This window comes from Benincasa hispida, chromosome 11 (genome assembly GCF_009727055.1).
Source record: "Benincasa hispida cultivar B227 chromosome 11, ASM972705v1, whole genome shotgun sequence".
Classification (NCBI taxonomy): Eukaryota; Viridiplantae; Streptophyta; class Magnoliopsida; order Cucurbitales; family Cucurbitaceae; genus Benincasa; species Benincasa hispida.
Window position 1 is genome coordinate 12565928 of NC_052359.1, and position 71728 is coordinate 12637655.

The 71728-nt window shown below is 34.4% G+C and overlaps 4 protein-coding genes across 11 annotated transcripts; 2 read left to right on the forward strand and 2 right to left on the reverse strand.

Annotated features, from left to right (window-relative positions):
* The first annotated feature begins 8086 nt into the window (after positions 1 to 8086).
* Positions 8087 to 12892, forward strand: LOC120089687 (transcription initiation factor TFIID subunit 6-like). 2 transcript variants are annotated; one of them, XM_039047050.1, is made up of 13 exons: positions 8087 to 8227; positions 8349 to 8586; positions 8868 to 8954; positions 9639 to 9740; positions 9824 to 9932; positions 10081 to 10175; positions 10244 to 10381; positions 10476 to 10571; positions 10761 to 10885; positions 11283 to 11415; positions 11674 to 11787; positions 11906 to 12029; positions 12337 to 12892. In XM_039047050.1, exons 2-13 carry the CDS (start codon positions 8461 to 8463, stop codon positions 12687 to 12689), a joined length of 1602 nt encoding a protein of 533 aa, XP_038902978.1. In that variant the 5' UTR covers positions 8087 to 8227; positions 8349 to 8460; the 3' UTR covers positions 12690 to 12892. The 2 variants fall into 2 exon arrangements, with proteins under 2 accessions (XP_038902978.1, XP_038902979.1); XM_039047051.1 differs by having other exon boundaries at positions 8103 to 8227; positions 8368 to 8586.
* A 747-nt stretch (positions 12893 to 13639) lies between these two features.
* LOC120092123 (cell division protein FtsZ homolog 1, chloroplastic) lies at positions 13640 to 18388 on the reverse strand. Its single transcript, XM_039050336.1, has 6 exons — positions 18006 to 18388; positions 17574 to 17673; positions 17191 to 17420; positions 16588 to 16755; positions 14286 to 14519; positions 13640 to 14143 (listed from the first exon to the last, which is right to left on the reverse strand). The coding sequence occupies exons 1-6, from the start codon at positions 18261 to 18263 to the stop codon at positions 13865 to 13867; spliced, it is 1269 nt and encodes a 422-aa protein (XP_038906264.1). The 5' UTR covers positions 18264 to 18388; the 3' UTR covers positions 13640 to 13864.
* A 2795-nt stretch (positions 18389 to 21183) lies between these two features.
* LOC120090124 (DNA mismatch repair protein MSH5) lies at positions 21184 to 35067 on the reverse strand. Of its 7 annotated transcripts, none has more exons than XM_039047637.1 (35): positions 34967 to 35067; positions 33942 to 33973; positions 33400 to 33494; positions 33085 to 33165; positions 32939 to 33011; positions 32691 to 32754; positions 31954 to 32108; positions 31752 to 31853; positions 31659 to 31686; positions 31553 to 31584; positions 31404 to 31461; positions 31183 to 31269; positions 30988 to 31044; positions 30303 to 30404; positions 30171 to 30215; positions 29843 to 29920; positions 29522 to 29572; positions 29351 to 29432; positions 28905 to 28978; positions 28732 to 28831; positions 28559 to 28655; positions 28339 to 28428; positions 28186 to 28250; positions 28036 to 28094; positions 26748 to 26824; positions 26572 to 26658; positions 26265 to 26326; positions 26107 to 26168; positions 23920 to 23973; positions 23752 to 23837; positions 23195 to 23226; positions 22995 to 23018; positions 22637 to 22752; positions 22418 to 22512; positions 21184 to 21950 (listed from the first exon to the last, which is right to left on the reverse strand). In XM_039047637.1, exons 1-34 carry the CDS (start codon positions 35000 to 35002, stop codon positions 22432 to 22434), a joined length of 2424 nt encoding a protein of 807 aa, XP_038903565.1. In that variant the 5' UTR covers positions 35003 to 35067; the 3' UTR covers positions 21184 to 21950; positions 22418 to 22431. The 7 variants fall into 7 exon arrangements, with proteins under 7 accessions (XP_038903565.1, XP_038903564.1, XP_038903566.1 ...); XM_039047636.1 differs by having other exon boundaries at positions 28559 to 28658; XM_039047638.1 differs by lacking the exon at positions 22995 to 23018 and having other exon boundaries at positions 28559 to 28658.
* Positions 35068 to 51821: 16754 nt separating this feature from the next.
* LOC120091781 lies at positions 51822 to 58813 on the forward strand. Its single transcript, XM_039049902.1, has 14 exons — positions 51822 to 52092; positions 52205 to 52281; positions 52797 to 52997; positions 53376 to 53473; positions 53697 to 53887; positions 54016 to 54194; positions 54464 to 54805; positions 54884 to 54948; positions 55032 to 55080; positions 55183 to 55330; positions 55635 to 55719; positions 55816 to 55885; positions 57501 to 57641; positions 58161 to 58813. The coding sequence occupies exons 1-14, from the start codon at positions 51993 to 51995 to the stop codon at positions 58473 to 58475; spliced, it is 2061 nt and encodes a 686-aa protein (XP_038905830.1). The 5' UTR covers positions 51822 to 51992; the 3' UTR covers positions 58476 to 58813.
* The last annotated feature ends 12915 nt before the right edge of the window (positions 58814 to 71728 follow it).

A 71728-nucleotide genomic window follows, 5' to 3' on the forward strand; every position in this document is an offset into this window, starting at 1 on the left:
CTGGCTCTTCATCTATTCCATCTTGATTTAATGGTGATTCTATCTGGCGAACCTCAGGTGTGTGACAGTCCTGTGATCCAAGTCGAATCTCATCTTCAAACTCTCTGAATGCATTCGTCGCCATCACTTATGGGTCATCACTTGATTGTCCTACTGCTATGTCTTTATATTATAACACATACCCGTACAATTTTTTTTTTCTAGAATCATACCCGAACCCAAAGATCGAAAATCTCCTTGTCGACCTAGACACATTTGAACTCCTCGTTCCAGCTGAACCCCGACTGATTTAACTTCTCTGATACTGTGTTGTATTGTTTATTCAGACTCCCCACTTGCACTCAATGGTGTTCTGATTCAGTGCACGAACACTTTCTCATGCAGAATTCGCTCCAAGTGTTGTAGGTATCCTGGTTGAAACGTCCCATTTTCGGACCTCCAACTGGTCTCTAACAAATACAATAGGTCTTCCACGGACTTAGCGTCCTCCACCTTCGACCATATGTATTTTGACCTCTTACCATTACCTGCCATTATGCTGCATGCATACGTTTGTTGAATGAAAAGATGCTATAAATTAAACACATGCACAAACGAAGGATAAACTGCTGAAATTATATGTTCCAATTTAACTTGTTCACACAGAGTCTTGGCACAAAACATTTTAACAACATACATGGAATGTTCCATAATTAAATTCCATTCAGTTGTAAAAGAAAAGTAAGCAATGAACATTGAATAGTCAGGCTCTCTGCCATTGAGTAAACATTTCAATTGCCAAGTCATCCCTGAATTTGGTCCATTCCTCCGATGATTCAACAAATTCAATATGATCCCCATCAAGACCAACTGATGCATAATTCTCCTCATCGGGCATGTCAAGCATTGCACTGATTCCTATCTCCCTTGTGATTAAGTTGTGAATAAGGCAACATGCAGTTATTGTTCGACATTGGACTTGTATTGGGTAGAATGATTTTCCCCTAAGAATAGCCCATTACCCCTTTAGCAACCCAAACGCTCGCTCGATAACGTACCTTGCTAAAGAATGTTTCATGTTGAAAAACGCTCTTGCAGTTGTTGGTGCGTTTCCTACTCCACACCAATCGAAGCGATGGTATCGTTCCCCTCTATACAGCACCAAGAATCCTTCAGTGTTAGGGTATCCAACATCACATAAGTATAGTATCCTGTACACGTTTCAAAATGTCATGCATATGTGTTGTGGCATGTGCACATGTTTAAATAACGTATACGGTTATTATAATACCCTTTGGAACCCTTAATTCGTACGGTCGTGAAACCACATCCCTAAAAACCCTTGAATCGGCTGTTGACCCTTCCTACTATGGCAAAACGAAGACGAACTCCCCATTTTGATCACACACTACAAGAACGTTTGTGGCAATCTCTCCCTTTCTCATCCTATATCGAGGTCGATAGACGACACTAACATTCATTTTAATGTATGTGTCGTCTAATGCACCTAGACAATTCTGTTTCTCTCGAGTGATCAGAATGAATTAAAAAAAAAATCTATCGTTGCATGCATATTTATGACATATTTATATAAAAAAATTTAGTACTTTTTGTACCTGAACCACTTCCATCTTCCATCGGTGCATGTATTTGTGATCGGTTCTGGTTTTCTCAACAAAACAGTATGAAGTTGTAAGACTGCCCTAAAAGCTGCGTTGAAATATCTTGAAACCGTCTCACCAGACCTTAAAAAGTTCATGCGTACCACTCAATTCTTGACATCGTGTGCAAGAATGTGTAGGAATATCCCAACCATCTCTTCGACGTCCACAAATCTTGTTGGTTCCAAACAACCAGTCAACTATAGCATATTACATAGAATCGTAAAGGTACATCTATCCATTCGGGTGCTTTCACGACATGCCAAGTCACTCTCGTAAATGAGGTGGAATAAGGTCAACTGCCTAATGCAATGCCTAGCATATGCTGGTTGTCTCTCTTCCTTCAATAGTTGTTCAATAACGTGATTAGTGTTATGAACAACTGTATTTGAGAGTGCAAAATAATTCTCATGATCGAAAATAGGTTTTCAATAGTATCCATCTTTATAAGGAAAGGGATACACAAGTTGTTCCTGAAAGGGTAAGGTATTTGGCAGATTATGTTTCATGATTAAGAAAGAATAGCAAGCGATGTCAAGCGTCGGTACTAGGCATATTAGGTTATAGTTTAGTTTTATGGTATTATTTCCCAATGTACCTATAATAATCTAAAAATACACGTTTTCAAGGGCTTAGTGGGTTTTTTTCTTTTCCCTGGGGATAGGGTTAAGGGTATTTTAGTTAAGTCTTTTTAAGGGCTCAGTGGGTTTTTTTCTTTTCCCTGAGGATAGGGTAAGGGTATTTTAGTTAAGTCTTTTTAAGGGCTCAGTGGGTTTTTTTTTCTCTATCTCTTCCTTGTTCTTCTTATTTTTTCCTCTAGATTGGCTTATGAACAATTTATATCAGCTTCTAAAAACATTGTTGTCATACTCTTAGTTCCTAGGACAACAAATTTCCATCGAAATATGTGTTAAAATGATGTATATAGAAAAAAATATGCATTTTTCCGTACTTTCAAAACTTGGTGAACTGATTGTATGAATATTGATGTGTATTTTTTTTTTTAATTCTTATGTCACCGATTAGAAACTATATTTTTTAAAAATTAAACATTGGTTGTAATATTAACATCACCGTTTCATTACAATTACATAATTTCAAAAAGAATGTTAAATTTCAATTTTGATTGTGAAACGATAGTAAGACGTACTAAAATTAATCCTGAAACCAGCTTGATAATAACACACAATAATGTATAGAATAGGTTCTTATTGAAGCTAGAAAAAAAAAAGAATTGAAATGAACATATTATTAGATGGAAAAAAATTACATAACAGTACTATTTCACCAATAATTCACCAAAAATTTGAGAAGTATCAGATTAAAAAATATAATGTCTCCAACAAATAATAAAAAATCTGTCAACTAGTATTCCCAAAAAAATGTGACCAACAATTAACAAATAACATATTTTCATTTAAAAAAAAAGCTCCCAACTTCAGTAAAAAAAGGAGATACTCCGAACATCAAAATAACAAACCTCAAACTAATTAGAAATGAGTTGTGCATTTAGTTTGGACTCTACAAGAAACACACAATAATGATAGTTAGATTAGAAATAAAATAAAATAAATTGAACTAAGGAGTAACGAACAACAACATATCTTTTTTAAAGTTCAACACTAACACACTATATCAAAGAAGACAGTGGAAAAATTTGAAAAATATGAGGGGAAAGTCGTCTATAAATAGAAGAGGGAGAAAGTGGTGGTTGTTGGAGAGAGTTTGGTGCATTTAAGTGCACCTAACCTCATTAATTAAAAAGTAAAATTAATTAAAATGAATGTCAACTCAAGTTTAAATAAAGTCAAGTAAACTACAGTTAGGTGGTTTAGCCAGAGTAAATACAAATATGACAAATATGACAGTAGAATGATTTTTCATATAAATGAGGGCCTCAAATAGAATATAACGTGGTTCTTGGAAGAAATCTAACAAAAACAATAAACCAAATCATCATATCAAATTATTGTAAAATTAAAAAGTAAGCTGAAAACAATTTTAAATGAACCGAAAAAAATATTTATGTAATATAACAAAAAAAATCTATTAAATTAGCTACCAAATTTGAAATAAAAATCTTATTAGGATGTATAAAGAAAAATAGACAAATGACAAGATAAATATGAAAATATGAGGGAAGAAATCAAAAAATAGAACAAAAATCCGAAGAAAAAAAAACAGCAGAGGAAAGAAAATGGAAGAAAAAAGAGGGACGGCGAAATAAGAGATGAGATGAAGGAAGAAACCGAAACGTGGGAGAAGAGAGAAGATAATGGAAGAAACCTAATAGCGGGGCGTCGGAAGAAGAGAGAATGAAAAATGGCGTACGAAGATTCCTGGGGGATTCCGCGTTGGATGAAAGGAACTGAGAAATTATTAGCAATGGCAACCACCATGGGGAAACTTTGGAAAGTGACGTTCTAAAGGTTTGACGATAATTAAAAAAAAAAAAAAAAAAAAACAGATCTGGGGGAGAATCCAAACGGCGAATATGAGAGAAGAGAGAAGGAAATGAAAATATCACTGGTATTTAGGGTTAGTATTGAGTGAGGTAAAAACGGTGGATTCGTTTTTCTTTATGGGCTTAACAAACATGGGTAATTAATACTCACCCAACCCAACAACCCATACCCATTTATCAAACACCCCCTCGAGGGTAATGAGAATGTTATTAGCTATTATTAGAGATGTTCACGGGGAGGGGCAGGGCCAGAGATGTCATTCCCCATCCCATCCTCGCTACCTATTTCATTCCTCATCCCTGTGAAATTCCCCACGGGGAATTTTTTTCCGTTACTTTTTTTTTTTTTTTTAGAAAGCCAATTAATTTAAATCACGCAACTTTTAATTAAATAATTAACTTTATCACTAAATTGTTTGCTATTGTTAGTTTTACATGACAATTTGAATTTAAAGATAAATTACTCGAATTTTGGCTTAAAAAAGCTAATTAATTTTTTTAGTAGAAATAAATAAATATAAATCAAATTATTCACATATATAATCTAAATTTAAATATTCAATTTAAACATGTTCATTATTTTTTTCAATAAATAACCAAATTTAAAATTTAAATGTAATATTTATATAATAATAACATTAGATAATTATACTAAATAAATATGTAGAAACTAATCGGGGCGGGGACGGGGAATGGGACGATGGCGAGGATGAGGAATGCATTCCCCGTCCCCGTCCTCGTTTAGCTCACGAGGAATTTTTTTCCCACTCCCTCTCTCGGGGAATCCCTGCCCGTCCCCATGAGGAAACTGAACATCTCTAACCATTATAGTATGATTTTGATAATATTGGATTCTAGAATATATAATCCTTGGTAGATATTTTTGGTACATATTAAGGTCAATAAAGGAATATTGAATGTATTGTATTATAGTAGCTGTTCTGAAATTGAATTTATACCATATCGATAACTAAAAATTATATATATTTTAAGTACATATCAATAACTAATATATTTAAGACTAAATCGAGTTTAATTTTGGTATGGACTTATATATTCATCGTCTCTATAAAGCCTAGCCATAAGATTTATTCAATAAATTATATCATGAGACTAAATATAATTTAAATGAAGTAACATAACGATTTTTTAAAAAAGAAGTAACTTAATGAAAATAAAAAAGCTATAAACAAATATAAGTCGAGCAAATCTAAATGTGCAACTTTTTAAATAAAATGAACGACATTTGTGAAATTAAATTTAGAAATAACCCAATTAGGGTCGGCATGAAAATAATTGGACTGACATAAAATTTATACAAACAATCTTAAGGTTTGAGGTTCGATTTTCCATCCATCAATTGTAAAAAAAAAACATTAGACGCAATTATGACTTTATCCAATAAGCTTAGTGACTAAACTAAACAAGTGTCACCAAAATGACAAAATAATTCAATTTACTTGATAATCAACAAGCTTTTATCATTAAAAAAAAAAAAAAAAAAAATCCCCTGTTTTATAGGAGTATCATGAAATAGTTCAAAAAAAAAACTTTTAAGGATAACTCAACTACTTAAAATATATATTCAAACTAACAAGTTAAATGTTAGAATCTCACTCCTTGTCGAAATGAGAAAAGAGTATTTTGATCTATGTACTTTTGACTCTTATTTATTTTGGTATTTATATTTTTAAGATGTTTATTTGGTCCATATATTTTGAACTTTTATTTATTTTAGTAATTTTTTCAAAATATTTGATTTAGTCTTTATACTTTTGAAAAGTGATGATTTTGGTATCTTCATTTTTACGAGAAAAAACTATCACTTTTTCAAACAGATAATTAAAGATTTGGTCCCTTATCATAACTTTTTTTTTAATGAATGTCCAATTTATTGGATATTTACATTTATAAGATTTAATGACATTTTTGGACAAAAATAACCATCTTGAAGTAGACTGTTGTATAATGGTGGCTATTTATAAGGGAAAATTTTCCATATTTACAAAGTCCCTTAGAAACATAATATGTATTTATTATAACAATTTATTATGATTTTTCCCATATTTTCGAAAGGCATTTAAAGCTGGGAAGAGATTTTAATATCAATATTTCAAGATTCTAAATTGGTTAGCGTCCCTTTATGATGATTTAATATAAATTTTGTTTCCATATTTTCTCTTCCATTCCATGGTTCAGAATTCTCTACTATATCTTCCTAGTTATTTTAAGATATATCTTAAAACATCGTGTTAGGGGTTTGAAAATATTCTAATCAATATATGAATTATACTCAAATTTGTTATATAATGAAATATATAAAATATCGTATCAAAATGTTTTTTTTTTACGATAGTAGTTATATTTGAAAGTATATTTGAAATGTACTCAAATATATGGTTGTATCATTCTAAAGTTATTATATTTGAACATTCTAAATTAGTTAACGGGCTTTTATGACAATTTATTATAATTTTTTTCTTCATATTTCTCTTCCATTCATATCTATTCCATCTTCATAATTGTTTTTAAATATACCTAAAAACATAGTGCCGTATGTTTGAAAATATTATAACCACCATGTGAGATATACTAAGACTTATTATATAATAAAATGCACGGTAAAATATTATATTAAGATGTTTTATTTAACCGTACAATGGTTACATTTGAAAGTATATTTGAAATGTACTCAGGTAGATGGTTGTATCATTCGAGAGTTCGATATAACTTGGTGTTCAACATAAAACATGTATATAAGCGTATATATTATCAAACAGCACACGCACGCACGCACGCATACACGCATACATGTATGCGCACGCACACACATTATAATAACTTAAATCACTATATCAATTTTTTTTTACTTAAATAATTAAATATCTCACTCGTAGATGGCAAATATATGATTGAAATGTTTAATTTTCATAATTTTTAAAAATTAAAATTTAAATATTACAACAATATATCCTAATAGACGGGGCATGGCAGGGCCAGGAATGGGGAATATAATCTTCGTCCTTGTTTAGTCAATGAAATTTTTTTTCTCCACTCCCTCCATTCCTCGTCTAATTGGGGATTTCCCATTCCATTTCCGCCCTAGATTAAATGGATATCTCTAGATGGCAGTGACAATAGGGGTGAGAGAGGGAGATCGTGGGTTTGGAGAATTTAAGAAGAAAGACGAAGAAGATCCGAAAAATGGAGAAAATGTGAGAAGAAAGATGAAGAAGATTGGGATTTAATTTTTGGTTCAATTAAAATATTTTTAAAAGGATAGTTTCTATTAAAGATTGCGCGTGAATCAAGAGACCTTTGAGTTTTCATTTTTGAAATACACGTAACTTCAAGTCGAGATAATTGGGCCTTAATATTCATGTAATTAAGAAGTCCCCTTGAACATTCTTGTAAATAATAGAAAAGTTGAAATGTAAGGCCTTTATTAGGGCTTTTATGTGATGTAAACCCATTTTTAAAAGTTGAAAAACCAAAATGAACTAAAGTTAAAAGTAGATCAAAATGAACATTTTCAAAAGTATAAACATCAAAATGAACAAAAATTCAAAAGATAGGAATCGATACAAGCCTTAAAAAAATATAAAAACTAAAATAAATCAAAGCAAAAAATATATGAATCAAAGTAGTATTTAAAAGATTAAATTACAAATTTGGTTCTTATAGTTTTGAAAAACTTAGAATTTAAACTCTATGATTTTAAGAGTCAGAACTTATTTTTATTATTTGGCAAACCTCATAAAAGTCCTTATAATGAAATTTTCATAAATAGACTACAATAAAATTCTCATAAATGGGGATTAAGTCATAATTTTCTTCGAAATATAAAAACTAATATTATATTAACTAAAATATTTTCATAAAACTAATACTATTTAGAGAATTTTATGAAAATATACTCTAAATTTTAATTTTTTGGACTAAATTTACAAATTAACCCAATTTAAAACACGATACTATCGTCTTGTAGTTGGTATAATTCAACCAAAAATATTTATATTGATGACTCTCATGACGTTCAACGGACCCAACCGGCCAGCCTCTGAACCGGAGAACGACCGGCCGGTGCCTTCCGCCGTTGCTGCTGACCTTCTCCTCCTTTCAGGTGCGTTCAAACCCTAAATTCATATGAGCTTTCTGCAACTTCCTCAGGAGTCAGCCTCAGATAGGTGTTTTAAATGTTCCTCGAGTTCATTGCTTCTTGTTCATGACCTAACAATTTGCAGGGTTCTGTCGAATCCAAAGGTACATGATACTATAGCAGAATTTGTATCTATTAGGGAAAATTGTACAGAACGAACACGAACACGAACACCAACATATACATAGTTTGATAATATGAGCGTTGTTCCGAAAGAGTCGATTGAAATCGTTGCGCAGAGCATTGGGATTTCCAACCTTTCCCCTGAGGTTGCTCTTGCACTCACTCCTGATGTCGAGTACCGGGTCCGTGAAATCATGCAGGTATTCTTATTGAAATTACAGATAGGCTGTTTCTTTGAGGATTTAATGCTTAATTAGGTTAGGAGCATGTCAATTACATCACTGCTGGAGATTTTTTCTCTTTTGGTTATTTGTTTAGTATTTACTCTGGTTAGTTTTGATATTGTTATTCAGTGGAAGTTAGATGTATTGTATGTATTACATTTAGGCTTCAAGCATATCGTTTAGAACTTGATTCATTATCCTCGGAAGGGCTTTTAGTATTTGAAGGTTATTTGATTTCTATTGTTATTAAAATGCAGGAGGCAGTTAAATGTATGCGTCATTCAAAGCGAACTGTTCTCTCTTCCGTTGATGTTGATAATGCACTTAAATTAAGAAACTTAGAGGTGAGTTACGGTAGTGTGGGTAGCTGCTTTCTCCTCTTTCACCTTCTGTTGTTGTTGTTGTTGTGTATAGATTAACATAGCATCTATTTGGAATTTGATTTATTATTATTATTTTTAATATTACCTACTTTTGTGTTTGATAGATCTAGGTATTGATGTATTAGTTCGTTGTCCCTGTTTTCCTCACTAGTGACGTGGAGGAGTATTTCAATTGCTGCTATTTGAAATCTCTTTTGAGTAATTGGTTCTTTTAATATTTAATTTCATTTCAATAAGGTTAGAAAGTAAATATTTGAAGTAGTTTCTTAGTAGTTGCATCAAACATTCGACTCCATCTGTTTGTCTAATTGTTCTTACAGCATGATCATTAGTTATTCTTCAAAAATCTAAATTGGATTGAAGGTTATCATTTTTCAGTAGTTTCTCCACTTTCTGGTATTGTGTTTGGCAGTGAATGATTTGACTATTATTTCTATAAATCAGTAAATTTGCTAGTGTTACTTGTTTGTTTCAATATCTAGTAAACTAATTGTCCAGCCACATTTTCATTTAGTATTAGCATTGGCTCATGTATACTAAAACCTTTGATTTTCTCTGTATTGTATGTGTTATATCATGTTCTATATGGATCTTATGGCCAACATCTAATAGCCCCTATTTTTATCTATGAATATCTCGCCTTAGCCAATATATGGCTTTGCTGCATGCGATAGTTTGCAGTTCAAAAGAGCTGTTGGACACAAGGATCTCTTTTACATTGATGACAAGGATGTGGAGTTAAATAATGTAAGAGCTATATGCATGTTAAATGCTCCAGTTTATTTGATATATAAGATCCTTTAACCACTCAAGTTTATGCTTTTTTGCAGGTTATTGAGTCACCTTTAGCAAAAGCAACGGTTGACACATCAGTTGTTGCTCACTGGCTGGCAGTTGAAGGTGTTCAGCCTGCAGTTCCAGAGAACTTGCCGACTGAAGGTGGCTTTTTCACTTGCCCGGTGATTTTTTTTTTTTGATCAATAGCAATCAGGTCTAAGGTGCATTGGTATTCATTTGACCATAGAACATATTCTATTGAAACCAAAGCCACAAAGTCATTTGGATTGTTTATCCATTTTGCTTGTAGAACCCCATGATGGAAAGAAATCCGACTTGAAGGAGGAAGAACTTCCTTATGACACTAAACCACCTACTAAGCATGTGATTTCAAGGGACCTTCAGGTGCAGTATCTTAGAATGAAATTATGTAAGCTATATTGAGAGGAGTTTTATACCTTCTTCTTTTGCAGCTTTACTTTGAGAAAATAACCGGTCTGATCTTGAACAAGTCTGGGTCTATTCTCTTTAGAGAAGCTTTAAGGAGCCTGGCAGTTGACTCAGGAATTCAGCCTTTGCTTCCATACTTCACGTGCTTCATTGCCGATGAGGTACCCTTAAGATCTATTCTTCTTCTTTCTTGACACTTTTTTAAGAAGTTGATCTATTTCCACTCATGTTGAACTGATGGTTCCTACATCATAGGTTTCGAAAAATCTATGTAATTGTCAACTCTTGATTGCTTTGATGAGGATGGTCTGGTGCCTTCTTCGAAATCCCCAGATTCATATGGCACCTTATGTGAGTAAATGGAAAAATGGTAAATTTATCTGCTTATCAATTGTACTGAACTTTGTTGATAGATCTCTACTTTATCATAAAAATCTAAAATTTTCCTTCTCTATATGACTCGCTTTGATTTGATTTAATGATGACATCTACTCAAACAGATAAATTTGTTATGATGTTGTATATTGTTTCTTTCTCCAGTTACACCAATTGATGCCGTCCATCATTACCTGCCTTGTTGCCAAACAATTAGGTAAAAGATTGTCTGACAATCATTGGGAGCTTAGAGACTTAGCAGCAAGCCTGGTTTCTTTGATATGCAAAAGGTTATTGCCTTTATTTTATATACCATGGTACTTTTCTCTAACAGATATCATTGTCATAAATCAGGATGAAAAACCTTGCAATCTTCCTCCTTTCAAATGCTCTGGTTTAAACTGTGTGATTTAGAAATTAGAACTTCGGGATGCCTTGTCTGCTAGAATAGGAAACCATAGTCCTATCACATTGATATTCCCTCCTCGAACGGAAGTTATGCGTTGATTTAGATCGTTATCTTGTTCCAATATGTTTGGTATAAAGTTCATGCAAAAACCCAAAGATAGATAATGTTGCACTCCTTGCCTTCACTATAAGGCGGGAATGCTTGGACCTCCTCATTTTATTTCCTCATCGTATTTCTTTTCTTTTATTTTTTATTTATATTATTTTTAATGATTGCAGATTTGGACATGTTTATCACAATATTCAACCTCGTGTTACAAAGACTCTTCTCCATGTTTTCTTGGACCCCTCAAAATTATTGCCTCAGCATTATGGTGCAGTTCAGGGGCTAGCAGATCTTGGTCCCGATGTGGTAAATCCATTTGCCAATGACTTATGTATCATGAACAGATGTCGTAGGATCTATCAACGAAGTTGCAGTTGATTATTTTTAGTGTATCATTTCAACTGAGAATGAAAGATTGCCATCTTTTGTTTTCATGGTTTTCAACCCCAAAATCTGGCACTATTTTCTCTCTTTTTAAATTCGAACTCTTTTGCCTCTTTTTCCATGTCTGATGTGTTGATTTCATCAAGCTGAAATTGATAGAATATACTGACTGCTGAATAGGTTCGCCAGTTTATACTACCAAATCTTGAACCGTATATGCAATATCTAGAGATGGAGAAGCAAAAGAATGAAATGAGGAGGCATGAAGCTTGGCAAGTTTATAGGACGTTACTGGTTAGTTCATGTTTCATCTATCTTTCAATTGATGTTTAGCCTTGCTTGTATGGATTGCCATTATAAGCCTTGAAGCGTGTATCTTTGAGTCTGGACTAACAAACCCTTGTTTTCCTAGCATGCAGCTGGTAAATGTATGCATGGTTGGTTGAAGGTTTTTCCTCTCTCTCCATCTCCACCAATGCGTAGTACTTTGAAGATAAATACGAATATCAATGGGAAAATCGTGAAGACAATTTCAAGTATGATCTCTTCCCCCTATCCCGACTCTAAGTATTACAATTTCCATATGGAATCTGATGCAAAATCAATTTGCGTTTATGTACTAGAATTAAGTGACGTTTCTAACTTCTTCCATGAGTGACACGGTCGATGCCCAGTTTGTTCTTGGTTTATTTGTAAAGGCCAACTGTGGTTTCTATGTGTAATTTTTTCTGGAAATTGGGTGATAGGGTACTGCAAAGAGATCCAATGATGGAAGATAAAAGTTGTCATAAAACTTTATTAAATTTCCATCGACTTCTTACTCTACCTGCATTTAACTTGTAGATAAACGCAAAGCCAGTTCAGACAACTCGGTGCAGCAACCAGCACCCAAAAAGATGGCAACAGATAGCACATTGGGCGCAATCCCGATGAACTCCATGATAGTTGATATGCAAGGAGCTACAACTGGGCTCCCGACACCACTCGGAGGTTCAAACATCGGCGTCGGTCGAAATTTCCCAAATGAAACAAGGCCAGGTAGGGAAGGTGAACTAGGCTTTAAGGGTTCTACTGCTCTTGCTCTAGCATGGAAAGAAGATTTGGGTGCTGGGCCATTGCTGACTTCGCTTTTTCCACTTTTTGGGGAAGATCTGTTTTCCTTCATCCCAAAACCTGAGCTATCCTTCTTTTTGTGAACCATTTTAGAGAATATTTTGAAATTTTCTTATCAAATGTTTTTTTTGTTTACAGCAAGCAACTAGATTGTGTAGCCACAGAATGTGGTCATGTTGTAATTATCACTAAAAAATCTTGAAAAGGTGGTCATATCCTTTTGAAGAATAGTTCAATTCCATTTAACTTTTGAGGAATATTGTTATGCAAGGCTATGTATCGTTTAGGGTTGGAAAGTTGTCTTTAGCAGATAAAGATAGCTATAACCTTCTCCACTTCTACATAAAATTTAAAACAATAGTTTTAATGCCATTCTAAAATCTACTTTATGAAAATAGTGAAAAATTTACCGAGGATTTAATCAGTATGCCAGAAATTAGAGTGGAAATTCAGGAATTGGAATCAAATTCACGACCTTTCCTTCATCTATTAACAATGAAACGAAAAATGATTATCGAGGCAATGAAGAGAGTACAAGAATTTGGATGGCGAATTTCAAAATTTTTTATAAACTTTCTTTTGGTAGTTGAGTATGAAAATTTGAATCCACCGACCTTAAAGGGAGTAGATGAATTCAAGCATTTGACTCAAATTCATGACATTTTCCACTCATCTATTACCAAAAAATGATTGTCGAATCAACAAAAGGAATACAAAAATTTGGACGGTAAATTTCAGAGAGTTTTTATAACCTTTTTTTTTTTTAAAAAAAAAAAAATAGTTGGGGAAAATTTGAACCCATTGACCTCAAAGGAAGATGACATTTAACAGATTTTCTCGTAACTTGATAGACAAAACCAACTTTGTGATATCAATAAAGCAAAATGTATATATACCAAAAGAGTGCTTACATCATTCTAGAAACAGGTATATTTCCTATGGTAATTTGTTTAATAGGCAAGATAAAAGTTGGTATGATGAACAACCCATAGAGTGTAAATCTTTTAAAAAGAAACAAGAAAGACAGTGGTCATATTCACAATCAAAACCAAACTAACTATTACTTGATTCAAATGACGAAAATTACTGATTACAAAATCAATGTAATTGGCAGGAAGGGGATGCCTGTTAAGGCTATTTGTTGTCATTCAAGTTGAAGCAACTACACTAAACTGGCAAAGAGCATAACATATACAAGACAGATTCATAAGGCTTTTGTGCCAAGGCAGGTGAAAATTCTGCAAGAATGGAATATTGACTAAAAGAAGAGCCTTCGACCTCGATTAGGAAGCGTCGGTGAAGCGGCAGGTGATAAGCTAAGAGGGAGGGTTGAAGAAGCCTTGCTGTTTTTTTCTTGACCTCCTCCAGTCACTTTATCAATAAGTTTTGAAGCCCTGGGGTCAGCTAACAATGTCTTCTGAAAGGACTGAGAAAACCCTGTTGCAATTATAGTTACATGGATTTCTCCACTGTACCTATCATCTACAACTGCTCCAAATATTATGTTGGCAGATGGATCTGCCAAACTTGTCACAACCTGCCAATTATTGATCCCCAAACAAAACATCAGTTTGTATTTGAACTCTGAACAATACAAGAAAATAGCATGGAAAGAGGAAAGAAGGCGATCGAATATTAAAAGATCCATATATTAAGTTCAAGTGTCAAAAGTTCTTAACCTGAGACACTCTGTTCACTTCTTGTAGAGTAATGTCCTTTCCTCCAGTAATGTTATATACCACTCCTGTAGCTGACTGAATTGAGGATCCAATCAACGGGGCCAAAGTTGCTTGCTCAGCTGCTTCTTCTGCACGATTTTTGCTAGAGGAAACACCAACTCCAAGCATCGCAGTTCCCGAGTCTTTCATGACAGCTTTCACGTCAGCAAAATCCACATTGACCAGCCCTGGAATCTGGAAAACGAGGAAGTGAATATTAAATAAATAATATGCAACTAGTGATGATACGACTGCAAACTTTTTCCTCATTTAAGTGAACTCCAAAAGCTACTTACGATATTGACATAAGAAAATAGTACTGACAAACATTTAGAAAACTTGGAAACAGTTGAGGCCCCAACAAAGATATATGATGCAACACACCATGTGCCACATAGCATTTGCATTGGAACGTCTGTTTATTAGTTCTCTAACTATGCTCCAACCAAATAATGGCCAATCATATGGAAGTGATTAACTGTGAAAATCGGGAAGCCTGAAAGACTGACCATCGGACTGATCCCAAATCATTACCCTTGCTTGGCCAGCTTGAAGGGAAAGCAGTATGTCGACACCTCTCCATCTCCAGTGTCCAAGGGCAAGCAACTCATAGACCAGTGTTTTGAAATGTGCATGAAAGCGTGCACTTATGCAAAGGCATGCCACCTTTAGGCGCACACACACAAATCAGTTAGTTACTTAAGCATCTTGGAGAATCACACTCCAAAAGCCAGCTATTGAGGTGAGAGCCAAGCCACTTAAGAACTACATTGGTCATCCCATTCTAACTGAAATGGGACAAAGGTAGCCATACCTTGGTTCCTAAGAAAGTGACTACACCTATCTCAAATGGGCTGAGGCGTAAGGCAGCATGCCTCGGCGATTCAATTGTTTATATATATCGGCTGGAGATCAGCCAAAACACATCATCATATGAGTCTCCTTCCTTAGTATTGTGGGTAACAAATTGATTTCAGCTCACTCTCTTTCTACTTCCCTCTCTTTTTCTTAATCTTCCACTCTCTCTCAATGTCAAGCATATATTGTCAAAAGAACAACCTGAGAATGATTGTTTTCTTCAAATAAATGAAAAGATTCCTCTCTTTCTCAACGTTCAGCAAAACAAACGAAGTTAATTGTGGATTCTATTCCTGTAAATCAAAGTTATTTCCCTCTCTAGTTACACAGGACAAGAATGGAGGTGGACTCTTTTGAACACCTCCATTGTCCTGTCAAACTCATTGTAGGCTCGAACAACTCCATCATAAGCTCTCATATTTGTAGGCTGTTGTGGATTTGTTGGACAACCCTACTGTTCTGTCAAGCTTATCCATATTAAACAACCTTATTGTTCTGTCAAGCACATCCGTAGATTAATAAAATAACTCAATGCTTGTGTCAAAAACAACCCTATTGTTCTATCACGCTTGTCCAAAGATTGATAAAATAACCCTATACTTCTTCCAAGCTCCACAACAGCCACTCCACTTCAACATGAAATGTGAGCTTCAATGATAAAATCAATGATCCCCCTAGCCCTCTAACAACAGTCTCTAACAATAACTCTCATGATCCCCCCTAGAGAAGATCCCCTGACTATCTTGGAAAATTTTGTGAAAAACGGAAAAAACATCACTCAAATGGTTTCTCCCTGCCCATGGGCCATGGTAAAGACAGTCCTTGATTTTCCTCAAACTTGAAGGTTTCTCTAGCCACTACCTATGTCCAAAGCAAATCGACAACTAATCAATACTATCTGCAGGAGGCCTCAGGGATCATAAAAATTAACAATAAAAACTAACAAGTTACCTCTCAATTACTTCCACACTCATAAGAATCCAGGCAACCTCAATTTGCCTCATGCATACACAACTACTCTTTCTCCCAGTACTAGCAATTAGTGTAGTACTTTGACAGAAAGAGAGAGAGAAACTCACGACTCCACCTCCACTTCACTTTGACCTTCAGCTATCCCTTTATCTCTCTCTCTCTCTCTCTCAGTTATTATTATTTTTTTAAAAAAAATAAGAACAGCTATCCATTTATCTCATCTTTAGGGGAGCAATTTCTCTAGTCCTTCTTTAAGCTCCCTCTAAAACCTCTAAATTCTTGCAACACCATGCCCCTTCTCTTCCAGTTCATCAAACACCACAGTGAATGCCTATTCCAAATTAGTTCTCTATTTTTCTTTTAACTCAAACCAAGCATTCATCACACATACAAAATATGGAGGAAAGATGAATATATCACAAACACTTCTCACCGTAATTATATCAGAAATTCCTTGTACTCCTTGACGTAGGACATCATCAGCAAGAAGGAAAGCATCTTGAAGAGGTGTCTGTTCATCAGCAATATCAAGCAACCGATCATTGGGGATCACTATAAGAGTGTCGACATTTTTCTGCAACTTTTCAATGGCCTCCAGTGCCTAAGAAGAAATAAACACTAAAATATAAGGAAAAAAAATATGAAGTCCAAATCTTCAATATCACTTTATGAAAATAGGCCTGCCCTCCATGCTATCCAAAAGTGAGTGATATTTCAAATATAACCGTTGTTTTCATGAAAATATAATGTGAAATCAGTAGCCAACTTATTCCACAGCCGGAACACAAACTATTGAGTTGTTGGATATAAAAAAAAAATGGTCCTTAAAATATTCAACAGAAGGCTACCCCCTCATAAACTTATTTCCTTGATACACACCACAAACAAAAAAATTGAAGGGTCGAATCACACACATCCCCAAGATAATCTAAACCCCAGGGAGGTGGGGAAGAGATTGAGTCCATTTAATCTCAAAGGAATCAGTCAACAAGTAAATATGCAATCATTATTCATTTTAGAAAAGAAAAAAACCTACCTGCAAGGATCGTTTTCTTCCTTCAAAACTGAATGGAAAAGTAACAACACCAACGGTAAGGTAACCCGCTTCCTTGGAAATCTGGGCAACAACAGGGGCTGCACCAGACCCAGTGCCTCCACCCATACCAGCCGTTATAAATACAAGATCAGAGCCCTTGAGAGCACCAGCTATCGCTTCTTTTGATTCTTCTGCCGCTTGTTCCCCTAAAAGTGGATTCCCACCAGTACCTGCATCTCTATCAATAAACAAATCAACGAAAGTCAAAGACATTCATCAATAGGCATCAACTACTTAAGCCACAAGGGGTACTTGGTCACAAAAACTTCAGAACACATTCCCAAAAGGCCAAAAGAACCAAAGAAAAAGGTGAAGTTCCTGACCTAGACCACGCGTCAAAAGCTCTCCAATTTGAAGTGGATTCTCAGCAGCAGACTGTAGTAGAGCTTGAGAATCCGTATTTATAGCATAGAAATCTACACCCTAACACAAAACTCAATAATCGTAACCATCAGTCTCCATCATACCCAAGCAACAAATATCAATTCAAGCACACATTATACCATCAATACAAACAACAAAACACATTTCTATTTAATTGAATGACCACACAATTCATAGTAATTCAACGAAGTAATGAAGCTGGTTTATGGATCCAATAAATGATTTATCCATCGCCAAAGACGAAAGAAACAACTGGCTAAAACCAATAACCGGCTTCAAAGAAGAAATGCACAAATCTACGCGAACTTCTTCCACTCTTGTATGCTCGAACTTAAAAGTGAAAATTATGCAATGCAAGGAGATAAACCCACCTTCAAACCACTGCCAATCATGCGATTAACGGCATTGTTGCCGCCTCCACCAACTCCCACAACCTTAATCTTAGCGGACTCCATAGAGGAAAATGAGCAGCTCACAACACCGAGATGGTGTCTTCGATACGGAAATTTCCGCTTGGCATTAGAAGAGGAACAACTGCAGGGGAAGTTGGAGGGAAAGAAGAATGTTTTGAGATGAAACTGAGGGGGAACTGAAGAAGATGATGGATTTGTGAGGTGAAAAGTTGCCATAATCGGAGAGTTGTTACAGTTTCGCAAGGCCTGGAGTTCCCCCAGAAATGGAAGATAGAGAGGGGCAAGGGGCAGCCGGGCAGGGGCAGTCACAGGTTTTTAGGGTTTTAGAAAAATATCGATATTATCAACTTTCAAATGGCCAACGTCGTTGAACGGAACGAGTTGTATGAGGCCAAACGTTATCATTTTATCGTTAACACATCTACATGACAATTAAGTTAGGTTCGATTTACTCCGTTCTTTTTTTCTCTTGATTTTTTATGATAATTTATATGGAATAAAACACATTTTCGTTCATTCAAGGTTAATGTTTATTTGGTCACAAAAATTTTAAAAAATTATTAGTTTATGAGGTTTGAAAAATACTTCTAAATAGTTCTCGACTAAAGAAAAAGTGGCATGATATGTTGAGTTGGCAAAGTTTAAATTGGGTGACAATTTTTACTACTTTAATTTTTCTATGGGTGATTTTTTGTGTGCCTATTTTTAATGATAGTCGAGACTTATGTAGAGTCACTACAACCAAATAAAACTTTTGAACTACTCCGACAACTTAATAATATTAGTAGCAAGATCGAGTTAAGGTGGGTGGGTTGAGCAAAATATTAAGTATGAGAAATATAAAGAGGCCTAACTTAGAGTTCAAATTCAACCAATTATTTGATTGATCATAGAACGTTTAAAGATAGTTTTCATTCATTCAAGCTCTTAGCCTACTTACTTGAAAACGCCGTAACAAGTGCCTAAACTCAACAATTAAAAATCTAATTAAACTAGATGTTCAATTAATTGGGTACAATAACATTCCATATAAATCTCATATCCACGTTAACTAAGGGTGCACTAAGACGATTAGCCACTTGGATAACCTAAGTTTACTAATCGATTTTGTTCTTAATCCAAACTGATTATGCAAGGATAATCAAACCTAACATACCTCAAAACATATAAATTAAAATAGAAATTAAACTCACACGACACTACATGGTGTTTCCAGGGACATTTTGGTCGTATGCATCTATTTTTAACCTGACTGCTGAATTAAGGATCCAAATAGGTTGTTTAAGCTTTGTTTTCATCCTAATACTCGATTCTACATCTTAAATACTCGAGACCTATAAAATCATGTAATAAACATATTAAACAACGTTAAGTTGAGTAAGATAAGTGTTATCATCTAGCACATATTTTGCCTACACTTCTCTCTATTTTTTATTATTTATTTTTTTTTTATCTACCTTTAAAAGATCTTTCCCCAATTTTTTATCTCTACATAGCTTCTCTCTAAAATATTTATCCTTCTCGTCTAAAAACACCTCTTTGATTTATCTCCCTAAGAATCAAATATTTTAACACAAAATTTTCTCGCAAACTTTTTTTTGGAAAATTCACTGAACTTTTATTTCCCTCTGATAAATGTGTCTCTCATTCTTTTGTGAAAAGAGTCTCTTTGAATTTTCTTTTGTCACAATTTTTTCTTCTCAATTATCTTTATTTCTCTAACAAAATTCTTACTATCAACCAAGTTTGAACATTGCATCACTTATTTAAATTTTGTGTCCAGTTAGATCAAATTAAAAATTTAAAGTTCAAATGGATACCATCCAAAACTATTGTCTAGAAAAAAATTAAAATTAATTATCAAAATAATTCTTTATTTTTAATTTTCTATTTAAAAATTGAAAACAAAAAATAGTCACCAAACAAGTTGCAATTTTTTGTTTTTCTAAAATAGAAAACAAAAGCAGTTGTTAAGCCCATTGACACTACTCCCACCTCCAAATTCCTTCTTCTGTTATCTACTTTTCACCAATGATTTAAAAAATCAAGTCAAAATTTGAAAACTAAAAAAATAACTTTAAAAAAGTATTTGTTTTCGAAATTTAACTAAGAATTCACCATTGTACTTAAAAAGGATGCAAATTATTGGATGAAATATCCTTAATTTTAAAGAAAACAAAAACAAAAAATCAAATGGTTAACAAATGAAGCCGTTTATATATGACTTTTGTTTTTAAAAAATTAGGAACCAAAAACCAAAAAAAATAAAAATAAAAAATTGAATGATTATCAAATGACATAAACTTTCATGCTTGTAGTAAATAATTCTTTGAAGTTTAAAAAATATCAAACATGTTTTGAACTTTTTATTTGTGTCAATAAGTCTCAAAACTTTTAAGAAAGTCAAGTAGGTCAATAAACTTTCAATTTTTGCTAATAAATCATCTGTTTTCAATATCAAACTTGTTTTTTACTCTAATTTTCTTAAACAAGTTTTTTTTTTTTTTGGTTTTTTTAAAAACACTATTTTTAATTTTTAAAACTTGGCTTAATTTTGATAACATAGATAAGAAGTGAACATAACAAAGAAATTTAGAGGTAAAAGTAAGACTCATAAGCTTAATTTTCAGAAAAATATAAAATCAAACAATTGTCAAATGAGACGTAAATTTTTAATGTTGTGTCCAACAAAATTTTAAAAATATCAAATAGGTCAAATACCTATTAAACATTAAAATGAAAAATTTAATGACTTAACAGGTACAAAATATAAAGTTCAAGGATTAAACACTTTTTAAAGTCCAAATGACTGTTAGACACAAGATTGAATGTTTTAGAGACCTGTTAAAAACTTTTTAAAGTTCAAAATCCCATTTAATGAAAACCTAAAAGTTAAAAGATCAAACCTGTAATCTATCCTAATTTGTTTAGATTTTCATGCATATATAAATTTACCGTGTTACACGTAAACTAAAAGAAAGCTTCCAAAAGCCAAAGTTAGCTTGAAATCAGAAGGTTGTACTTGAAATTTTTGCAATTATCCTAGTGTTGTACTTGAAAAAAGAGGCTGCCAAAACACGAATATAATTCTAATTCAATTGGATAATTATCAATAGATTCCAAACGCCATCTCATACTCATAACTTTTGCCTTGTTTTGCTATTATAGCATTTAGTTTATTCATCAAAACTATAATCAGATTTTTGTCCAGATGACTTTCTCATCAGCGCCTTTATATTTTTTAACCTACCCTTCACAAACGTAGAAAGTCTAACATTTTACTTACGTCATACTCACTACCGCATTTTATAACATATCACGTTAGAAATGACCAAATTTATCGTATCACTAACACAATGGTCATCTCTATAGCGACTTATTGCGTTATGAATGACCATGTGTAGCCCTAATGCAATAATCATCTCTATCACGATCTCTTTTTTTTTCTTCATAAAAAATGCAACAAACTGGAAGAAAATGGAGAAAGCACAACAGAAATATTTTATTGTAATAGAGACGATTATCACATTAGGGTTACGATAAACATTATTATATGTTATAAAATGTAATAGTGGAATATGACGTAAAGAGGGGTGGATCAAAAAACATAAAGGCACATGTGAAAGGTCATCCGTAAAAAGAAAAAAAGAAAAAAAAATCAAACGTATATATCTTGAACTTTTTTTTTCCTTTCATTCTTTGAATGAAAGTTTCTGAACAGGCTATATGTGTTTTGAATGATAGAGATTGCCGGACTAAACTACATATATTTTGAATGATAAAGATGCATGATCTTGAGCGAAACAAACATGCCCCTTGTCAATCTGTATTACCTTCACTACGGGGACGGAATCTTCTGCCAGCCATACAACAAAGTTTCTCTGAAAATGCTACAATTGGGAACTGTACAGAAATAAATATACAGATTAAATACAAATTTAGTCCGTTAACCTTAATAATGGTATTGATTTCGTCCCTTAATTATAAAAAACTTTAATTTCAAGTAAACCTTCTTCATAGTTTCATAAGTTTCAATTTTGATTCTAATAAAACTTAAACATGAACATGACGATTTGGCATGATGAGATGCATGCAAGTAGACCAACGTTAAAACAAGTGTTAACATATCACAAATCTCATGCACGTCTATCCTTCTTATCCAATAAGTCTAGTCACATCGACCCAAGTGATAACATGGTTGCCATGTCAATGTTTATATAACAGTAATAGTAGTTTTACAACGTAATTGGAACTTTCCAAACTTCATAACTAAATAAATATAATCATCAAACATAAGTAATGTAGATTTAAATTTGTAATTTAAACTAAGAAATGTGTGTGTATGTGGATAGAGAGCGAAACAGGAATACCTTAAGATGTCCGATTAAGAAAGAAATATGTCCTGAAAGAAACGGCTAAGATCACACTTGTTAACATCAAGTCTTAGCAACTTGTCGACCGCATCCTGTGTTGAGTTCAAAGTTTAAACACGTCATTATTCTGTCAACAGCTTTGTAAGGCTTCATAAATAATGAAAACTACACAAATACTTTACTACAACCCAAGGAAAATTTCAAGTCATAAAACACCTGGTATAGCTTATCTTGAACGGATAAATTCTCATTGTGCAGCCGCTCAACATGCTTATTATTCTCCATAGCATCCAAAACAAAGGCTGCTCTCTTAATAACCTCATCAGGAACGCCTATACAAGAAATAGGATTAGTTTGCAGCAGCAATAATGAGTGCAGGTACTTATGGCACAATCAACGACCCTAGAGCTTTTTTGACTGTCGAAAATTCTAAAGCAAACTAAGTTTTTACTATGGGGATATTTGGTCGAGTGTTCGAACAGGAAAGGGGGTCGGGGATCAAATAAATTTCTACTTTCTATTTGACGAATGCAGAAATATTTAGAACTCATCTGTCTGAGTCTTTGAGACATACCAGCAAGCAATGCACAATGCAGACCTGCAGAATATACATTTACCCTTCTGAAATTATTTGCCGAAGTGTATGTATTAATGCAGTTTACATACGTTGGTGAAGACAGATTACAAATGATGTATATTTATGTTTATATATGTATGCAAGCGCGGAGTATATTTACATAAAGATGTAACTATGTATTTATATCACCTACTTACCATAACTAGGAAGTGCATGTCCTGGGATCAAACTGCAATTTGCGAAGACAAGAATATTGTCAAACATGAGAAATTTGAGTGTATTAAGCTGTCTTAAGGCTAAAGAAGGATTAAGATTGAGAATATGTCCCATAAGACAACATCCAGAGACAATGGATAGAAGTCAACTGTACTTTAGAGCAGTTAATTACCAAGGAGTAGCAAAACATATTGAATATGTTGTTAGATATTTAACTACCAGCAGGCTGTCTAGGGGGATTCAGCCCGCCCAAAAAGACTATGAAAACCAACAAAGAAAGAAAAATGATCTTATTTTCAGGTTATTAAGAATATATGCTTGAAATCATCTCATTTCTAGTTTGAGTTAAAGCAAAGGTTCCTGCTTCTTTTCTTGTAAACATAAATACAATGGTAAAGTGTCCATCTTCCTTTTCAATTTCCAATTTAAAGAAACTAATATAAAAAGAGATTTTTAAAAGCAATGAAAAAAGAGTGCTATTATAGGAGAAGCTGAGATTATTATCAACCTCGCAAAAGATGAGTATCACATGTATTACCGATAAAGAAATACAATATCTTCATTTTCAGTGCAATCATTGTCAGCTCGTATCACACTCATGTTGTAGAACTTGATCCTTTCGCACTAAAATAAGTGAAATGGGAATTAGAAATTCCATGTCACGAGATCACAAATGTTTAAGAATAGAAGAACTCAAATGAATTACCATTGGCAGTAGACTCTCATTAATTAGCTCAGTTAGATGAGTGCACACCAGCACCTGGAAACATGAGCATTCATTTTATGGATTGCCTAAAATCTAACCCTACGTAATTTTGAAACAAAATGGTGAAGGCCTTTCATTATCCAGAAGCAGCTTCATAAAATTATTATTATATTTTTTGTTTGTCCTTTTGCTCTTACAGTTATTTCAGTTTACTCATAACACAAATAAATATTTTCTTTTTTAACTCCGAACTTTGCATACAAATCCCAAACTTTGGGGATTGTATCAATTAAAACCTCAAACTAGTAATTCTTTTAATTTAAACACTAAACTTTCATAAGGGAATCAATTTAGACTTTTTATTAGTGATTTCATTTTACTTATAACACAAATAAATATTTTCTTTTTAACTCCCAACTTTGCATACAAATCCCAAACTTTGGGAATTGTATCGATTAAAAGCTCAAACTAGTGCTTCTTTTAATTTAATCACTAAGCTTTCACAAGTGAATCAATTTAGGCTTTTCATTAGTGATTTATAACCATTTTCACTTGAAATATACTCAAAATTACTTAAACAAAATTATCCTTCTCCCAAAATCCTACCAAAGTAGCCATAAAAAATGATCACAACTTTTTCTTGAATAAGTATGACTTTATGAGAAAATGCTTCTACCAATTGAGTTATGAGTTTTTCTTTTTCACATTTTGGATAATGGTTATGGGTAGCAAGATTGGTTGCCATATTTGCAAATATGTCAAATTTTCAAATAATGATGGGTAGAAAACAATTCAAATATCACTGATTTACTATTTTTAATTCCATTGATATGGTATATTAATGATACATTTAATAACAAATGAACATGAAAATATTCAAAGATAGAAAAAACCAAAAGTTAAATATTATTTATTTATTTCTATTTGATTGATAATATATATCAATAATAAACTTAAAAGAAATCGAACATGCAAGAAATCATCTAATAGTAAATGAAGTAAACTAATACAATTCTTAGTTATGTACCATATTTATATTCTCTTGATATGATATAAATGAGCATAAAAATCATTAATGATAGACACCCATCCCTGATAGACCTCAATCATTGATATACCTTGGTCAATCAGTGATAGAGCTTTGTCATTGATAATTCTTGTGACAAACCTCATTGAGTGATAGGTTTTGATAGAAGTTAAAATTATGCTATATTTGCAAATAATTTTAGATTGTGCTAGGTTTGCTATTATTTTGTGTTAAATTGTCATATATGTAATTGCCCCTTCAATTTTTCGATTTATTGTTTGACGTTTCTTTTTAAAAGCTAGATTTTACATGTTAGTTTTTTTTGTCATTTCAAGTTTTCTTTAAAGTTTAGTAAGTTTATGCTTCTAACGTTGCTTGTAATTTATAAGGTAGTAGTATTAAATTTGGTTCATTCTTGTACTACATAAGGGTGAACTTTCATGCAAAGTTTGCATCACCTATTTTTTTTTCTAATTCAATAAGAAGTTTATTCATATATTAGATTTCACTCTCTTATTTTTCATTTTCTTCTCTTTGTTTATCGAAAATTAATATTTTGATTATTGCTTCTGCAATATACTTTTATTTTATCAACAATATCTATTTGATTATAGCATTTCTCTCTAAAATATATTATCTTGATCCTACTTTTATAGACTTATACACAGGTAAATGTTATGCATTAATGTTTTTAACATGGAATTCTGATAAGGATTTAAATTGATTCAATTATGAAAGTTGAGGTCTTAGTTTATACAATAATTAGTTTGAGGTTTTGAGTGATATAACTCCAAAAGTTTGGGGTATAAATTGCATATTTTTCTCAAAATTAAATTCAATTACACTAAATTCTCATAAAAGTTCACTAAAAGATACTAAAATAGAACGAATATGAAACTCACGAGATCAAAATAGGACATTATATTAAACAAATATGATTAATGAAATAAAAATAAGAGTCGAAATGAAAACTGAATTGAGGTGATGAACTCAGGCTTAAGAAATAAAAATTGAATTAAATAGTTTCTTAAAACAGAGAATTTGAAAATAGTTCCATGGTTTTGTAGGTATAGGACACAAAGAGCTGTTGATGCTTCAAAAGAATTGAAACTTTAACCAAGCAATCAAAATAATATACTATTAAGGAGAGGAAGTCAAACCTTTGGAGAGTCATTAGAACTTGCAAAGTGGGTGATCGTTCCACCAAGAAGACCAATGCCATCTTTAAATGTACAGACAAAACAGTAAGTTCACTAAATTCTACGCATTTCAACTGCCAAACATAAATCATACGCAGGAGCAGATTGGTGAGCCTAACCTTCTGTAAGGGTACCTTTACCAAATTCATCTATCAAGCACAAAGATTGACACGTTGCCTGCCTGAATTTTTCACAATCATAGTATTTAAAATAGAAGGGTTAGTGTATTTTGTTACTAAAACAAAAATCAATGATAGAGAGAAGTAGCAGATTCAACTGTTAAGGTCATGCCATTGCTCAGGCCCTCGAATCTAAGTTTCCATGCTAGACATTGCTATATAACAATAAAGATTTATTCAACAAATATCTTGAACCTCTGCTGCTTTTCTGGTTATGCATGCAGTTAGAACTATTTATCAAATGTACCTCAGCATCATCCCCACTTGAAGCAAGTCAATCATAAAAGTTGATTGTTCTGCAGTCATATGCTTGCTGCCCATAGCACAGAATATTCTGCGAAAGCCCATTTTGCAATCATTGATGAGTAATAATTTAAATGCAACACTAAAACGAGAGAAGATATTATCACAAGGAAGGCGGACCTATCAGTCAAACCCACAGTTGCAGCATCTGCCGGAACAAAGCTTCCTATATGAGACAGGAATACAATAAGAGCAACCTGGAAGGAGAGAAGAACTGGGATTATAACTACGTAGCCTTGTTATTCCTCTTCAACTCATTAATTTACATAAAAGGAGGCAAAAGCTTTGCCCAACCTAACTATTACTTCTTAGCCACCTACTAGCTCACCTTACGCAGAAGCAGAGCAAAGAAGAAAAGAGAGACTCCTCTTAGCTTTTTGTAATTCAGAAAGTATACGTAAAATATTGAAGATTTTGCAGTTTTTACTAATTTGGTCGTCTAAATTTTCAGAATTAAAATATTTCGTGCATAAAAAGTTAGCAGGTAAAATTTTATTCCTTCGTGAGAAAATTTCTGGCCCGCCCCTAGCCTCAAGTCCTTCCACTCCCCTTCGTGACTACATGATGCGTACTAGACGTTTCTCCTTATTCTCAAAGTGAAAAGATAGAAACTGTTGGACTGCAATGTGGAACAGTTCCAAGGATCATCACATACCCATGCCATTTAATGAGTGCTCTGACCTACTCCACTAGGTTGCTTCATGCAGTCCAATCCCTAGAATAGTTTAAGGCGTCACAATGAGTTCACTATCAGAACCTATGGGTAGAAGTGGTATACCTTCAATTATAGACCCACAAGCCAGATGAAGTTGTTTTTTCCTTTTCCTTTTTTTTTTTTTTTTAAGTTTAACAACATTCTCTTAGTCGAGATTATACATCTTAATCCATTGAACTATGCTTAGGTTCATCAAGCAAGATGAGTTTGTGACTCATGAAACATATAACAAAAATTTGGCAAGAAGTCAAGAACAGATGATAAGCCGCGTTTCCTACCATTCCTTCTACAAGGACCATAGAATGTTGAGCCAATTTCTTGTTTACATACTAGCCAGTGCAAAACTGAATCAACCCCATACAAAACTTAGCTCTCTCAATCCCCGGTCTGCCAGTCTTTAATCCATTGCTAAGCTCTCCACAGTTAAATATAACCTCTTCTAAAAATATCGTCTCTAAACAGTTCATCTACAACATCATTAGGAGTTGCTAATCTCTGGAAGTTAGCTTGCACGGCCACTACCATAATGTGACTTGAAATACGTAGTTTTAACAGATGAATGATGGCAATTTGATCCAATGAATTCCAACACATACCAAAGATATGTAATGAATTTATCAAATAAGCAATAACGTGGGGAGAGACAGGAAGATAACACACCATTCTAGAAAGGAAAAATGAACATTTACTTACCTGTTTTATGTAGATACTTTTACCAGAATAATTTGGGCCAGTAATGATATTAACTCTTCCTAAAAAAACATGAACTAAAAAATTATTAGAAACAGATGCAAATTTCTAGATTGAAGTTGAATACAGATATTCAATGCACCATCAATTTACCATCATAAAAAATCTTCGTGTCATTTGGAATAAATGTATCTACTGCCATTTCCTGCAAAACATGCCTACAAAAATTGTACTACTAATCTAAGCACTCGCTTATCAGAGATTGAGTGAATATTCAACATGATCTGCACATTCAAAGGTTCCAACCTTCCATTCTTAATATCAAGCATGCTATCTGCAGTTAAATCTGGCCTTACATAGTTGTTCTGACGTGCAATCAGTGCTAGAGATAAAAAGCTGTATAAAACCATCAAGATGTGTTCAAATGCACAATGAGAGTGCCAGCTATATTGAGAGTCCTACAAAGGAGTAGGAGTAACATGTAGAGACAACAGAGCATAAGTGAAAAAGAAAAACTTATTCTCACCAATCCAGTTCAGCCGCAAAATCTACAGCCTTAAGCAGATGCGCAGAGAAAACAAGTATATGTGACACCAAGTCTCTAATAATTGCCCTCTCCATATCTTCTAGAAATCAATATATGCAAGGTCAAATAGAAAATAAGAAAAATACAGAGCAATAGGAACTAACTCGTAGTACCTAAGATTTTGTGATAAATGTCTCCAAGCAGATTATCCAATTCTCGTGTTTTTGGACTATGGTAAAAGAATCTCTTTATATCTCCATCCACATCAGAGAACTACAATTGTAAAACTTTTAGGAACTTGAATAATGTAAGAATTATCAGTTATGACAAAGATTAAACAACTTACAGCAAATTCAAAGTCTCGTAGGATCTCTAATGTGCTTTCGTCAAGTTTCTCTTCAAATATGCATAATAAATACCCTGGAGGGGGGAAGGGGTTGGGCATGGGGAGAGAGAGATAAAAATCCTGGCTCCCGTTGCTGGAAGATGAAAACACAAGAACACACAAAATATGCATAACACTGACCATACAAGAAAACGAGTAGCTTTTCTTTTCTCTTCTGTTTTCTTTTTGGGTTTTCCTTTTTCACCGCATTCAAGAGTGGTAATGATCATGTCCTACTCACTTAAGGGTGCAATATATGGGGCGAAAAGACATTGAAAATCATTGCATAAAATCACTTTAATAGGCCATTTTATATACTGAGTCCCAGTTATCCACCAGAAATGCCTACAAAGTATGGATAGTTTAAAGAAACTTTTTCAGGGGAATGCTCTGGAAAGAATGCCGACCTATTTGATGTATATAGACTATACAGGGGGCAATCTTGTCTGTACACAACTGAGGGAATTGAGCAAGTTCCATTGATGAAACCTGTCAGGAGTGGCAAAATTAATAGATAAACGCATTTGTACATGTTACTGGACGTCTACTTTTTGAAGTTTAAAATATGCATTATGTACCTCCTCCAAAAATTCAGGCAGTTCCTCGTAGATTTCCCTCAGTTCATCCAACTATTAGCCATTCAAAAGAAAAATATGTAGTTCATATCCAATGTAAACCAGAAATAAACGTTAAATACCAAGTCAGATTTAAATTGTTCATTATTATTCTTAAAGATACAAATTAACTCTATCCATGATATACCAACATTTTAATAAACTAACCTTGGAAAAATAACAGGAAGAGAATAATCAGTATCTTGTCGGACAGGCAAAATATGCTCTAAGAATATAGTAATACTTAGGTAAGAAGAGCACTTATACTGGTTAACTATCTCTTACCTCTTCACAAAAACCCTCCTTCACAATCGTCTCATATGACTTCTCTTTGCTTCTACTAACATCCAAGACGCCAATAACCTTCAAGATGAAAAGCAAAATATTTTATGAGGCCCATCGAAGAAGTGCTTAAAGGACAATCCAATGGGGTTATAGAAAATTCAATCATAGTAATTAACATTTAAAGGGCACACGATGAAGGAACAGAGACCCTTACTAGTTCCACCACCCAAATTATGACAAGAAACCCATGATTTCTTTTCCATTATTGCAACATCAGCAGATTAAACAGAAATATAAATAGAATACCAGGGAAGTGAGAAAGAATAACCAGTTCGTAAACATAAGCCAACTCTGTTGTAATGCATGTATTGGCCTGCAATAAACAAAGATTCACTCAAGACTCATTAAAATGGCATTTTGACCAAACCGAAAATGAGTCAAAAAGGCTATTATTGAGTACCTTCTCAACAATGTCCAAATTCAAGTACTTCATGTTTTCTCTAAGATTCTCTGACATGCCAACTTCAAATATCTTATTCACGTGCAGAAGAGAGCAAATACTCTGCAATACAGAAAATAAAAGGGAAAAAAAAAAGATCAAAAAATTTATTGCTAACGAAAATATGTCTCGCAATAGGGAGAGGTACAGATGGGAAAAAGATAAAATAATAACAAAAATGGAGAGAAAGAGAGTTGGCTACCAACTCCCCCTGAATTTTCTCCTCATTAATAAAAAATTACATGATAACTGGAAATGTAGTTGATGTGATGGAAGGAATTCTAGTACAATGTTGGCAAGGAAAAATGATTTTCCCAACCTCACATGATCACTATTTGATTTGTCTATAATGATGGTGCAGTAAAAACCATATTCATGATGATATAAAAGATTATTTGATGAATTTAACATTAAACAATGGCAACTTATTCGATTATCAACTCTTTAAGTGTGATACACAAGTCACAAGCAAACCAAAGGTGAACAAAAGTTGAGGCGTCATCAGAACAAAATGATGCAACAATTCTCTCACAGCTTGGACATGGCTCTTTGACCAATACTTGAGGCACTTCCAAACGTGGATGTTTACTAATAATGTGGAACAGAGTCAAAAAGTCCTAGCATTTGGAAAAGGAGGTTAACATACCTTCAAGAATGCGGTCCAATCACCAGAAGAATATGTTGAGCTTGGGGAATTGAATTTCTTCCATGTATGAAAATTTGAAAAAAAAAAAGCATATTAAGCCAATTACAAGTGAAAGCTAACTGTCCATGTTTGTGGCTAATGTCTTTGACGAGCAGAGATTATAGAAATTATGAAAAATAGAAGGAACCCTTCTACCTTGAGTATATGGGGAATGTCCTTAACAATCTTTAGAGTTTCTCGTAACGAATGCATCAATTCATCGGAAGAAATAAAGAATGATATCTTTATTGTGTTAACTGTTAAAGAACGAAGGAATGTTCTTCTCTCTTTTTTCTCAGAATTTTATGACATAATACATATTGCTTATACATTTAAATGTAAGCTCACTTCTATATTGTCAAACAATGGAAGGATACAGCATTAAGTCGCTTATTCAAATTTTCAAGATCCAGTAATGGCCTCAGGAACCAGTTTCTAAATGAAAACAGCCATTATCCAAGTTTTTGGAAAATTAGAGATATATGGAGGAAAGACTGTCAGTAAGTTCCTAGCAGAAAATGTATACCTCAAGAGGCGTCTACCCATAGGTGTCACACACTGGAATGAGGAGATTGTATCAATAACCAATGTATATGTGCTTCAAATTATAAAATAAACCAATACATACAAACCTTATTCATCATGCCAAATACGGAGAACCTGCAACAAGAAATATTGGTTTAGTATCCTTCAGAGCGGCACTGAAGAGTAAGTTCTCAAATCACCCTTCTTTTGCCCTTCCAATGCCCATATGGCTGGGATGTTTGTCAGTTTGAAATATTTGCAATGCTTCCAAAGCTGTTGCATCGAGTTTTAGAAAGTTGTTTCTGTTTTATCAGAAATGGAGGGATTAACATAAATTTCTCTCATATGTTCAAATTTTAAGTACAAGTAACTTGGCTTATAAGATAACAAATAAAAGCATACAGTGAAATTTCTATGACAGAACCAATCGTTATTGATGAAGTTCCAAGGTCCTTTTGTTCAAGCGTGTCCACGATTCTTTCATTTTCCAGTATGGCAAGAAGACCCCCACTAGCACGAATTTGAACGTCACTTCCCACGTCCATCATAGAACTCAACTAGAATTGTCGGTAGGAGGAAACATTCCCACCCCCACCAAAATAATTGTTCAATTCCAGATTAAAAAATTAAATTGATAATGGAGCAGTGGAACTACAAAGAAAAATTTTAAATGGAAGTAAACATCAACAGAAAACAAATTTTTTTATCACAAATGATGTTACATAATGATTCAAACAACATTAAAAAAGTATTAAACAGATAAACAGCAATCTTTTTACAGTTCATACACATAAATAAGCAAGTATATGGAAAAAGTAGCTCTAAAGAATGAGCAAACTTTGATGGTGTATCCTTTTTTGGAAAATAACACTTTGATAGCATATCTATTATCTATTTTAATAAATTCCTGCGGTAATCCACAATAAAATACTCCAATAGTATCAGATTATTTTATATATTCTTGCTCATTGAATAGCCAATTAATAAAGTTAACATGTTTGCAAACTAGGATAGCATCACCAGTTCAGTAGGCTCTAGCTCTTTTTTACAATATATAACTGAACTTCTACATCAACAGTAATCATAAATATAAAAGAAGCAAAAGAAGTCTGAAAAATATGCATCGGTTATCAACTTACAAAACAAATTCTCTCCTTGATGTTTAATCCATCATCCATTCCTGTTACTCGTAGGTATACCAGTCTGTGCAGCAAGAGATTGAGGGTAAATCAATAAATGAACTACTTCAGTTAGAGGGTTAAAGGTCAGGGATCAAACTAGCCTGTTTATAAATACAAGTTTTTTCTCATCCTGAAGAATGAAGATCGCAGCATTCAAATATTTTCCATAGTTACTGAAAATCAAACAATAGTTCTGTGCTTCATACCTGTGCCACGCTTGTTCATAGCTGAAAATTGAACTCTTCACAAGCTTCACTGTAGGGGCCTCAGACATCCCGTCTGCATTGCTTAAAAGTTAAACAAAGACCAAAGAATTATACTCCATAATTAAAATAAGCAAAAGTCAGCATACCACTCCGTTGCAAAGCAGCTAAGAAAGACTCTTCACTTTTGGTGCTAGTATATATCATTAGGGGCTTAGCTTGATATTTCACTGAATCAACAAGAAAGGAAAAGAAGGGGCAAACATGATACACAAAGCTATTAGAATTTGATAACTGCAGTCAAAGAAATTTAGAGAAAAGATATGTGAACCGTAGGAATGGTATTGAAGCAGTATTGACTAAATCTCATTAAAGTTCTCCAGCTATAACATCAGGCAACTTACCCAATTGAATTAAAGCATATCAGAAAGCTTATATCCTTACAAAGTGGCTTGAACTCATACCTAGATCGATGAGAGGATATTCCATGCTGCCATCCTCCCAAACTTCCAGCACGTGAAGCTGGCGGATGCTAGAATCATAGTATGAAACTCCCACTCTGAGAAGAAAACTTACTAAGCCATGCATGTCTTACAATTCAGCAATAATTAATGAATATTTACATCCTCCTTTTACCAAGATAACCTTATACATCAACTAAACCTTTTGTCTCTCAGAACTTAGCGACATAAATATTATGAAGAACACGTTTCAGTTTTTCTTCTTCTTTTTTGTCTTTTTGTCAATGCCTAAGAAGATGTCCATTAATTTCCCGTAAATGTGATAGAAAACCATTTTAGATATTTATCCAATAGATAGTATAAGTATGCATCTAACAAAGTCAATCACCTTTCGCTCCAAAAAAAAAAAAAAAAGTCAATCACCTACTGGCACTATACTTTAAATAAGTGTAAATTTCTCGCATAAAGTTTTCTCTTGATACTAACAAATATCCAGACAAGTGGTAGGAACCCATAACACTATAGTATGGCAGAAAAATCCTCACCTCTGACCATGTTTGATACAAGCCATGTATATCTGTCGTTCAAGCCAGGGGAATAAAAAGGGAAACAGAGTGAGAAAGGTGGTGAACTACTAAAACAGTGAAGAACATTTCTCAATTAAAACTGTCAGTGAATGTGAAGCGAGTTTGTAATTTCAACATAATAGAAGACAGGCAAACTCTCCAATTTCATTTCACGTGATGCACCATCAATTCTCTTGTACCTAATTTTACCCTGATCTAGATTTCGTTACATATCAACACGGATACTGATTCACTTAAAGAGGAAACTCAAGGAATACATTAGAATTTGCTAAAGCTGTTTGAATTCGAGTCTAGAAGTTCAAGATACGGAAAACCTTGACGTAATAAATAATAGAATCTATCCATTTAAACATTTGAATTAGGATAGCTTTGATTAGCTAAGTTATCCATTAATTATATCAAATGACATTAATTCACCGTAAACAGAGATTATGAAGAAAACTGTCTCCTTATAACCTCTATTCCATAGCTTTTCCTTATTTAGAAGCTAAATGCCACGTGATTCGCTGGGCTTCTCCTCCGTCTTTTTTCCATTCAGCATTTACTTTGTTTCCAAACTATTAACTTAACAACGAAATTAATAAATCTGATTTCGAAAAAGATAAACTGTTTCACGCTTCTCTCTGCTCCTCGATTTTCTAAACATCCAAATCGAATTATTAACATACACCGGAGAGATCAAATCCAAAGTAAGATTCAACAAGGCAGAATCAGTAGTCACGCTTATTTTCCGTTCTCATCCAGTTACACTACAAACCAATCAAAGTTTCCTTTGCTTTCCTTTTCATCCATTTCTCACCAACCAGAGATGAATTGTAAGACGAAGAAATGCAGAGAAGATTAAAATCGAATTCTTAACTTTTCTCGTTTCATTTAGACACAATTCAGAAGAACATTCATCCATTGGATCGATCTTGTTTATACGATAAGAAATTTGTGAAAAAGATAAATGCAGAGTGAAGAGGAGAATGAAAGTGATCAACCTGAGGCACCGCTTCCGTTTCGTCCACTTCCTCCATTCGTCCCGAATGAAGCTCGGAAACTCAAAAGCTCTCAGATACTGAGCCCGCGAAATTGAATTTGTAGGTGATTTTAAACGAGTCGGGTCGGGTCGTATGCAGTATTAAATTTCCGCGACGTATTGATATTTTCATTGATATTGTCATGTCTTCAACATCGATATAAGAAGTAAATCAATTTTTATTATATTGTAAAAATATACTCCAAACATAAAAAAAGATATGCTATGATATAAATAATAGACGTGTTAACTTACATACAAATTATAAAATATTTATTGACTAATTTAAATTTCTTTTTTAATTTTCTAGAAACATGTATTCACATTGACATTTTATCAATATTTTTATTGATATTTTAATAAAATTAAGGTCTTGATATTTTTTTTTTAATATTAACATTTCAAACCTTGGTTATAGCTCCTAAATTTCAAGTAGTGATATGTGAAATTGGTGAAAAGCATCAAAACTATCAATAAATAAGTTTTAGAAACTTGGGTTTCGTCAAAATATTAGAAGAGTAATTGTTCGTTAAAAGATTCAAGAGAGTAATTGACTCAAAACACTATAAGAGAAGTTCATGCCTTTGGTTTATAATTATCCCAATTTGAAACACTTTTTTTTAAACAAATGCAAGGCACTTTAAGTTTAATGTACTAACTCTATTATGTGAGTAGTATATTGTAATAATTTTTCATATAGTAGTATTTTTCTAGTCCTTGGTTTTTCTTTATGGTCTAGAGTTTTTCCACTTTGATTCTTGTAATCCCAATTTTTAATAGTTTTTAAATTTCTCCATTATTTTTTTACTAACTCCTCCTGGAGTCGTGAGAGGTTTTTTCAACCGAAACAACACACTATGTGTGCCATCATTGGTCGACCTTTAATTTGGGGTAATCTTGGATCAACCCCTATTTTTTTATTATTATTATTATTATTATTTTTATATCAATCCTTATAGTTTGTTGATCTTTTTGAACCGATCCTTAATGTTGAGTTTTTTAATCCATCATTGATTTGTTATCTTTTGTTCACAAAAAAGACGATCAAAGTTTTAAAGTTTTGTACACTTCGTATCTTCAAATGTTTAGTGATGGTCAAAGTTTTCAAGATTATGAAGGAATCAGTGGTATTTAGTCTCCATAATTTGGGTGTTAAAAGAATTGAAAACTTATTTTAAATGATAAAATTGCTAAAAATATTTAGCAGTAATAGTAAAATATCACAATCTATATACAATAGATCGTAATAGACCGCGATAGACTACTATCTGTATCTATCATGAAACAAATAGATACAAATAGTAGTCTATTACAATTTATCACGGACCACGGTCTATTGCATATAAATTATAATATTTTGCTACTACTTATAAATATTTTAATTCATTTTTCTATATTTGAAAACAACTCTAAAAATTAAGTATGAAATTTATCAAGTTAACGGACACTACCATAACTTTTCTTAATCACGTTTATAACTTTATAGAATTATTAAAATGGTTGGTCGCATGTACACTCTTCTGTTAGATGATGACCAATATAAATAATCAACGTTGATTTCTTAAAAAGAAATGGTCAAATTATTTTTATGGATAATATAGAAAGAATCATCATTTTTGTATGGTTAAACTAAAAAGTGGCGGGTAGGAAAATAGGTTGAAAGCTAAATCAAAACATGATCCATTCGTAGATGGAATGCCCGTTGAATTCAAATCAAATCGAAAGGTCGAAGTAAGAGTTTTAAATTTTTATTTAATCATAAAAATCGCTACCAAACCCAAATCAATTGGATATTGTCGTGTATGTAAATGCCCGTATACCTATTTATTAGGTCCTTCTTTGTAATTATCTGGTTATCTATTTTTTTTTTTTTTTAAAAAAAAAACAACGAGTGATAGAGAGTGATAGATATGATAAACACTAATAAACATCTATCATTATATATTATTAATAGACAATGACATTTTATTATATTTATAAATAAGTTGACCCATTTTTCTATATTTGAAACAGTCATATAGAAAATATTCTTGTACTTTGTAATTAATTTCACAACATTTCAAAAGTTTTAATAATGCTATTAACTAAAAAAAAATAAAAAGATATTTCTACCATTAGTTTTACAAAAATTGTTTGTACGATGTTTAAAAAATAACTTGTTTTAATAATACTCTTAAGTTTAAAAAAACTTTTACTACTAGTATATTGGATAGAAAACTTTAGTATACTCCATTTAAAAACAAAATACTCTAAACTTTCAAAAGTTATAGTGATATTCTTAACCTCTAGAAAAGAGAGAAAAACTTAGGTGCAGTCGAGCTACACCCATCTCTTATATAGCCACTGTTGCATTCAATGAAAAGTTGACACGTGTCAACTTTCCTTTTCTAAAAAAAGATAATTAAAAAATATTTTTTCTATGGCTAAAAGAAGAGGTATATGAGACTTAGATGCAACCTAGATTGCACCTAAGTATCGCTCCTAAAAAAATGGGTTAAAAACATGTGTTTATCATTAGCATATAGACGAAAACCATTTATATATACGACTATATCCCATCACTTCACTATTTCATTGCCTTTCTCTCCAATCTATGACCTAACACTTCCTTATTTTTCTTTTTTTCCTCTTTGTTCGATACTCTCTCATCCCCTTTTTCCATCCCCTAATATCTAACACGACCTTTGGAAAAAAGGAAACTTTCTAGTTTGTACCTATTGTCGTTCTTTTCCCACCTTTGAGTGAGCATCATAAAAGTTCTTTAAAATTTTTAACTGTCTTTCTTCCGTTGGACCCTTCCTTGCCATCAATTCTATTAAAATCTAATTCTTGTATGTTATAGTTAATCCTATGATTATGTTAAATTAGTTGTGGTAAATTCACGAATCAATATTTACAACATCAATCAATATGAGTATATCTCAACTGACATAAAGTTTGTATCATTGACTTTGAAGTTAGAGGTTTAATTCTTCTGACCATACAAATTTTCTATAAAAGAAAATATAAAAAATTACAACGTTATATTAACTCATAGTTGTAAGAAAATACAACTTTTTAAATAACTTAGCCCGAATAACCAAACCAATAAACAAAAGAGAAAAAAAAGCCAGTAACATAAGAGGAAGCAAAGGCGAATTAAACATATGAATTTTTGTACGTGAAAAAAGCATGAAACCTGGAAGAAAAAACACAAAGTTATGTCCTAGAAAAAAATCCACTAGAAGACTAGTTACATAATTTCCGTCTTCTTAAAGAAAAAAAAAAAAAAAGATAAAAAAGAAAAGCAAATTGAGAAGTACAAGAGAACTCCTTTCTTGATGTGTAGTTTATTGTTAATTGATGATGATCTTCCACATGAATTATGTTGGGATTTATGTCCTAAAGCCTCGTAGTTAATTAGTTATGTGACATAATAGTTGATTATTTTAAATATGCAATAATGAGTTATTAATTAGAGTAAAAATCTAAGATTATTTCATAAGACTTGAACAATATGTAGTTGACATACATGTAGAAAATGTTCAAGTAATAACCTAAAGGGTTTTTAGTATATGAATAAGGTTAGCTGTCTTATCTTGGTAACACTATGGATACGACCCACTTTGTAAGTGTTACAAATGATGTGATCCAAATCATCTGTGTGGAGGCATGCGAGTGGAGGTATCCTATATAATGAGTTTGCATAAGATCAGACAACGAAATCATTAATCTCTCTTTGTAAAGTTGTTAACTGAAGAGATTAATATTTAATAGAATAACCATATGTGACTTGATCTTAATCCTGAGTGGATTATTTACTCCTGCTTGGGAGGGCTAATAATTTGATTTGTGTGGGTGAGAGTGGCCCGAGTCACTGACTCAATAAGCCTATCATTTTGGGACGAGACTGAGTGGGGAGCTAGAAATATAACTATCCAAGATAAAATTCACTCATTCCTGCCTTTAGGGTGAGTAGACGAGTAGTTCAAGTGTCAATTTCGAGTCTTGAACAAAGGGTAATCGCCCTCTCATTGGCACGAGCAGGACTTGGTTTATAGTAGGACCATAAACAAATTGTTCATTAGAGTGATTTGTGATACTTAAGGAGTAAGAGGTAATTATAGGAGTAAAATGGTAATTTGCCCACTATAATTACGAACAACTCGTGAATGATCGACTTACTTATAATGGTTAAATCCATGGACACAACATATTTTATAGTGCTAAGAGTGCAACTATGAGTTTTTAGTAGAGTGATCCACAGTTGATGAATATTGGTTAATTTAATTAAAGAGTTTAGATTAACCTTGAATCATTAGAGCTTATAATCTGTAGGTTCATTAGGTCCCCTACTAGCTCACAACGGGTAAACAAGAACCAATAGTTTTGAAAAAAAATTGAATCGTTCAAATTAATTTAGGGAATAATATTAACTGTATATGATACAATTAATACAATATATAAAGATACATTATAATATAAAGTTAATTTTGAATGAGATTAAAAATAAAACTATATAATAAAAAGGAGATTTATTATATATGAATAAGATTCAAATAATAATATGAATTAGAATCATATTATAATAATATGAATTAGATTCATATTAAAATTATCGATTAAAAATTAACATGAATGAAATTCATATTAAAAACTATAGGTTATAAGAGATAGGGATGACAACCGGGTTGGGATGCACTCCCCATCCCTGTCCCCACTCCATTCCTCATTTTGAGGAGTCGAGGTTGGATCGGGGAATCCTCGTTCGGAGATGCGGGTCCCCGCAAGAAAAATCTCCGCTTTTTATTTTATTATTTTTATTATTTAAAATTAACTAAGTTTAGTATTTACATTGGAATTGTAAATTTTTAGTAAGAAATTAGTATGATTGTTCCGCATATTTGTTTGAATTAACAATTAAAAAAATATTTTAATATTTTTTAATTATAAATTGATAAAAATAAAAAATAAAAAACTGAAAATAGTTGTTGTTCAGCTACAGTTTATATATAATAATTAAAATTAGGGGAAAAAAAAACTGAAAACATACATACATACATACAATTTATATATTAACAATTTAAAAAATCGGGACAAGGGCGGGGATCGAGTTCAGAGTGAGGATCCCCTTCCCATCCCTGCTCGATCGGGATTTAAATCCCCATTTTGACCTTCGTACCCAGTCAACCGGAGATTCTCCGCCCCGATCGGGTGAGGAACTCGACCTTATGGGGAATTTTACCATCCCTAATAAGATAGATTATATTTAAATAATATTCAAATAACTTAATTAAAATTAAAAAAAACTCAATTAAATATTTAATTTTTATTAATTGATTAATTAAATTATTGTAATTAACAATTAATTAAATTAAATTAAATTGGTTTAATTTAATTAATGGGTGAAGTGGGTGGTTTTCATTTTTCTTTCCCACTCTACTTTAAAAACAAGGTGAGGGAAGTTTTCTTGTGATGTATGGTTTTTGCATAAGAAAACTTACTTTCTTCCCATCACATCTCTCGCTCAAGTTTTTGCGGAGAAATGGTTTATCAGTAAAAATACTCTACTGTAACAAAATTGATTCCCTGTTTCTTTCAAAAGAAGATTCCCATGAACCGGTTCATTTCTAGAGAATAGCAGGGAAGACATTTTAGAGGCGCCCCTGTACGTGAGAGATTGGTTGCGGAGAAGATTGAAGACCTAGAGAAGATTTGAAGAAATGTTCTTCAAAGATAAGTTTCCCTTTTCCAATATTTCTTACTTAGCCTATTTTATTGTATTGTGAATGCAATATGTTCTTATTTTCTATATTGTGAATTCTAAATAAAATCAAAGCAATATGTGATCACTCGCTTCTGCTAGAGATTCACATCCCTTCAGATTATCTATAAGCTCCCTATGGTAGATTTATGTTCAAGGAACTCCTTTCCTTATTTAAGGTATCAACCATCTTTCAAAGAATCGATCAATACACAAATTAGATATTTCAAATTGATGAATCAAACTTACATATATAAAATTCTCTTTTCAAATCTTAGATGAATTAGAAAATATAAAAAATGTAGGAAACTTATTATAAAGATTGGTACGAAAGACTAGCAATATGCCAAGCCTCAAATAGAGAGGTCATAAGAAATGAAAGAATCATAAAGGAAAAGTCATAAACGAGAGACACAAGTAGGAGTGCTCCAAAAAACCGATGACTTGAAAACCTGATCAACCTAATCCAATTTGTACGATTCGAGTTGGGTCATAAACTCATTTGGGTTGGGCTGGGTTCGAATAAATGAAAACTTTATGGGTTACATTGGTTTATGAGTTCACTTAAAATAATACAAACCAACCCGAACTTAATATTAATTTTAAGGGTAAAATACACTTTTGGTCCAGGTTTGGGGTGAGCGTCTATTTGGTTCGTCAAGTTTTAAAAGATATACTTTAGTATCTGAGGTTTTAAAAATAGTTTTAAATGGTCCCTCAATCTATTTGATCATTAGTTGACTAATAAAAAAATGACATGACATATTGAGGTGTCAAATTAGGTGGATAACTTTATTAAATTTACATTTTATTTCATATTACATAGTTTTTCTTTTTCTTTTTATAATACTCTCTCTCCCTCTCTTCATCTTCTTCTCCAATATTTTCTTTCTCATCTTCTACAATGGAATCATCCTCCTTCTCTTTTTTCTCCATTGTGGTCAACGATTCTCTACCTTCACATACAATGTAACTCCACCAAAACCTAAACAATGGCGGCCTTCGCTAAATTGCATTACTGAACATACAAAATGAAGTTACACAGTTTAAAATCAACTAAGATTTGAAAAGCATAATATATATCTTTAATTGGTAGAGGGTTAAATCCCATCAATAATTGTTGCACACTTTAATTGAAGATAATATCCCAACCCCAAAAACGTTGCAAATCGCCAATCAGATGGAAGCCAGAAGAAATTCAAATTGCAAAACTTTCATTAGTGCCAAATTAATTTAAAAAGAAAAACAAACGAAATAGAAGAAATTGGGAGTGGAAATGAATGAAGGAAAAGGTAGAGGAAGAGGAAGGTGAGGTAGAAATCTGGAAGTGGACTACATGATGAGGCACTAAGCAAAGCTAGGATTGGCAAAAATCCCCGCGGGATCGGGGGTGGGGAATCCCCGATTTGACCAGGGATGGGGTCAAATCAAGGATAAAAGATGGGGTCGGGATGGTATCTTAGCCCCGTCCCCAACCTCGACCTTGTCCTGAATATTTGTTTTCTTTAATAATTTTTAATAATAATAACAATAATAAATAAATTAATATATATATATATATAAATAAATAGTAGCTAAGCTATTGTTTTATTTTTTTATTTTTACTTTTATTTTTAATTTATTTCATAATATAATAACGAGGATTTTTTCTCTGAGGGACCCAATCCTCGAACGGGGATTCCCTGACCCCGACTCCGATTCCCCAAAATGGGGAATGAGGCGGGGATGGGGAGTGCATCCCCGGCCCCACGCTGCCCCGTTGCCAACTCTAGCTATTTCAAGCTACACTTTTGTGCAATATTGTTTTTTTTGTGTGTGTGTTTTTTTAATGGAATGATGTTAAACTTATTCACTTCATTTAAAATTTGACACCTTAACATGTCATGTCATTTTTCATTAGTCAAATTGATTGAGGGACCATTTAGCGTCATTTTTAAAACATAATGGACTAAAATGTATCTTTTGAAACTTCAGCGACCAAATAGACACTCACTTTAAACCTCAGGGACCAAAAGTGTATTTTGCTCACATTTTAAAAAGTATGTTTCTTTTACTTATGATACAATTATACATACATGTACTTACTTAAATTTTAGTTAATTTCATGATGTTTAGAACTTTATTCTCCAACAACTCTTATAATTAATTTTTTAGCACTTTGTAAGAAAGCTTTCATAATCTAATTGAAATTGAGTTGTTAATCTTGATTCAATATGTTAAAGTAATTAAATAAATTTTATACATGTTAACATTTTACTTATTTTTTGAACAAAAACTTATAGAAATGACCCGAATAACCCAAACCAACCCAATCTAATTATTTCATGGTTGGATTGGATTAGGTTCATTATTTAATAAGGATTATTTAGGTTGAAGAGCCTTCCAACATGAATAATTGGGTTGGGTATAAAAAGTACTTCAACCCAACTCAACTCAACCCATAAACACCCCTAAATACACGACCAAAACTTTGGTTGCATCCAATAAATCTCATTGGAAAAATGATCAAAGATGATTTTTCAATCACTATGGGCTATTGAAAATTGAAGAGAATGGATGATCATTGGAGCTTGCTGGGTGTCATGGTCATGTTTATCCAAGACCTGTTGCCCATGACTGCATAACCATCTCAACCCCTTTTTATGATGCTTTCATCTTATATATTTCATTATGTGAGTTAGTATGCTTTGTTAGTTCATCTTGTTGTAAGTGATCACTTGCCTCTGTCTATATGCAAGGGTGACAGTCACAAAATTGCTAGAATGCATTACATGGGGATAAGACTAACCATATATCCTCATACCCGGAGTGGTATGCTATAAAGTCGTTGTTGTTGCTTATTGCTTTCTAGCCTACTACAATATTTCTTCTCTCAACTTATACTTTCAAACGCTTGAGAAAACCTGTTTTCTAAAACTGTTTTCTTCAAAACAGGGGTAGAGGTTGCGAAAGGCACCCATTTTGTCATCGACGATCCGAATTCGAAATGGCTGACTTATTTGTGAGTGGGAACACGTGTTGCATAATCACTAAGTGAAACTTCTGAAAGTGCGATTGTGACAGCTGGTATCAGAGCTATGCCGACTTACAGAGGGAAAAATCAGTAATCATGTCAGCAACCAAGAAATTGAACAAGTCCCAAGCATACAGATTGGTAGTAGGGTTGGCCAAAATCCCCGCTGCAGGGACCTACTTCTCCAGTGGGGAATCCCCATCCTTGTCCCCGCCTTTAATTGGCGAGGACGGAGGCAGGGATGGGGGGAAACACCCTCCACGAGGACGGGGATGGGGAGTCCCCCTCGCCACGCCCCGACCTTGTTGACAACCCTAGTTGGTAGAGATGGAAGAGGAAATGCTCTACCTAAGAAAAGTCCCTGATAGTATTTGTTTCTTGGAAATTCGATTGCAAGAAGTTGCCGAGAAAGTTGACAAAATTGATGCGGTAGTTAGCTGCCTAGACGAGTTACACGTCAAAGAATTGATGATAAGGGTTGAGACCTTAGAGACAAAGGTTGCATGATCTGGTAGCTTTGAGCATGGGGATAGCTCAACAGTCTTTGTTGCCCATATAGAGGAACACATTGAAGAGTTAGATGACTCCCAAAAAGCAATAATTTAGATGGCAACTGATCTATTCAAAGATTTTTTTTATCAATTCTTAATGTCGTCAGAGACGAGATTGCAGATGTGAGTGCGAGAGTGAATCTCACTATCCGAGCTGTAGGGAACCAAGCCCTACCTGGGGGAGCAATCCAAGTTAACAGGATAAAGATCCCGAAACCAAAACCCTTCTATGGGGTGCGAGATGTGAAGGCCTTGGAGAATTTTATTTTCGACCTTAATCAATACTTCAAGGCGAAAAACACCGTGATAGAGGAGTCAAGAGTCATTAGCAACCATGCATCTAGCTAAACATGCAAAATTTTGGTGAAGATCACGATTTATGGACATGCAAGAAGGATGTTGCACAATAGATACCTAGGATAAATTGAAACAAGAACTTCATTCACAGTTCTTTCCTGAGAACATTGAGATTTTGACCTGGCGGAAACTCCAAGAATTGAAACATATAGGCAAAATTAGGGATTATGTAAAAAAAATTGTGGGATTTATGTTGGACATACGTGATATATTTGAGAAAGACAAAGTTTTTTGCTTTGTCGAAGGGTTGAAACCCTGGGAAAAAACGAAGCTGTATGAACAGAGAGTACAAGGTCTCTCCTTTACCTACGCGGCAGCAGAATGACTATAAGACCTCGATAGGGACTCTCAAGATGTGAGAAAGCAACCAACTTCCTCAAATCAAGGAAATAGAAACATTCGTTCAAGTCCTCCCAGGCTTGGGGGAGGAGACAAGAACACAGGTGGAGATCATAAGCCCTACCAGCATAAATTTGGGAACAATTGGCAAAGGTCGCCACAATAGTATAACAACTATAATCATCCACTGTCCTGCTACATATGCAAAGGACCACATAGAGCAAGTGAATGCTCGAATCGAACTGCCTTTAATGCCTTCCAAGCCACCCTAGCCTCGGGCTTGGAAGACAAGACCAAAAAGGTCGAGCACCGATCAGGCCGAAGAGAATGACAATCCCATAATGGGAGCATTAAAATTTTTTTCTGCTCTCTAGAAGAAGATGGGAAAGATGAAGGAACCACTGCAAAGAGGGCTCATATACGTGGATGCGTGGGTCAACCAGAGATCGGTCAAGAGTATCATGGTTGACTCTGGGCAAACTGCAAATTCATGACTGAAATAGAGTCTCGTCATCTGAACCTACCCTGGGAAAAGACGTTGGAAAAATGAAAGCCATGAACTCCGCAACCTTTCCTATTACAGGGATAGCAAAGAGAACGCCAATAAAGTTAGGGGATTGGAAAGGCCTTGCCGACTTTGTAATTGTTGAGATGGACGATTTTGACATAGTGTTAGAGATGGAATTCTTACTCGAGCACAAAGTTATATCAATGTTCCTCGCCAAGTGCCTATGATTATCGGGTCTACGCCCACCGTAGTTCAATCCAACATCAAACATCTAAATGGGATAAAAACGATTTTAGCCCTTCAACTAAAAAGAGGCCTTGCACATGACGAGCCCACATTCATGGCCATCCCGATTGAATCAATCAAAACTGTGGAAGAAAAGGTCCCTCAAAACATCATGTGTGTCTTGGAAAAGTATCACGATGTCATGCCATATAGTTTGCTTAAATCCTTACCTCCATGGAGGGGGATCGACCATGAGATTGAACTGCTACCAAGGGCGAAGCTGGCTGCTAATAATGCATATTGTATGGCTCCACTAGAATTGACTAAACTCCGAAAGCAACTAGATGATTGTTGAGCACAAGGTTTATTAGACCAACAAAAGCTCCATATGAGGCCTCAGTGTTGTTTCAAAAGAAGAAAGACGGAAGCCTTCGGCTATGCATTGACTATCGAGCTTTAAACAAGCTCACTATTCATAATTAGTAGCCTTTACCCATCATCACAGACTTATTTGATGTCTCCATGGCACCGAACATTTCTCGAAATTAGACCTCTGGATGGGATACTACCAGGTTTGGATTTCCAAAGAAGATGAACTAAAGACGACCTGTGTCACGAGGTATGAGGCCTTTCAATTTCTCGTGATGCCCTTTAGCCTCACCAACGCCTGACAACTTTCTGTACATTGATGAATCAGGTGTTTTACGAATACCTTGACAAATTTGTCGTAGTATATCTAAACGACATTGTGGGCTATTGTGCGTCAATGGAAGATTACTAATGCCATTTCCAACTAATCTTAGAAAAGTTGAAGAGGAACCAACTATAGGTAAAAAGAAAGAAGTGTTCTTTACCCAAGAACGTATGAACTTCCTTGGCCACGTGATCGAGTGTGGTCGAATTGGCATGGAAGAGGGTAAAATGGCTGCTTGAGATTGGAAGGTGCCAACATCTGTGATAGAGCTATGTTTCTTCCTCGGACTAGCTAATTACTATAGGTGATTTGTAGAAGGATTTTCCAGAAAGGCAGGACCTTTGATCGAGTTGTTGAAGAAGGATAACCATTGGAGTTGGACTCCTGAATGTCAAGCTGCCTTCTAGGGCTTGAGGAAAATGATGATTGAAGGGTCAATTCGCGAAATTACCGGCGTGATCAAACATTTCGAAGTTGAGACAGATGTTTCTAATTTTGCGTTGGGTGGTGTTCTCCTTCAAGACGGACACCCCATCGTTTACGAGAGCAGAAAACTGAATGATGCGGAAAGGAGGTATACAATATTTGAAAATAAAATGTTGACAGTATGCCTGGAGACAATATCTCTTAGGGGCCAGATTCGTGGTCAAAACATACAACAACTCTATTTGCCACTTTTTCAACCAGCCAAAATTGTCGTCAAAGTAGGACGATGACAAGAATGTTTGGCAAAATTTAATTTCCAGTTTAAGTATAGACCGAGTAAAGGCAACCAAGCGGCGGACCCTCTTATTCGAAAGAGCGAACATGCGGTCCCGTGCATGTTTGCGTATCTGAAGGCAAGCACAGTGAGTGGAATGGTGCATGAAACTGTCAAGGCGCACTTGACAAATGACACATCGGCCCAAGCCATTATGCAATTAGCTAGGGAAGAGAAGACACACCTGTTTTGGGTCGAAGACGATTTATTCTATGCCAAGGGTAATTGTCTTTATGTTCCTCGATCCAGTGAGCTACGAAGATGACTAATGAAAGAATGTCATGACACGCTGTGAGCAAGACACAATGGTTGGCAGAGGACCTACGTGCTATTAAAACATGGTTATTATTGGTCGAGTCTCTGAGACGATGTTATGCAATTTACCAAGACTTGCCTTATCTACTAGTAAGATAAAGTAAAAAAGGGGAAAATTATCGGGTCTGCTGGAACCTTTACCTATGCCCTTTAGATTATGGGAGAGTGTATCCCTTGATTTTATCATCCATCTACCCAAGGTTAGGGTGTTCGAATTAATCCTTGTTATTATTGATTGGTTCTCAAAATATGCCACATTTATCCTAACATCGAAGATGTGTATGACCGTGATAACTACCCAATTTTTCCTTAAGTACATTGTGAGATTATAGGGTGTTCCTGCGAACATCGTTACTTATCACAGCGGGAGATACGCTGGGACCTTTTGGACGAAATTATTTAAGATTTTGGGATCTACGCTGAATATTTCTTCTAGTTATCGTTATCAAACAGGCAGCCAGACTAAACGTTTTTAACAACATGCTCGAAGAATATCTACGTCAAGTTATCGACGCCAGACAAAAGAACTGGGTTCAGTTATTAGATGTTGCTCAATTCAACTTTAACAGTAAAAAAAGCTCTGTAATTAGGAAGACACTCTTCGTGATAGTATGTGGCAGACAACCACTCATGCCATACCTGGTGGATCACCCTTATGCGGGCAAGAGCCCTCAGACGCATAATTTCACCAAAAAGTACAGTTAAACCTCTGAGATAGTATGTGCCTACTTAGAAAAAGTGTCTAGGAGAATAAAGAAATGGGCTGATATAAAGCGCATACCCTTTGAGTTCCAAGCTGGGGACAAGGTTCTGATCAAGTTGTGACTAGAAGAATTTTTTTTTTGGGCCAGAGAGACCAATGCCTTATACAGAAATATGAAGGACCAGTTGAGGTGATTGAGAGAATCGGGAAAACCTCGTATAAGGTTTAGTTACCCTCATGGATGAAGATCCATCCTATCGTCCATGTGAGTATATTGAAGCCTTATCACCCTGACCCTGATGACAAGTAGCGTAACATGTTAACGCGTCTACCCGTCACGATGAATAATCCAATTGAGAAGGAAGTTGAGTGGATTCTAGACAAACATATATGCTATATTGGAAGACCAAGATGAGAATTGACAAAATTTTGGTGAAGTGAAAAGACCTTCCCCACGAAGAAATCAGTTGGGAGCGCGTGGAAGCCCTGATGAATGCTGCTCCAACGATTATTGAGTTCGAGGAGAGTTGGTTGACAGGGACGTCAACCAATTAAGTGGGGGAGAATGTCACAATTATGCTTGTCCAGGGCCTGCTGCCCATGATCGGGTATGCTATAAAGCCGCCGTTGTTGCTTATTTCTTTCTAGCTTACTACAATCTTTCTTCTCTCAACTCATACTTTCAAATACTTGTGAAAACTTTTTCCTCTAAACCCGTTTTCTAAAATCGTTTTCTTCAAAACGAGGGTAAAGGTTGCGAGAGGCATCCAGTGCGCCATCGACGATCCAAATTCGAATTGGCTGACTTGTTCATGAATGAGAACAAGTGCCACACGATCGTTAAGTGAAGCTTTTGAAAGTGCGATTATGACACTGAGCACTCCAATCAAGCAACAATCAAAGAAAAACCATAAAGCTTTTTACTAAAAAAGGAAAAGAAAAAGATATTTTAGATAGTAAGAAATAGAAAGAGAGTAAAAGGGTATTGAAGGATAGATAGAGAAAAAAGAGAAAATTACTTTTCAGTTCTTAAATTTTGAAGAATATGTGTGTTTGGTCTTTGAGTTTTCAAAACATACCTTTTTAGTTCCCAAGTTTTTTAGAATAGGTTCATTTGGTTCCTAAGTTTTCAAAATATACCTTTCTAGTTTCTGGATTTTTAAAAATAGGTTTAAAAAGTCCCTATATTAATTTTTTTGTTATTATTTTAAATTAAAATTTATTTTTTTAAAGATTACCTATTCTCTCTAAAATTATTTTTTAAACATATTTTTGTTATTAAAAAGTTAATATAATTAAATAAAGTGAAAAAAAAATTATTTTAGAGACCTTTTAAACCTATTTGGGACTAAAAAGGTGCATTTTAAAAATTGAATGACTAAATACACCTATTCTAAAAAGTCAAGGACTAAAAATATATGTTTTGAAACTTGAGGACCAAATGCACATATTCTTTAAAACTCATGACTAAAAAAAAGTAATTTATCTAAAAAAGAAGAAAAATAAGAAAGGCAAGGTGATAAAGTGTAGATAAATGATTTATGTCCACCTACATGATAAATAAAACTTTGAACTTTTAGTTAAAAAGTTGAAAATATTAATACAACTTTGGAAAGTTATTTTCGATATTAATAACCCTTTAATTAGATATTAACTTTACTTTTTATTTTATTATTTTTTTTTGATCTTGTTAAGTCTAAGGAATTTTAATTATTCACTTTTCAATTTATGAAAAAAAATTGAGAAAATTTAATCACATCAATTTTCTTTTCTATATTTCTTGTCCATTTACATCGTTTTGTTATTTGTTTTCTTTTTTCATTATGTATTTTTTAGTACAACAATTATGAGATAATTATTGGACTTTCAATCTCAAGAAAGGGAGTGATGCCAATACTTAAGCTAGGTTGGAAAAAAATAAGGGTGTGTTTGGATTAACTAAGCTCCGTTTAGTAACCATTTTATTTTTTGTTTTCGTTTTTGAAAATTAAGCATATAGATACTACTTCTACTTCCAAATTTCTTCTTTTGTTATCTATTTTTTAACCAATGGTTTAAAAAACCAAGCCAAATTTTGGAACTAAAAAAAAAGTAGCTTTCAAAAAGTTATTTTTTGTTTTTGAAACTTGACTAAGAATTCAACCATTATACTTAAAAATATGCAAATCATTGTAAGAAATGTGTATGAAATAAGCTTAAATTTCAGAAACAAAAACCAAGAACTAAATGATTACTAAAGGGGATTTAAGTATTTAATTTAGAAAATAAGTCATTTTATAAAAAATTGAAGTACTTGACAACCACTCAAAATATTTTTGAAGTGTATTTTAACCAGATTTTATTAACCGAGTTTAAATAAAAATGATTTTTTGAAAATATTTTTTACTCTAGGCAATCCAAATGGGCCCTTAAGTATACCTGAAGTAGTCGATGTTATATTTCAATTTCAATTTAATATTGTTATTAATATGGCCCATGTGCAGTATCTACCATTTTATCTTTTTAGGCCTATTATTTTATTATGCCAATTAAGTAAAAGACAATTTCTAAATTAAGTAACAAATACTTCCCTAATTAAACACCATATGTGTCTATATAAAGATAAAAACTCTAGCGATTGATCCTCTCCTCATTATGTAATTATTTTCTACTCATCAATAAATCTAATTAAGTTTTAAAGGGAGAGAAACACAATCCATTGGGAGACCATTACCATGGATCAAACTATGTTATTATAACTAATGTTATTGTGAAAATCATATAGTTAAAAGATTTTGGCATTTATTGTTTTAAATAATATTAGGGTTTTATTGTATAATCACGAAGTTAAAACTTGTAATCGACCATATATTTTTCGAAAGACAAAACAAAATTGAAAACCCTACTAATATGAGAGTGATTAAGAAATTGTTAAAATCATTTTTGTCATTTTCTAAATCACTCCAAAATTGATTTCAATAGTATAAAAATTGTGTTTAAAAGTGCAAAATTAAACATTAAATTTATTTTGAGTGATTAAAAATTTGGTTGGGAGTAATTTTAAAACAAAAATGATTTTAACAATTTAAAAAAACACTCCAAAATATGCATTTAGTGATATAATAAAAAGAAATCAATTTCATGAATCTAAGGATGTATTTGGAGTACATTTTCAAGAGTTTAATTTAAAAATTAAACCATTTTGGAAGAAATTTAGATGTTTGACAACCACTTAAAAATAGCTATTCAAGTGTATTTTAATCAGTTTTTATCAAAATATTTAATCTAAACGGACCCTAAATCTTTTTAGGTGGTAAGTTTAAGGTTAGTTTTCCATTTTGTAGTAAGGCATTATCACTTGACCAAAGGATCCAAGAAATATAATAAAATAAAATAAAAAATTAAAAAAACGCAACCAAAAGATAAATTCGATTTCTCACAACGAACTCATCAAATAAAGAAAAAAATATATAAAGAAAATATAAATTTCATTTGCAGGGTTACCATATTAATTACATGATGAGAACCAATCATAGTAAGAAGAAAGAAACCAACGGTAGAATAATGTTAAAAAATTTTAAAAATAAATAATTAAATAAATGATTTTTTATTATTAAAAAATTTAATTTCGAAGTGACATCCAGAGCATATACAATACAAGACGAGTCTGGTTAATTGGTTTCTTCCTCCATTGTTTCATATTCATTTTCATTTCTAACAGATGCCTTCATCTCCATTCTATTTCTATCTTTGATTTCCATTTTTGTGCTTTTTTTTTTTTTTTTTTTGCTTTACCTGATTATGGAGGCGCCCTCCTTTGTTTCTAAAGCGAGGACTGCCTTTCATTCCGCGGCTGCTAAAGCGGAGCGAGTTTTCTTCGACTTTAAATCCGATCCAGCAGGTTTGCACAATCTCATCCATTCTCTAAATTTGCTCCCCCTTTTTTTGTTGGATTCTTCATTTCGTTTTTACCCTTTTCCCCCCTATGATTCTCGGTCTCTGAATCGCTGAAGATTTTGATAAACGAGTGCCTAAGGATCTGGTGAAACCATCCGACGACAAGACTTCTAAGAACGAAGATGAGATAAGGGTATGATTCTGTTTTGTTTTTCTTTGTTGACCCAGTCCCTTTTGATTGACTTATGTGCTTTTAATGCTCTTTGTTTTGATGTTCATTGAAATTCCATAATCGAAGCTGCTCATTTTTCCTTTTCGCCATTAATTCAGGAAATTATGTTGTAGTTTTTCTGTTTAGATTTCTTTAGAAGAAAGTAAGATAGGAGAGGAAAAATGTTTTCAACGTTCTTTTATTTGAAAAGGGTCAACTTCATTAGCTGAAGTGGAGATCAGGTTGACCGGCTATTTTGCCTTTTGTTGTACCTTATCACCATTTCATACTTATCTTGTAAAACAAATGGAGCGCAGGCCTTTTATTGAATTTGGAAATGTTTATTTCTACTATCTATGGTCATTCATAATCTGCATTTACTCTGGATAAAGTTTCAAAAAGAATTTCAGTGTTTATATATCTTCGGTATAAGACAATTTCTAAAGCGGATGTTATAATATAATTGCATTGTTTTCATGCAATGTGGGATGTTTCAGAGTCACAGTGAGCCAAAGCACTCGAGGTGGAGACCGTCGAACATAGGGACAAAACAGGACTGGCAAGATAAATTCAAAAACATACGAATAGGAAAGAAAGCTGCCGAGGAGACTGAAAAAGTTGAAAATCCAACCATGGCTGTACCATTTTATGATGAGAATTTGTACCTACTGAACATGAAAAATGATATTGAAGCAAAGGTATTAAACATTCATAAATATATAGTGTTTTCTGATGTATTTTGTCTTAATCTGTATAATCTCTATTAAGTTACCTAACATGGTGCGTAAGTGGATCCAACTTCCAAGCTGTGATATCATATGTAACTAATTCTTTTATTAGAGAGAGAAAAAAGGTTTTACAGACATTAGCAATTAGGAAAGGAGTAACCTTAATGTGATTAGGTAAACTTGAAGAAAACCCCATAACATTTGCAAGTCAACAGGTGTCATTGACCATTATAGGCAATACATAGAGGTGATGACTCTGGAATTAATCATAATCTTTATAATATAATTAAGAACTGTCTTGTTAAATGAATTTTTTTTCTTATACTAACTTGTCTCATATTTATTTAGAATGCAGAAATAGTTCCATCAGTTGAAAGTTTTTTGGCTATTGACAAAGCTAGTATTCCTCCCCTTTCAGTTATAAAGCAGTTGGCCATAGCTGTTGAGTGAGCTTCTTTTCTTTCACATTTTCGATATTTTGCTTTGCATTCTTTTGTTTTTCTTAGATTTCTTGGTGGATCTTGTATTCACACAGTTATTTTCAAGGATAAAGAACTCCCTGGTACTTGGTTCTTAAGTGTTGACTTTGTTCTCCTATAAACTATTTGACAAGATGAGCTTGCAATGCGAGTTGTTTCTGATACCTCAATATCCATACTTTTGACCTAGGGCTGGAAAGAAATCCAAGTCAATGAAGAGTTTGGTTGCTTCATCAGGAGATTCTTCACCAAGAGAGAAATCTGGGTTGAGTCTATCTTCTGTTAGGGCATTAATGCTTCGTGAAAAGGAGGAAAAGAGTTCAACTGCATTTCGTCATGATGAGAGAATTCAATCTTTGATTTGTTCACTCTTTGATGCAGGTACATGAACATTCCAGGTGATTCATTATGGATTTACTTGAGGAACAATGATATATTCTAGTAATTTCTTGCATATTATCCTGCAACGATCTTTCATTTCCGTTGTAATATCTGCAAGATGTGCGCAGAGGGAGATTTTCTCAAAAGGAGCTTTGGCACTGCTTCAGAGGGCACAATTGTGACATCCTTGCCTAAAGATATTCATGGTGCTCCTCCAGATAGCCTTCTTGTTAAGATATCTGAAGTTATAGGAAGCTTTAGATCTGTACGGAAAATGGCACTTTTTTGGTGCAGAATTGTTGATGAAGTGAGTTCACAATGTAGAACTTGACTATGCTATCTAAGGAATGGTTACAAATCATGAAAATAATCCTTTTGTACTCAAAGCTTATTGTTCAAAATTTTGTAGATATCTTGTTTTAGAGGAAGAATTTGCATTCATAAAGTCTTCAGTTTAATTTGCATTTACACATACTTTTTCATGTCCAAGGACACTTTGTTCATGCTTACCTGATAGCTCAACCCTTTTTATGTCTGTAACTAATGAAGTTTGTTTGGAATCATTTTATTATGCAGATGAGAAGATTCTGGTCAGAAGAACAATATCTACCTGACATTCCAATAGATGAAATTCCAGATTTAAATTCATGTCTTCTATATCAGCGATTCCAGGTTATAAATTGTTGTGTCTCTCGCAAAAGACGTCATGAGATAGCAACTGACTCGTTAGATGCTGCACTACGGGAAGCAAGTTCAAATGCTGAATCAAGAACATCCGAAATAACTATTCCTGGAAACACTCTCTTGTATGCGAGACTCAATAATGGGGAACTTGCACTTCGACTAGGTGCTGATTGCCCATTTGGTAACCATAAAATGTTGGAAACTGGTGAAGCAGTTTACTCTCCTGTTACACAGGTTAGGCTAATAATATTGGATCTTTTCTTCAGTGTTGAAGAATGCAAAGGCTTAATCAAACCTATTTTTGGTGGACAGGAAGGACCGCTGCTAACAGAAGACGTCATTAAAGAAACAGAGGAGTTTGTCCTTCGAACTGGAAGGTATATTATTGCACCATTTTTTAGTCTTATCAGTATATCATTCGGTATTTCTGCCTGACAACTGCAAAATCTCCAATGCTCAGTGTGGGTGCTGGATGTTCTCAACTTCTTTCAGACATGCAAGCTTTCAAGGTCACTTTCTACTGTCAATATCTGTCGTCCACCATATTGATAGACTGTGTACTTAAGTTGATACGTGTTGGTAGACTAACTTTGCAGTTACTATTAATCTAGGCTGCCAATCCTGGGTGTATCTTGGAAGATTTTGTAAGATGGCACTCCCCTCCTGATTGGACAGAACCTGAACCGAGTAATGATAGTATAGATTCTCCTGTTGGTAGTGATTCAAGAGGTCAACTTAGTAGCCGAATGCAAAAAGAAGGTGTAGAACTCTATCTGATATTCACTACGACTTAATTTTGTCACATTATGGATGATATTTCTCATAAATTGGATTTTTAATATTGGACTTAGTTTGAGGGACTGTCCTGCTATTTAATTTATTATTATTATTTTTGAATTGGAGCGACAGAAGCTATTAATTTTTTTTTAGCTTGCTTTGGCTATAGTTGTATGAATTAGGAACATTCACTGGGGGATGAATGTCAGTGGGTATAATAGCCTTGTTATCCAGACTTAGAAATTATGACATACACGCTAAGTTTTATGACTTCTATTCCTGCCAGGTAATTTGTGGCGTGAACTGTGGGAAACATCAAAACCGGTGCCTGCTGTTAAACAGGCACCACTCTTTGATGAGGATTTGGTTGTGTAAGTTGAAGGAATAAAAAATTGGTTACTGTTTATTTACTCTATATTTGACAGATATGGATCTTGAAACTGTGGCACTAAACTCTGGTATTGCAGGGAAGGGATTCTGAATGATTTAGAGGACTTGCCACCTTCTGAGCTGTTTGAGCCGCTGTTCATTTCTTTAGTAAGTTGATAATTACCACACTTCTTCCTATTGTCTTAAACTACTTCCTGGGAAATGTGCATGAATTTATCTGTCATCTTGAAAAGTTATAATTCTAGGCAGATTGGATCTCAAGAATGAAGCTTATCATTTTCGCACAATGTTATTCCTGCAAAGTAATAAATCAACTTCATCACTATTTTTGTATAGTTAAGATTCAAGAACGAACTGTGTGGGTGCTTGTCCCTGGTCATGTAGAGTGATGTTTTTGATGGATACAACTGTCATGTTGGCTTTTGTTAGTGTTAGGAATTGATGCGATAGGAACCACAAAATTGAAATAGAATATGTTCTGAAAACATGAAGAAGAAAATACTTCAGTAAAATATCTCAAGTAGTTTTCAACAACTTGAACACCTCCCTCCTGACTCTTGAGGGAGCTCCAACCAACACAATCATACAATTATTTGTCTTTCACTGTCTTGTACTCTATAACACCTCCTTTCTAGCTAACTAAATAAAAAGGAAAGAGAGAAGAAAATTTGTAACTCAGTAGCTGTGATGAATGACAAACTCACTTGAACACAATCATATCATGATGCTCTGTAAACTCTTTAGCAATCAATGTATATTTGCAGATTATATTTATTTTTGTAAATTTGTTATATTATTACTATTAAGAAATGTAGGGAAGTTCCTCAAGCATGCGATTCTTTAATCTCTTTTTTTCCTTTTTTTTTGGTGTTCCCTCGTCTTCTTTCATTTTTAAAGCTTGGTTTCTTATTAAAAAATCTCTCTTTTCATAGTTTCCTTGCATACATTCTGACATGCACTGTGATGAGTGTTAGTTCCTGAATGTAATACTCACTATTTGAAGAGAAAGATAGAATAGGAATTTATGAAAATTTAAAAGGGCAAATGATAGGACTGTCAGTTTAAACATATGTCCTTGTTAGATTGATGTTTCATATCTATAGTCCAAATCATACCCATATACGAAACTTTATTTTGCAAACACTTTGACCCGGATAGGTATAATAAGGAAAAGAATGCAATTGTCTAGTCAAATATATGTCATAATTAGACTATGATTTTTCATATGTATGGTCTAGATTACACAAAAATATGAAAGGATATACTTTTTCATCGTATCACTACTCAATCTTAATAGTTGTAACAGGGCAAAGGACATGACTCTTTGTTCAAACATATCTTTACTGTTAGAATGTGGTATTTTATATCTGTGGTCTAGATCACATCCGTACATAAAAATAATACACCACTTCACATGTAACTACCTCGACCCGAATAGTTGTAACAAGGAGTTAAATAGGAATTATTAAAAAATGTAGGACAAAATGGAGATACAAAGATTCTCTCTTATAGCCCCTTTTATATATAGTATAGATTATTGACTGATATGGATAAATCTTTATTATTATTATTAATTTTTTAAAATATATATGAAAAAAGGAAAAAGAAAAACTTTCTTTCAATTGAAGGTGTCTGTATAATTGTAACGAGAGTTTTCCATATGTATTGTGAAGATAACGAATGTTCCAAATTTGTCAGTCATCAATTATCACTTCGATACCACGAGTCTCTATGCTAACATAATCTTCTGCTCTATGTGCAGCTTGGTTTAGGATTCATAATGGCTGAGGAAAAGTTGGGTAAAAATAATAATTTGTCAAAGCTGTTCTATGACTGCAAGGGCTATGTTGTAGCAACTTGTCAAGGCAGCTCTTGGAGCAACAAAGTTGATGACATCTGTCAGGTTCGCTCCGTTGAGACTTCAATTTATATTTCTATGAAATTATTTTGGTAACAGAACTATCTCTCGTTTCTTACAAAGTTGCACTAATGGAATGGACGTGCTTTTCTTGCATTTGACGTGCAGCAAACTAATAGGCGAAGAAAAAAAAGAAAGAAAACTTATCATTTTACATCCATGTATCTGTTCATCTGAGATAGTCCTATTTCTTCTGGTTTAAAACTACAACTTTTTGCTGTTTTCATAATCGTATGGACGACAAATCATTTTAATGCTTTGGGATTGTGGCATCGTATGCAGTATTCAAGTGCTTATGAATTAAAATGTGTAGATCTCACATACAACCATGTCTTTCTTGATCACAAGAGAGTGTCGATTATTGCCCATGGTGGGCATAGGGGCAGCTAATAGAATGAACAGCATTTTTGAAACTTTTGTCGTATATTTATCGATTAGTATCAAATCCTGATCGTGATTGAAACTGATGTGTAATTATTTGAATCATTTAATTGTGAGAAACAGGTCTATGAAACAGTGGAGACTATGATGGTGAATCCAGAGGAAATTCTGAAGGCCATGAAGCAGCCAGAAGAATCAAACATGACAGCCAGTGAGCTGAAACGTCGTTTTAAGAAGCTGAGCCTGAACTTTGTGGGCAAGGATGGACAGTCAAGAAAATCTTCTCCAAGAAATGCAAACTCGGACGAAAGGCCCTCCTCACCACAACCGTTCTCGTCGTTCTTCGACAGTAAATCATCTTTATTTGCAAAGAAGCCTCCTAAGCCAGAAACTCCATCTGCTGCTACTCCTGTTGAAAATGGTTGGACATTTGTTTAGACAGACAGCTGAAAATTCTTCTGCCTGCCTCTGAAGTTTGGGATTTTGATTTTGATTTTTTGGATATCCTTTGGGATGGAATTGTAAATTTTACTGGTCCTTGTGTAGTATAAACAAAACAAGAGAGTCTTCTTCTTTCCTTGCAAGAGGAAATGTTCTTCTTTCTTTTTTTTCCTTTCACACCCCCCCCCCCCCTCCCTTCTCTCTCTCTCTCTCTTCTTTTCTTTTTCCATGTACATATATAACATGGGATTACATGGGTTTTTGTTGATTTACTTCTAATTTGCTGATAAGATATTAAACTTGACTGAATAAAGAGATTACTCATTTGTTGAACAGTACAACTCCCTATTTTCTCTTTGTGCCCTTTTTAAAAGTTTAGTTACATATTTAGTTTGTTATTGTGTCAGTGTACTTAGATTGCTCCATTTTAATTTCTGAATGGTTATGATATCTTATAACTAGTTTTGCTGTTAGTTCATGGGAAATAATATGACGAATATACTGTGTAATGTGTATGAAATGTGCCAAGGTTCCATATGAATGCTAAAATGAACTATACATTTGTAAGCACAAACTGCTTCACTAACTTCATTAGATTTTTTTTATGATCATTCATGATGAAATTAAGTCGAATGATATAGTAGATATCCAATCCAAGTAATACCAAAAGAACAATGTTGAAGGTGGCGTACGATCTAGAAATGAATTTAGAGTAACTAATGAAGATGATCGTACTTTCCATAAAGAATTAATTGAAAGTTCAAGTCTTATTAGAGCAGATCATACTCTTGTCTTTTGCATCAAATCCATTCCTTTACAACCCCTTTGATTCAAGTATTATTACAGAAGCCTAAGGTTCAGACATCTAATGAAGTGGGCAATCGAGTTGAGCGAAAATGATATTCATTTCAAGTCGTGGACAACAACGAAAGGAGCATGCAATGACGGGAGATATAACTAAGATCGAGGTCAACCAGGAAGGGGAATTGAGGTCGTGGTCTTCAACTCACTACTTTCAGTAAATCTAAGAGTGTGTTTGGTTTAACTTTTAAGTGTTTAATTTTGAAAATAAATCATTTTGAAAAAAATTATAGTATTTGGCAACCACTCAAAATAGCTTTTCAAGCACTTTCAAAGTGTATTTTAAATTATTTTCATCAAAAGAATTTAAATAAAAACGATTTTTTTGAAAAACATTTTCTTTCTCTAGTCATTCCAAATGGACACTAAACCTCTATTGGATCTTTTCAGTTGATGGATCATCCAAAACATGAAAGGATGTGGTAAAAGAACTTCACTAGTGTCTCCTAATGGGGTTATATGAGTCTGCATTCAACTTCAACTTTCAAGCCTCAAATAATGAGGCAGAGTATGAGGCATCCATTGCAAGATTGAAGGTTGCTTAATAAATGAGTGAATATTAAACTATTGTCCACAAGTTAGTCACAATCTTATGACACAATGAATAACAAGATAAATAGCAAAAAAAATAATAAAAGTAATTAAACACAATAACTGATAATCCAATTTGATGCAAAGTCACCTACGTTTGGAGATAGTTTGCCAATTGGAAAGAAATTTCACTAAATAAAAAAGTTCAGTAATTACAATGCAACACTTATTTGTAAGAAGCACTTAATAGAGACTCACGAATATCCAACTTCCACGAATGTTTTACACTCAACACAAGTTTGAGATCCCTTTAAACTAACTTACTTAGGCTCCCCCTAAGTATCAACTTTTATTCAACTTCTCTTCATAGGAATGAGAGAGATAAACCAGCTTCGAGGATTTCCTTGAAGAAATTAAATAAAGTGTTTATCTATTAGAAACATGTACAATCACTATTATATATTTGTGTTGGCGTTTGTTTTAACTAATACAAGAGTGGAAAAATCGAACCTTTAACCTTGGGTTGATAGTACTAGCTTTATGTTAGTTGAGCTCTGCTTATGTTGGCTGCAATGTGTGTTTTGTTTGCAATGTGTATGTTTGTGTCAATGTATGATGAAGATAGTTCAATGAGTGTTAGACGTCGATAGATTCGAAAGCTAGTTGCTGTGCTGTGGAAACCACTGCCTTGAAAGAAAATTTGGCATGCTCGTGGTACAAATCGTTCTTGTCGGTTGCTCTCTAAAGTTAACACAATGCCCTCTTCAGATGTGTGCTCGTCATATGGAGGGTTGGAATCACAACAAGAGAAGTGTTTGCTCAGAATCGGTGGAGAAGATCGGTGAAGAAGAGAAAATTGTAATAGGGATACAAAGAACTGATTTTTAAGATCTGGGAACTCTGGTTTTACAAAGCAACTGTAGATAAAGAAGGAGGTCAATGGTCATAAACGTCCAGAAAATAATAAATTCCGTTATGGAATGTAATTGCTTCATTAAAAACCTTAGACATTTTATTTTTAAAACAATTAATGTTTAAGATTTTTTTAAAAAGTTTTTAAAAAAGAACTAAAACTATTTTCTTTTTTTGTGCAAGCACGATTATCCTTATTTCAAACCCAAACCCGTCCATCCATCTATTCGTGTTTGGACAGGCGACAACGATGACGATGCATGTGGTTAAAGGATTATATTTCCATCACCAACACATTTTTAATGGTCCCTAGAAATGGTCTTCTATATATATCATCTACCCACTCCTTAATTATCCAATGTGGGATAAGTGAAAGGTGTTACTCCCATGTGCCTTTGTAGGGCTTGGTCCTAAAGTGTATGTGGGTCATTCCCAACAGTCCCCCATGAATGACCGACAGACACCGAACAAATGATAAAAACAAGAAGATGATTATGAGCAATGGAATGGTAGTAAACTTAAGCATCAATATCTTATGGTTTGAATTGATGCATAGTGAAGTAGGGCAACAACTACATTCATAAAGGTGAGTTACCTCTTGAACTTTTGTGAATTCTGGTTGAGACCCTCACAACATGTTTCAATCATTTTAATTTCTCTCTTGATTCTGCGATAAAATCATGCATAAAAAGCCATTTGGACTATTCACATAGAACCTTGGGTCATCGTGAAAGCTCTAGAAAGAGACACTCAAACTCTTTTATAGAAGGTAGTCCACACCTTCACTTTCACGTTAGATGCTTAATCAAGTCTATTGCAATAGACCACTCAAAATTGAGCTATGAAGAATTTAGATATTATCCATAAAATCCACTGCAATAGACCACCCAACATAAAAAGCCATGGATCACTCACAAATTATCCATCAAGTAATCGCAGTAGACCACCTAAAATAAAGAGCTATGGATTACACTAAGGGTTTGAGTCCTATACTAGTTGAAGAACTTAGGATTACTCTCTTTGTTAGGTCTTTGGTGAGAGGATCTGCTAAATTCCTCTCAGACCTACATACTCTAAGTAGATAATTCCTTCCTTCAACAGTTGTTTACAGCTCCATGTCTTAGAAAAATATGCCTTCTTTTGCCATTATATACAATACTCTTGACAATACCTATGACAACTGTTCGTTGCTATCGTGATTCGAGCTAGGAGTGTATTGTATAAAATAATTTGGAAAAATAAGTATGAATGATGCGCTGGTACTTTGATGTGTTGATGTATTTGTAACGCGTTGATGCGTTAGATATGTGAAACAGAACGCATGACACTCCTCTATTGACGTTCAAGTTTTTCTAAATCAGACTAAGTATAAATCTATTTAGGTTCCTGGTAAGTCCAGGGTCGATCTTAGGGATTCAGATTAAGCTAACGCAGACCTTGCATTGTAGCTGTTGTAGGGGTTTCCTAAATGTATGAAGAAATGTGTTATTTATACTAAGGTGCTGTGTGTGTGCAAGAAGATACAAAAAGGGTTGAGCAGAGAATGATGGGTCGTGTGAAAATGGATTTTTAATGCAAATGGTATGTGTCGATCTAAGTTGAATGTACACAAACTAAAATGTGATGTGAATGAGATGGCTTTCTTATCTTTGTTTATGCATTAGACTCTTATTCAACACTTCTCAATGAGAATAACATACAAAACGTATCTCTAGGATGTATGTGTCAAACACAGGATGCAATAAAACACCTAGTAATTCTATCTCTAGATGTACTATGCGTTCTAACTCGATGCTAGCTTACTTATTCTCTCAAATAACCTAAGCTAAAGATGCTTTTACCAATTGATCAAGTTGGCTTAAGCGTTTGAAATGAAATTTTGCATGAAGTATAGATGCATCCAACATAAACAAGAAATAAACAATGGCAAAGTGTGATAGATCAAATATATGAATTTATAAAGAACCAGATTGTCTTTAAAAAAGCAATACTCAATCAGTATGAAATGATAAAACCAATAAATAAGATGAAAGGAAATGAATCAAGTCGCAAAGTACAATCTCTTGTCCTCTTTGGCTCAATTTTAGTTATGTACAATCACTTGTATAAGAATTGGAAGAAGTGTCTCTCTCAAGCTTGGCTTCTTTTGCTCCTTGATCGGTGGTGGTGGTGGTTCTCTTCTCTTCTGCTCTTCTTGGCACCACAACATAGCTCTAAAAATCTAACACTACGACTAAGCTAATACTGAGAGTGAGAACTTGAAATTTTTTGAACTTTTAACTCTAGAGGGATTTCTTCTATTTATAGGTGTTGGTCTTCCCCAGCTTGGTGATGGGTAGCATTAAAGTCCATGCCCTAGTCAGCCGCTTGACACTCAGAAGCTTTTCAGACGCCGCTTGCTGCAGGTGCCCATGCTTGCATTGCTGCAAGTGCCCATGCTTGCAAGTGGTGATTTGACACAAACAGCCTGAATCAATGAATCTTCCTTGCATTGAATCCCTCCGACGCATGAACCATGTGTTAGAATTTTACCTGCGACACTTCTTAATCATGCGTTAGCCTCTTGTTGAAATCATACAATATAATGCGTTAGTGCCGTAGTATTTTAGTAATAAACATTCTTTTGCATGAGTTTGCTAATGTTTGAGTAATTCCATGCGTTTCTTCTAAAATGAGGAGATTTTATCATTAAAAACCTTAATTGTTCCAACTTAAGAGCCACAATAACTTGTATTTCTACAAGTTATCAACAACCTATGAATCATAATGCAAAGATAATGGTATAAAAGTCTCCCACAGTGGCACGCCTCGTAATAGATTCTTAGCCACTCTGCTTCTTGTCCAGCTAGCTCAAGTGCTATAAACTCTGACTCCATGGTGGATCATGCTATACAAGTTTGTTTACCAGATTTACATGAAATAACTCCTCCACCTAGTATAAATACGTATCCACTAGTGGAACTTATTTCGTTGTTATCTACTGCCCATTTTGCGTCACAATATCCTTCTAACACTGCAGGAAAATTATTGAAATGCAGACAAAAATCCATTGTACCTCTAAGGTACCTTAGCAAATGACAAATTGCTACCTAATGATCCTTATCAGGATTATGAGTGTATCTACTCAGTCTACTCATAGCATAAGCAATATCGGGCCTAGTATAGTTCATTAAAAATATAACACTGCCAATAATTTTTGCATATTTAGGCTAAGAGACACTTTCACTTTTATTCTTCTTAAGACTCATGCTAGGATCATAGAGTGTTCTTACAGATGTAACATCAAAACTGTCAAATCTTTTTAACAACTTTTCAATATAGTGTGATTGACATAAAGAGAAACTATTTTCAGTTTTACTTATCTTAACACCAAGTATCACTTCGGCCTCACTTAGATCTTTCATTTCAAATTATGATGATAAAAATAACTTGGTGTCATTAATTATATATATGTTTGTACCAAAGATCAACATATCATCAACATATAAACAAACAATTACACAGCCAACTCCAAATGACTTTGAATAAACACAAGAGTCAAAATAGTTTACCTTGAAACCACTGTTTACCAAAGCAGTGTTAAATTTTTCATACCATTACTTAGGAGCTTGTTTCAGACCATAAAGAGATTTTGTAAATTTACAGACCTTATTTTCTTGATAAGCCTTTAGTTTGTGTCATATATATTTCCTCTTCTAAGTCCCAATTGAGAAGTGCCGTATTGATATCCATCTGATGTATTAGAAAGCCATGTATTGCAGCATAGGCTATCAAAGCTCTAATAATGACTATTTTAGTCATAGGTGCATAAGTATCAAAATAGTCCATGCCTTGCTTTTGTATGTATCCCACAACCATTAGTCTAGCCTTAAACTTATCTATTACACCATTTGGTCTCATTTTCTTTTTAAAGGTCCATTTACACCTAATGACTTTATTTCCTTTAGGTAGTTCCACTAATTCCCATGTTTGATTCATAACTAAAGAATCTAATTCACTCTTGATTGCCTCTTTTCAAAAACTAGAATATACTGAGCTTAAGATTTCTTGATAGGTTTTTGAATCCTCATCTATTAAGTACATGCAAGCAAATTGATTGTCTATTTTATCTGAATTTTCAACTAGAAAGGTAGTTAGAAAATCAGGTCCAAAATCCTTACTAACCCTTTGTCTTTTACTTCTTCTAGACTTTAATTCAAGTGTGTTATTAGGGCTAGAAAGATGGAGTTCAGATATTTGATTGATGCTTGAAGTACTAGCAGTTTGATCACTGAGTGAATTATCTACTGATTTATCACCAGTTTTATTCAGGAGAAAAACATACTAAAAAATATAGCATCTCTATATTCACACAATAAATTATCACTTATAAACCTATATGCAACACCATTATTTACATAACCAATGAAAATGCAATAAAAAGTTTTAGATCCTAATGTGGATTTCTTGAATTTTGGATATGCTACCTTAGCTAAGCACCCCACACTCAAAAACCGGGACGTGAACGCACACTTTGTCATGTTAGTGTGAGAACCTTAAATAAACTAACGATCAAGGTTTTTGATTTGTTTACTCAACTTGTAAAGGCAAACAAAAAAGGGATCCGCCTCGAATCAAAACTCTTTCTCCTTAGCACAAACACTAAGTAAGCAAACTACCTTTCTTTTCTATGCTACGATCTTTCTTCTCTTATGAAATTCAGAGTTTGTTTGATCGAGGGTGCTTCTCTACGCGCTAACAGCTTGAGCAAGAAGGCCTAGCTTTTTATGGTAGCTGACGCTAGGATTTGGGAAGAATATACATGAGATTCGTGAGTGTGAGGAAGACCCAGGAAGACTTCCCATTTTCTGTTCTAGACCCAGGAAGACTTCCCATTTTCTGTTCTAGACCCAGGAAGACTTGCCTTTTCCGCTATCACGTCCGTCATAGAGCTCTGACAGGAAGGAGACCTATGAATGCCTTGGCTCTAAGCCGTACGTACCACCGTTCAATTCCGTCTTCAGCCGGGCGGAAGCTTTTGAGCGCATTCATTGCTTTAAGAAAGCAAGGAAGTCTTGAGTTGGGCGCGTAAGGTGTTGGGTGGTGTGCTTGGATCAACCTCAACCTCAACTTGGCTGCTTACTAAAGGGGGACAACCCGACGCGATGCCCCCCGTTGTACCTTCCCCCCTTCCCGGGTAGAAAACCACTCCAACTTCCACTCGAAATGCAACTCCATCGGCAAAAGACATGGCCTTCATTCAAACTTTTCGCTTGGCTGACACGACAATGACATCGAATAATATGCTGAAGTTTTCAGTGCCACTTTTTATCTACCCAGGATAAATAGGCATTTTCCGGATTTCTTTCCTTCGATGCGAGTTCAGGTGTCAATTTGCTTACCACTGGCAAGTAGAAATTCATCTTTCTCAAAGTAATATGCTCTTGGTTACGCTGTTAGAGTGGCAGCTAAAGCGGTTCCCGCACTGAGGGATTTTGTGAAAAGTGGTAGAAGTTCCTCTTCAGCTAAAGGAACTAAAAGAACAGTAGTAGCAACAGTAGCTATTGGAAGGGATCTCAGTTATGCAAAAGCAACAGAAACCACATCATCAGCAAAAGAAAGTCCTTCAGCAGCAACTCGTAACTCTCCAAAGGAAGGGAAGGGGAATTGCTCCCCCAAACAAAGCCACTACCCCTATTTATTGTGTTTACTTACTGAACTTGTTAGTCCCTCGCGTCAGTGTCAACATCCTTAGCAAGATGAGCTGACGACTGGGCTGGCTTGTCTGAAAAGGCTTTTATATGGGCTTGTATATGGCCCTTCATAACACGGCCTCACCGTTTTCGAGTAATAATTTGACGCCAGCTAGGTTCAGGATGAGTTAGAATCGTCACTTACTGTTTATGATTCCCATTCTTTTGGCCTCCTCGATTTGTATAAAGAATTTGTGGAGTTTCGTTTCTTCTTTTTCACCCGGTATTAGATTAGTGTCTTCAAACTCCCCGTCTCGTGTCGCCGAGAGGCATGTTGTGGTCCTTATTGACCTTACTTTCACTCCCGATCGTCAAGCATGGAACCCTATGGAAGGGTGAGCCTGTCCTCCTATCGGTCGAGCCTTGTTTCTCCCTTCCCCCTCTCCCCGTTCTACCGTCCAAAATAAGGCCGTATGGAGCTAAAGGAAGGGAAATCAACTGAGACCCTATTAGTAGCGGCGAGCGAGAGCAGATTGGGGGTTTGAAGAAAAACAAACACGAAGCTTCGTTCCTCAGCAAAGTGTGAATGTGGACCAGGAAATAAGGATGATTTTTCAATCCAGCGGAAGGAAAAGCTTTCGCATGTAGTCAGGCAAATTCTTTATTCTAGGGCTCGCGTATGGTTTAACGTGGGAATAAAGCTCATCTCTTTCAGACTTTTCGACTTACGGCTCCCAACCAATAGGCTCTTTTTTCTCATATCGCGCGCGCATCTTCAAGAGAGGCGCCGAGTACATAGACGAGGCGCGGTCCCGGGAATGAAAGCCCATTCCCTCGTGCTTTGGAACTCCTTTACTTCGATAACCGACCGCATTGGCCCGGTTACCTTCATCACCGTTGGTTCCCATAACCATTTCTTTTTTTGATGTTTTTATTTCTGAAGGGCTTACGGGTCATTACACCAAAGGCTTGAAGTGAACGAGAGAAGCTATCGAGACAATTATGAATCATCTTACTTAGATATAAGAGTCCCGTGCCAAACTCTCATCTTTTTCTTTTCATATTTTGCAAGAGTCCAAGTCGGATGGGGCACCAAAGATTTTTGGTTGTGTCTAGGTCTCGTATGGTTTTGGTTATATCTAGGATAATCAACCTAAACAATGTTGGAGGATTGTGTGGTTGGTACATCTCACCATTTACATAAGGTTCCGTATAATTTATGTATAAGTCCTTCGTACATTCTGCATTATAATAATAACTTGTTATATATAAGATAACTTTTTGATAATTGAATGAAATTCTATTTGACTTTCCTTTGATTATTACAAAACAATAGGAGAGGGTTCCGAAGGAATATCTTCTTCTGTTAAGCGAAATCGATGTTCCATCTCTCGACTGGCTTATTGATTAAATATCGTTTGAAATGAAGCAAAAAACCCTGCCCTTAAACTTCAAAAAAATGATTAATTCCCTCGCTAAGAGAGATGGGATGCTTGTTTGATCTTATTAATATCATATTTCCTTGAATTAGTAATGGGACGTATATCTAGTTCAGTGTGAAATTTGAATGATCTCGATTGTTGCAAATTCCAATTTGAGTATCAAAGTCTCTTTATTCCTACGTTCATATGTATTTCATGCATTACATCTATTACACCTATGAAGTTAGGTCAAATTTCATGTGATTCAGTAAACATAATATAAATTCCATCATTGCGTCATGGGATTTTTTTGATAAATGGGAAATAGATAAAATGCTTGGGGGTGGAAATGAGAGAATATCTACAATACCTGGGTTTCTATCAATCGGAATAAAGGAAGGCCTGATCAAAGGCACTGCTTTTAGTGGGTTGTAGCCCAAAGAGAAGAAGTATTCCTAATTACTTGATTTTGTATGGGAAAATAAGAAAATTTTCATATGTAATTCATCTACAAAGATAAGACATTAATGATGAACCAAATCAAGTGTCCAGTTACAAACAATACAAACAATAATGAGGAAAGGAAAACGATTCTATTTTTGAATTATCAATAATATAGGGCTATATGGACTCGAACCATAGATCTTCTTGGTAAAACAGATCAAACTTATTATTATCAAAATGATTTGATTGTTATAAAGACCCAACATGCATTTTTTTGCATTGGGCTTTTTCATTAACTGCTATAAATATAGGTAAGTTAGTCTACCATATTTTTTCTTGATAGAAAGAAAGAGAGATGGTTCCATGTGCTCTGATTCATTCTTTTGATTCGAATCTCGGAGCACTACCAAAGTGTTTCAAAGAAGGGTTATCCTGACGTAGGTATGCTTCTGACCTAGATCAACTTAAGTTAAATGGAATCTCTATCGTCCTGCTTCTGCTTAAAGAATAAAATATGAAAACTTCATACACCTTAAAGTTGTTCATAATATAGGAGAAATTGAGTGGTGACCACATTTCTGATCCCTATTTGCATTTTAGTGGGTTGTAGCGTAGAAAAGAAAGATAGCTTGCTTACTTAGTGCTTGTGCTAAGGAGGAAAGAGTTTTGATTCGAGGTGGATCCCTTTTTTGTTTGACTTTACGAGTTGAGTAAACAAATCAAAAAGCTTGATTGTTAGTTTATTTAAGGTTCTCACACTAACATGACAAAGCGTGCGTTCACGTCGTGGTTTTTGATGTAGTTGCAATCCCTATCATCGTGCCGATGTCCGCCTCGCTCTTCTATTTCTTTTCAGGCATATTCCACTAATTCCTTATTTGAAGTAAGGTATCATATCATTCCGCCCCTATGAAATAACACATTTTTTCGCACGTGGATCTACCTCTTCTGTCTGACCTCTTCTCTAATGCGCATATTGAGACCGAGCTTGCTTGCATCTAATCTAAGCCTATCGCGCCTGCCCCCAACTTTCTATTACGCCTGCCGTTAACTCCTGTTTACCTTCCTTTCGTCTCGTGCCTTACTTTGAAGTAATAGCTTAGACTTCGCGGATGGAGAGGGATTCGAACCCCCGGTATTCCTATCAATACTTCGATTTTCAAGACTGACTCTTTCAACCGCTTAGAAATCCATCCCCTTCGCGCTTCGCCCGCCCTATCTATTCGGCGCTGGCAGTGGGAACAGTTATACAAGAACATGTGCAATCTAGTATAAGAAGTTCTTCCACCCCCCTCCACTCTTGGATTCTTGAGTGGTAAGGAGCAACTGAATCTAATCCTTTAATATTATATGTGGACGACATGGCATTCTCGTTCAAATATAGGCCGACCGTACTTGTGATGGTTCCCAAGGATCCAATATGACCATTTAGGTCTACAGTGCCACGATATTGTTCTATGGAAGCGGGCGGGCTGTTAGAAGTTCGGCCCAGTTTTTTTTGGTGTCGTAGGGGAGGGATTGACCTTTCTAACGCATATTCAGTCGTACCAGCTTGGCCCCACTAGGCATTTGATTAGGACATTGCACAATGATCCGAACACTTTGTCGCATCTCTTCGATACGGATACAGTAACGATCATAGCGATCTCCTCTGGTACCTACTGGTACGTCAGGATCTAATTGGTCATGAACATTGTAAGGTGCTAGTCACTGTGCTGTTTAACATGCTGAGAAGTTCCTACCAAGTGTCACGTGATCGTACAAGAAACTATCTAGCTCTAATAAGAGTTCGGCCTTACCAAAGCCATAGCTAATTGAGTAGACCGATAAGGAGAGCGGGAGGAAGAAGCAAATAAAGCAAAGGCCTCCTCTTTCCGTCCGCTCTTCCCGAAGTGAGCGAATTGCATGTAGAGATTTGTAGGGAGACGAGCTACTCCATTGGCTTATCTAAAGTCTTAACTGTGAACTAATAAACTTATGTACCGGAAAGGATGTTGGTCCTAACAATCAAAACCAGTACAACCAACAATTAACAATCGATCGTCCGTGCGGGAAGAAAGACTATATGGATGGAGGCTTTGAAAAAGGGTGGAAAACCTCTTTTGAATAGTTTCTTGTAGTATAAAAGCTTTCCTTTTGCCGTCTGGCATATTCCTGTTACCATTGAAATAATGGTTAGCATTTCCAGATTTGGGAGTGTTAACTTCGAGTGTCGTACGGGCATTTATGTGAAAAAGAAGCCACTATAAAGGGAAGAAGCACTAACCAGTTCTGAAAAGGTTCGCTCATGCTGGAGGGAGCATCCCCACTGAGTGATAGACAGTCAAAGAAAGGCTAACCCCGTCTTCTTGCAATGGGCGGAATCGATGCAGAGTTAGCACCAACCTTTTTTGGATTCCTCTCTACCTTTTTGAATAAAGGTCTCCGCTATAAACAAAGCGGTTAATCGAGTGCCTTTACTAGCTTTCTGCTTGAACTGTATTCTTTTTCACGCATCTCTTTCTAGTGGACGGGGCAGCCTAGAAAAGAAAGGAATCAGTCTTAGCCTTAGCGGCGTCACTTCCAGATTCACTTCTTTTTAGGGTTAGGGAAAGAGCCTTTAAGTTAAGCGCTTTTTGGTAACGTCCTTAAAAGGAGAGAAGGAACCAGAGGGTATCAATCAACATAGAGATATAAAGGAGAGGGCATAAGGATAAGACTAGCTTGTAGCGTTCACATGGTTGAACTTTGGCCATGGCTTCGATTCCAGAGATGGGTTCTGTGGCGAACTCGAGTTGAATAAGCTCTTCTTCCTCAGAAGAGCAAAGAGTGTATTTCCCAGCCTGCCAACCTGTCTGTCTGTCCCTAGTATGCCTGCCAGCGAGTCCCATCTGTTTAATTAGAAAAGCATGCCAGCAATAGTTTAGCTATTCACACTTATAGTTCATTTAGCTAGTCAAACAGTATTGGCTTACTGCCTTCAAGCATAGAAGCTCTAGGTGAATTCCTTACTTCAAGTCCTAGATCACTGCTGTTGCTGATGAAGCTATGTAGCAATCAAGTACCCTTTTTCACTTCCAAGTATTAGGGATTAGCTTCATTGAACTGAAATGGGTGATTAGCGCGTAGAAGCTCTTTGTTTCCATTGGGAATGAAATACTTCAAACTAGCACTGGTTTGATAGAAAGAAAAGCTAGCAAACCAGTCCCTATACTGTTTAGAAAGACAAGCAAGCTATCTGTTAATAGTAGTAGAGGTATGAGCACTTACAGGAAGTAAAGTTACCCACTTGATAGGGGAACGAACGATGAGCTTGACTTTCTGCTTCTCTGATTTTGCTTAACACTTCTTTCTTTAAGTTAAGTCAATCTAGAATAGTTTGCATAGCTGATTGACTTTCTTGGCTTTAACAACCTTTTTCCATAGGGCT

What these genes read in the sequence shown, in the direction of transcription:
- LOC120089687 (XM_039047050.1), top strand. Translation starts at nt 8,461, where the DNA reads ATGAGCGTTGTTCCGAAAGAGTCGATTGAAATCGTTGCGCAGAGCATT. An exon ending in GGGTCCGTGAAATCATGCAG is followed by an intron (nt 8,587 to 8,867) that starts GTATTCTTATTG and finishes ATTAAAATGCAG; the next exon opens with GAGGCAGTTAAATGTATGCG. An exon ending in GTTTCTTTGATATGCAAAAG is followed by an intron (nt 10,886 to 11,282) that starts GTTATTGCCTTT and finishes TAATGATTGCAG; the next exon opens with ATTTGGACATGTTTATCACA.
- LOC120092123 (XM_039050336.1), bottom strand. Translation starts at nt 18,263, where the DNA reads ATGGCAACTTTTCACCTCACAAATCCATCATCTTCTTCAGTTCCCCCT. An exon ending in TGATTGGCAGTGGTTTGAAG is followed by an intron (nt 17,674 to 18,005) that starts GTGGGTTTATCT and finishes GTTTTGTGTTAG; the next exon opens with GGTGTAGATTTCTATGCTAT. An exon ending in GAATTTCTGATATAATTACG is followed by an intron (nt 14,520 to 16,587) that starts GTGAGAAGTGTT and finishes CTCGTTTTCCAG; the next exon opens with ATTCCAGGGCTGGTCAATGT.
- LOC120090124 (XM_039047636.1), bottom strand. Translation starts at nt 35,002, where the DNA reads ATGGAGGAAGTGGACGAAACGGAAGCGGTGCCTCAG. An exon ending in ATATCCTCTCATCGATCTAG is followed by an intron (nt 33,166 to 33,399) that starts GTATGAGTTCAA and finishes TTGTTGATTCAG; the next exon opens with TGAAATATCAAGCTAAGCCC. An exon ending in ACATGCACTTCCTAGTTATG is followed by an intron (nt 23,019 to 23,194) that starts GTAAGTAGGTGA and finishes TATATTCTGCAG; the next exon opens with GTCTGCATTGTGCATTGCTT.
- LOC120091781 (XM_039049902.1), top strand. Translation starts at nt 51,993, where the DNA reads ATGGAGGCGCCCTCCTTTGTTTCTAAAGCGAGGACTGCCTTTCATTCC. An exon ending in CAGTTGGCCATAGCTGTTGA is followed by an intron (nt 53,474 to 53,696) that starts GTGAGCTTCTTT and finishes CTTTTGACCTAG; the next exon opens with GGCTGGAAAGAAATCCAAGT. An exon ending in GGTGCAGAATTGTTGATGAA is followed by an intron (nt 54,195 to 54,463) that starts GTGAGTTCACAA and finishes TTTATTATGCAG; the next exon opens with ATGAGAAGATTCTGGTCAGA.